Genomic DNA, 57,121 nt, shown 5'->3' on the forward strand with positions numbered 1-57,121 from the left:
CAACTTCGCATTCACCACTGCAGCAGAACGTGTGCAAATTACAGCCCTCTACACCCAAATTACTGCAGTTTAAATAATGTGAAAATTATAAAAAGCAATAAACTGTTTTGTACTGGGCCCTGGGCACATAAATGGAACCTACATTTGATCTAATGAATTTTAACTATGAAAAAAACCTCTTGAACCTGGAGGCAGGAAACGGATTTTTTAAAATCTTTCTGTTTTGAAGTCATTATAGATTGAAGTTTAAAGAGGTCCCAAGTTCCCTTTGTCCACTTTCTCCCAATGGTGGCATCTTCTGTAATGTGACTATTGGGCATACATAAGATGCCACCATTGGGAGAAACAGTATCAAAATCAGAAAACTGATGTTGGTACAATGTGGGTGTATAGTTCTATGTCATTTTACCACCTGTGTGGATCCCTGTAACCACTCTTGCAATCAAGGTACAGAACTGTTCCATCACCACAAAGTTCTCCCTCCTGCTACGTTAGAGTCACCCGCTCCCTCCCCCACATCATCCCTAACCCTTGGCACTCCCTAATTTGTTCTTCATCGTTATCATCTTGAAGAGACTGAGTTTTAAATCTAACTTCTGACCCTTCTGATGAGTCACTTCTCTTTTCTGGACTTTTATCATCTCATCTATAATAAGGTAAAGTGGGACTACAGCAGCATTTCTCTCAAATTTCCACAGAATGATAGGATCTCAAAATTCCACAGGGATTATGAGAAGGAAAGCGGGTTTTATGGCGAAATAAACTAGGGAAATGCTGCTGTGAAGTAAGAAGGTGGTTTCTTTTCTGTCAGTTCTGAGCCCTCTAATCTGCTAAAGGGAGATATGAATCTTCCAGTGTGAGATGTATATGGAGCAGTTTCCAAATTTATTTGAACACAGAATGCCATTCTCCCCCTTTCAAATGTATGTTCTAGAACTAGTTGTTTAGGAATTATACTTTGAGATCTGCTGTTTCAGAGGCTCTCTGAGGTGCCGTCCAGGTGAGAGTATCTAGGGCTGTATTCTCTGTAGTGGGTTGAGTTGTCTTCCAAAAGATACGTCCACCCAGAACCTGAGAATGGGACCTTATTTGGAGTAAGGGCCTTTGCAGATGTAATTAAGGGTCAGGATCTTAAGGTGAGGTCACCCTGCATTAGGGTGAGACCTAAATCCAAGGAGGAGTGTCCTTAGAACACACATAGACTGGGAGAAAATGCCCTGTGTGAAGATGGAGGCAGAGATTGGAGGACAGCCAGGAGGGAAGGAACACCAAGGATCGCTGGCAGCCCCCAGAAGCTATAAGAAGGCATGGAACGGATTCTCCCTCGGAGCCTCCAGAAGGAACTCAACCTGCCATCACCTTGATTTCAGACTTCTGGCCTCCGGAATTGTGTGAAAAGAAATTTCTGTTGTTTTAAGCCACCCAGCTTGTGGTTATTTGTTATGACAGCCCTGGGAAATGAATACATCCTTGTGAAGAACCTTGGAGATTTTGGAGCAAGGAGGGGTCTCCTGCGCCACTAAGCTCCTTCCCTATTCAGGGCCTTTGCACATGCTGGCCCCTCTGCCACGAACCCCCTTCTCCATGCTCTTTCGTATCTGTCTACTTCTCTTTCTTCTGCAATTAGTTCAGTGTCACCTCCTTAGAGAGATCATATATGACCACCCGATCTGAAGCAGTCCTCTGCCCACCATGGTTCTCCAATATGACATGTGTACTTTTTCTCCCTTCTTAACCCATGGTGTAACCACAGATTCACTTGTTCGATCATTGAATTGGTGTCTGTTTTCCATGAGGGCAGGAATGGTGTCTGTTTTGTGGGCCTCCCTTCCCAGGCCCTGGAATAGCGCCTGACACAGAAAAGGTGCTCACTAAGTATTCAGTGAAAAAGAAAGGAAGGGAGGGCGGAAAAGAAGGAGAGAGGGAAGGAGGGAGGAAGGGAAAGAATGAACACAATAACTCCTTTTGGATGGAGGGCCTGACATCAACAGAAGGCACTGAGGGGTGTTTGCAGGGCTGGAGAAACTCCTTTCCTGGGCCTTTCTCTTACAGGAATTTTCAGACTTTTGCTTTCGAGGTGGTCATGACCTCTGTGGCTGCTGGGAATGAGTCAACAAAGAGTGACACCTCCCATGTGCTAGGCATTGTTCTTCATTCTGAACAGGACAGTGAACATGGAAAATCCCTGTCCCTAAGGAGCGTGGGTCCAGAGAGGGAAAACAGACTGTGAATACGTAAGCCCTGGGAAGTGCTGTGGAGAAAATAAAATTGTGAAATAGAGTGGCACTAGAGGGGCTGCTTTATGCAGGGTGGTCAGGGTAGGCTTCTTTGAGGAGGTGACAGCTGCAAGCAGAATGATGGAAAGATGGCAGCCACGTGAAGACTGGGAGAGAAGTTGGGGGTGGGGGTGGGATTCCAAGCAGAAAAGCAACCAAAGGCCCTGAGCCAGACTGCTCTGGGACAGTTACAGCTCAGAGAAGGCCACTGGGACTGGAATGCAGTGAGGGAGAAGACAGGAAGCGTATACCTTGTAAGTCCTGCAGACCAGTCAGGGCGTTGGAGTTCATTTCAAGTGCAGTGGGCAACCCTCAGAGGTCTCCAGGCCAGGGAGCGACATGTCTTATTTATTCATGCTTTAGGAAGACCTGCCTGGCCTCAGTGTGTCGGATGAACTGCGGGGGGCAAGATGAGACAAGAGTGGAGGCAGAAAACCAGTCAGGACGTCATTAGGATGGCCTCGGCTAGACCTAATGGTGACTTGCTCGAGAGCTGTAACAGTGAAATGGTGAAAAGCGGACATTGCGTCTATTTTGGAGGCAGGATAAGGGAGTGAGGGGAAGAGAGAAATGAGAATCACCCAGTTTTTTGGCCTGAACAGCTGGCTGGCGGGTGGTGTCATATATTTATGATGTGACAACTTGGGAAGGACTGGATTTGGGGTAAGGTGGAGTGACATTAGAGGCTAGTTTTGGCTGTGAAATGCTCATTAGGCATCCAGGTGGAGGTGAGTGGTAGTTTAATATGTAAGTCTGGAGATCAAGGGACACGTCTTGGCCAGAGATTAAGATTTGAGATTCAAACAACAGGTGGTCTGTCTGAAGCCACACAACTGGACGAGACCCACTATGGGAGTGAATGAAGATAAAGACGGGGTCCAAAGACGAAACCTGTGGGTCAACTATCATTTAGAGATGCTGGAGGAGGAGGGAAAACAGAAAGAGCCTGAGAAGGAGCAGCCCATGAGTAGGAAGAAAACCAGGGAAGCTGGCCTCAGACAAGTCCACAAAAGAAAGTTTTTCACGAAGGAGGCAGTGGCCAAGTATGTCAGATGCCATTGACAGACTGAGTAAATGAGGCTAGAGAGTTGAACTTTGGCTTCAGCAAGATGTAGGTCACTGGTGATGTGGCCTGAGCCAATTGACAAGAGCCAGTTTATGTAATGATGGGGACAAAGGGCTGATTGGAGCCAGATGGAATGAGAATGGGGAGGAGTAAAGAAACAGCAGCCACAAGAGGAATTGAGTGTCAAAGGAGGTTTTTCTCTAAGATGGGTGATGAGGCATATTTGTGCCCAGGTGATACGATAAAGGTCCAATAATGAGGGAGAAATTACTGATGCAGGAATAGCTGCAGGAACAAGGTCCTCAGAAACCCCAAAGGGGTGGAATCGAGTTAGAAGTGTGGGATGTGGCTTCCACTGTAACCAAAGGTGGGGATGGGGGTTGGTGGTTCTCATGATTGCGTCTGTTTTTTTCTCTAAAGTATGTGGTGCCATCACCAGTTGAACTTGAGGTTGGGAGTGTGGGAGAGTCAAAGAGAGTGGAAGTTATGTATTAGTCACCTCGAGTGAAGAAGTGAAGCTTCTAAGGCATGGTGGAGGAGTTGGGGGCCTGCTTGAGATTTAGTTTTGATTTTGAATTGAATCCAATTGCACAGGTGTGCTGGTTCTTGAGCAAAAGTTGGTTCCAACCAGAGGCTGGGGTTTTGCCAGGTGAGTATGATGGATGGAGAAAAGGGTAAAATAGTTAAATGCAGAACAGTGATTATCAGGATGGATCCCAGCTGGATAAGGAGGGCAGTGGGGACCTGACTGATGGCAGTGCAAAAGGGCTAAGGCCAATGGGTTGGAGGTGTCCGTGGGCTCAGGGAATGCTGGCATGAGGTGAATACAGTACCTGAGCGGGAAGAATAGGAGGTGATATTCAGGGTGTGGGAAGTTTGAGCTTATGGGGGTGACAATATCAGGTTTATCCATTTGAATGCGTGGCTGAGGTGGAGTGGAGAACAGGCCATAGGAGTCAAGGTTCTCCGAACTCTCTTACCTCCTTAGTCCCTCCCAACCTGGGAGACAGAGTGCTACATCCTACCAGAGCCGGAAGGGGCAAACCTCTTCGTTGTACACATGGAGCAACTGAGACCTGGAGGATGTCGGGTGCAGAAACTACAATGTTGGAAGCTGGAGTTCTCAGTCTCAGTCCCCAGGCTGAGATTTCTGTTGGTGTCACCCTGCTCCCGACTTCCCACTGCAGCAGAGCTGTCTTCTCCTCTTCACTCAGTCCCTGGAGCATAAGGTCCGCCCCCCCCCCCCCCCCAGCATGCCTCCTGCCTCACGGTGTTTCCTGCGCTCTCCCGTCGTCTGGGGAGTCCCCTGCAGACAGAAGTTCAAGTCCACAGGCACAAGGAGTGCGTTCCTGATGTTAACAAAGTTGTGTCTTTACAAATGCCTGGTGGCAGGTCTTCACATTTGTTCATTCATTCACTCTCGCTCCCTCCTCAATCATTCATTCACTCATTCGAGTCCACCTGTCATTATTCATTCTTTGGGTTTGAGCTGCTAAACCAAGCAAAAGGGATGAATTCTCAGTCATTTTGAAAGTACGTATCCACCCAACCAACCAGCCAGACATCTTATATATACTGTCAGCCACAGTCCTGCTTAGGTTTGACATACGGGCATTACATATCCTCTCATGTCTGGTGGGTGTCCCCTGGGTCGCATACATGTCACGTGGATACCTCAAGTCTTGAGTTCATCTAACCTTGTCCGCATAGCACGGCGGATAACACGTGAACTGTCATCGACCAAAGTTCCCAAGATGAGTCTTCTAAAGCTTCTAAAGCAGCTGTATTTTCCATTAAAGAAATCTTTTTTGTTTTTATTTGTTAAAGAAATCTTTTTTTAAATTTGCCAAAGCCATGCTTGCTTGTGGTAAAAAAAAAAAAAAAAATACAAACAGTGACAAAGCATACAAAATAAAAAACTTCCTTACAACTGGCTACTTCCATCCCTCCATCCCAGTGCCAACCACTGTTGAAAGTGTAGTGTGTGTGGTTTGGTTCATATCCTTCTAGACCTTGTCTATACACGTGCAAAGGGAAAAATATACATACATACATACATACATACATACATATATGTATTTATATATGTGTATATATTATGTATGATGTGGTCTATATGTATAAATTGAGATCATAGGCTATTGTTCTGCCACTTGCCTTTTCTCTATAATAATAAATGATGGACATCGTGCCAGGTCGGTGTTTCAGATCCAACTCCATTCTTTCTAGAGGCTGCGCAGTGTTCACAATATGGGTGGACCTGGTATAGTTAACAGGTTCCTGTCAATGGACATTCAGGGTGTTTTCATTTACCCTCAGCTAGAATGCTGCAATGGACATCTCTTTGAGCTCTTTTGCATGAGCATTTGTGAAGAATATTCCTAGAAGTGGAATGGCTGCGTCACGTGCATTTTAAATTTTAATGGATGCCCAGTGCCAGGCATGGTACCAGAAACATAGTAGGATCTTTGTAAATACCTGCGGCATGAATGGCTACTGCGCGTGTGCCCTCGAGGAAGTTTACACTATGTCCACTCCCACCAATCGTGAACACAGAGCCATAGAACTAGCCATTTCTGCCACCAGGTCCCAGCAACACTTGGCTTTGGAATGATCCTTTTCCTCCAGGCCACTCTGCTGCTGCTGGGAAGATTTAAAGGCCCCATGTCATCTTTGATGAAAGGAAGGCAGCGTCCAGGCTGAGGGTGACCTCTTCCTCCAGGTCTGCAAAGCCCACTGCTTAACATGCTCCCTGGGGTGGGCGGATACCAGTGACGGCAATATCAGCTCTGGGGCTTCTCCCATTGGAACTAGCCAGGTTTACACAAAGCACCCACACATCTTCCTTCTGCTCCTTCCCTTATCAGTCCCTGAGGTGGAAGGGAAACTTCCCATGGCTGGGCTCATTCCACTGCCAACTCTGGCACTATGTGGTTGGTAACCAATGTTCTCCCTCTGGGGTCCTGTCTGCAGCAGGAACTCTCAGCCAGACAGCCATGCTGCTGACATCTTTGGGGGTGGCTGTGCCATCCCCCGCACCCTTTGGGTGACCCTGACACCTGCCTGGGTCTTGATACCCCAAGGCTGGGTGTTACTGAGAGGCCTGGAGGTGCCATCCTGGCCAGCATACCAGGGCCAGTGTTATCTCTAATCCTCCCAGGAGCTTTGGCCAGCATTGCTGCTGTGCCCTCTATCTGGGGAGGAAGGCCAGCATTCATGGCTGCAGGGGAACAGTGCAAAGGCAGGGAAGGGGTTAGAGCGCAAAGGAGGAGCCCAGCCCTGCCTGACCCCCGAGACACTGGCTTGGGGGGTGTCTCTCTCACCCTGCATGCCCCATGCCAGGCTCTCAGCTCCGTGCTCTGCTGCAGGCTCCCATGGGACTGATTCCCTGGGAAGACGCTGTGCTGCAACGGTGAATGCTTCTTTCTTCTTAGGGCTTAGCAGATGGGGCTGAGGTGGTAGTGCCCCAGAATCACACAAGACGGGAAGAAAAGCGTGGATCTGCCCTCTCCTCTGCTCCCTCCAGGAGAATCCAGGGTGGGGCGAATCAAGGTCTCCCGAGGCCCTGCCCCACAGATGGCTAGGCTCCCCACTCGCCTCCCCCATGGAGAGTAAGGGAGCTGAGCTCTGTCTATCCCCGACAGCAATGGGAGGATGGGGTGGGGAAGACGCAACGGTCACTCCTACCCCATGCCATCTTTCTGTCCGGGCTCTTTACCACCCAGAGATCTCAAGGGACTGGAGGTGAAAGCATCTGCAAAGATCCTCTCCCAGGGGCCGGCCCGGTGGCGCAGGCGGTTAGAGCTCCGTGCTCCTAACTCCGAAGGCTGCGGGTTCGATTCCCACATGGGCCAGTGGGCTCTCAACAAAAAAATAAAAAAAAAAAAAAGATCCTCTCCCAGACGGTGGTCCAGGGATGTACTGTCCCCCTATGCTCATTGTCAACACACTGTCAGCCCAAAGGACTCACCAATGGTGGGCACAGTGACGACCCCCTTTCCCCTCTAGCCCCCCAGGGGCTCACCTCCCCACACAGCCAGAGGCAGACTCTCAGCAACAATCAGCTAAAATTTAGTGAGCGTCAGCGGGCAGGGAAAGGTAGGTGACGGTCGAATGGGGTCTTCTCTATTCGGTCAAAAGCGAAGGGGGCTCAGAGCTCATGGAGATCACAGGCTATTGTTCTGCCACGTGCCTTTTCTCTGTAATAGTAAATGATGGACTTTTAGTCCGATCTTCCACGGTATAGCAGTACCCTTCATCTCAGAGTTGGCTGTTCAGTGAAGCTTTGCATGCCTCCATAAACGGTCCTCAAGAGTACCCCATTCTACTCTCCGGCACCTCCAACTGTTGACATTTTCCTCTTGTCAGCCTCAGACTTGCACTGGGGTGGCGAGGGAGTGGATGGACACTGCTGCTCCAGCCCAGCCCTTGGGGCAAGAGAGACAGCGGAGGTGGAACGCGGGCAGGAAAAGCAATAAGTTAAAGCCAAGAATGGCCAGAGATGCGACAGGACAGGTGGTGGCGTGCTAGAGATCCCAGGTGTCTCTGGCTTGATCCAGGAGGCCTTGAGGAGGTGGTGGCTGAGGCAGGATTCCAGGCAGGAGGGGGCTTAAAAGGCTGGGTTGTCTAAGCCCCTGTGGACTCCAGAATATTCTTCAGGACTGAAGCTGTAGGGAGGGGGTGGCTCGGTGGGAGGCAGACCCAGGACGGGCTTCAGAATAATCTGCAGGGAAAGGAGGGGACACAGAAGTTTCTTAGGACCTAGCACTGGCCATCACCAGCACCAGGGACAGAAGTGACGTAATGCTGGCTGCAGAGCGCTCCCTGAGGTAAGGAGGCCCTCCACTGTCCCTGTGGCTCTAAAAATTGGGACAATAGGGAGGTACAGACAGAAGGCCAAGTAGAGCAGGGATTGGAATAGACACCCACCTCGCTGTAGGAGGGTGGGGGTTCAGGCGTGGGTCCCCTGACCCTCTCTGTGGGGGCAATGGAGGGCCATTCCGGGGGCCCTTCCTGATCCATCGGGGGGTCCTGTTCCTGCTCTCTGCAGTTGCGACAGAAGCGCTTAGTCAGGCCGCAGATGCACAAGATAGGCATGACGATCAGGAAGACGATGAGAAAGATCCTGGGGTGAGAACCATGTCAGCCTGACAGGCCAGGCCATTCCCACAGCATCTCTCTCCCTCCCAGGACCTACACCAACCCCCAGGGCAGGAAGTCCAGTCCCGGCCTGTGTGGACCAGGCCCCTTAGGGGGCTCACCTCGGGAGGCCAGAGAAGAGCTCGTACTCCTGGCAGCACCTGTCACCGCAGCATTTGAATCCTTTGGGGCAGTTACTGGGGATGGAGGCAGAGAGGCTGTTGGTACCAAGGTGGGGAGGCAGAAGGATGCCAGCCTCCCCAAAACGCACCCATACATTCAGGGCATAAGCCATACCCCTGGTGAGTTGAGGGTAGGGGACATCTCTGGGCTCAGTGGGATGAACCTGGGGCCGGGATCAGAACCTGAGTTCCAGGCCCACCTCATTAGTGGCTTGTGCACTTGTACCAAGTTATGTTCCTACTGGGCTTCACTTTTCTCATCTATAAAATGGGTATAACGAATGTCATGTCAGCCTCACTGGACAGGTGTGGGGATTGAGTGTTGTGGTGGCTACATCACCCTATGGGGCACTGGGGAGTATCAAGGAGCTAACACGAGGAGGAGCGAGGGCTTGCTGGTACCCACGGAGTAGGACGGGGAAGGAGAGGGTGTTCCCGGCACATCCAGTGCTGACTTGGTGGAAACACTCTTCTTCCCAGAGAAGCATGCCCCTCAGCCCCCCACCCCATATTGTGCTCAGGCTTCCTGGCATTGATATATTAACATCATACACTGTTCCCCACCTCCCAGGGGTCTCCTCAGAGGGGAGATGGCTTGACTACACACAGTAAGAAGGAGGGGATTTAGGCTTCAGATGGCCCAGAAGTATGAAACTGCCCTTGGAGTGGCTGGTGGGCAGAGGAAGCAGCAGAGTCTCCTTCTCTGGGTGGGGGAGTGGGGGGATGGTTTCTGGCTAGAAGGAGAGTGGGTGAGGATGATGGATGAGGTGCCCCCTTTCCATGAAGGCAGGCAGGGCAGGATTTGGGGTGCCTCCTCCCCAGATTGCAAATTATAGCCCAAAGCCCAGACTTACAGGAAGAGGCCACACTTGGCTGCAGTCTGTGGAAGAACAGAGGCAGAGGTTAGGGGTCATAAGTTGGGGGTGGTGTCTCCACCCAGACGCTGCCTAGATGCTGACACGTCCCCAGGAGATCAGCATCTTCCCCAAGCTTGCTCTCCACCTCACTCCACCATGGTCCCCAGGTCAGTACCAGGAGCCCCAGCTGCCACCTGGGGGCCCCCAGCCCTCCTGCCTCTCCTTACCACACCCCTCCACACCCCACCGTCCGTCCTCCCCAGGTCTGTAAACCTTCTGTCACCTACATTCCAGGATGCCAGCAACTCCCGTCCTGCCCTCCCGGGTCACTCCCTGCACTGCAGGCAAGTTCCTACTCCATGTGTCTGATCACTGGCAACCTTGCTGGGAACCCCCTTCAGGCCCCCTGGGGCCCAGACCCCCAGCAACCAGCCTTAGCACCTCTCCCCTGTCGCCCTCTTGCACACACACCCACTGGGAGTTCCCTGAACACACCTGGCTGTTACACCTGCGTGCAGGGGCAGGCCCTCTTCCCCATGTCTCATGGTCTGCTGAACCCCATTTCATCCTTCAGATCCCTCCCTGGGGGGATCCTCGCTCTGTGAAGCTGCCCGGATCCTCCTCTCTGGAACTTGCTCCTCCCTCCCCACCTCTTCTGCACTAGTTCTGACGGGCACCTGTCAAGAATTTAATCAAATCAACAGGTAGCACTTCCGTGTAAAAGCCCTGCTCAGAACATGCTTCCCCCAGGTATCTGCAAGGCTAGCTCCAGCACCTCCCTCTCTGACCATAATATTTAAAAATTACATCTACTGCCTCAAAGCACTTCCCTTCCCCTCACTGTGCTTAATTTTTCTGCCTAGCTTTTATCAACATCTAACCCATGACATATTACCCTTTATCTTGTTAATCATCTGTCTCCAAGAATGTAAACTCCACTGGGCAGGGATTCTGGTCTACTTCGTCACTGTTGAAAACCCAATAGTCACAGTATTGGCAGACTGAATGAAAGAGCATTCATTGATTACATGGTTTCATTTCTTCCGGACCTCTCCCAGACTGGGTAGGGGTGGGGTGGGGAGAGGAAAAATGCGGGGGTGGGAACACAGTGGGGAATGGGAGGGTATCTGTCACCCAGCCTCCTGGGGACAAACAACCAGGACTCAAGAGTAAGAAGCCAACTTTGGTGAGACTACCCTCTCTTTATACCTTTTCTGGAAATAATACAGTAACATTTCGATTGCTAATGACAACAATAGTCAAGCTAGGAATACCAATGACAGGCAATAGCAGTTACACTGATTTCCCCTTTCTGTGTTCAGCCTCATATGAGTACCTGCTTCTCACAAGCCTTGGCCGGTGGGGACTGGAGCAGCAAGTTGGGGACTGGAGTTGGCCCTCTCTGGGCCGACCTTGGGGCAGGTTGGCCCAGAGAGTGTGAGGGCCACACAGCATAGAGGGGCCACTGCAGAGTTGGGGACAGACCAAGGGGTCCAGGCACTCAGCAGCTACCGCTTTTCCCTCAGATCCCAGACCCTGTCCCTTCTCCCTCTCCTCACCCCCAGCTAAGCAGGACAGATATGAACAAGTTGAATAAGTTAGTTGAATAAGTAACCTTTCTGCTTGGAAGGGTTAGCAGATCTTCTCCTAGATTCTCTTTCCCCATCATGTCAAGCGGGCAGTCTTGTCTGAGGTGGTCCAGAGCCTGAGTTTTTTCAACTGTCAGGATGATCTTGGAAAACCTCAGCTTACAGCCACGCGCTGCATAACCACGTTTGGGTCAACAATAGACAGCATATGCAGCGCCATAAGATTGTGATGGAGCTGAAATATCCCTATCGTCTCGTGAGGTTATGGCCATCACAACGCTACGTTGCAAAGCAACACTCACGCATTTGTGGCGCTGCTACACTGCCAGTCGTATAAAAGTACAGCACATATCATTTACAGTAGGTAACAATTGATAATGATAAAAAATGACTGTTCCTGGTATTTATTACACTATACTGGTATCATTATTTTAGAGCAACTCTTTCTACTTATAATAAAAAGTTTGCTGTAAAACAGTAGCCGTATTATGCCAGAGCAGTTTCATACATCTCATGTTTACCGTGTCTCTTGACTGCATTTTCTCTTGTCCTTGATTTAATCTTTTGTTGTTTTATAAATTGAGTGTCGCCTAAGTGTACAGTGTTTACAAAAGTCTAAAATAGTGGACAGTTAAGGCCTTCACATTCACTCATCACTCACTCACCCTGAGTAATTTCCAATCCTGCAAGCTCCATTCACGATCAGGGCCCGATACAGGTATACCCTTTTTTTTTAATCTTTTATACCATATTTACCCTGCACCTTTTCTATGTTTAGATACACAAACACTTACCATCGTGTTATAGTTGCCTACAGGGTTTAGTACAGTAACCCTCTAGTAACCCTGCTGTTCCGACTTGTAGCCTAGGAGCAATAGGCTACACCATCCGGCTTGGGTGTGCAGTAGGCTACACCATTGAGGTTTGTGTCAGTGCTCTCCATGTTCGCACACGAAATCACCTAACGAGGCATTTCTCAGAAAGCACCCCCATTGTTAAGTGGTGCATGACTGTACTTCAGGTGAATTGGGGATATCGGCAGCGCCTGCCCCCGGACTTGTGGGGAGGAATCAACAAGAGGAGGCTCAGCCTAGTGCTGGCACAAAGTGATGGGCGAGTGATGGAGAAGAACTAGGGCTTCAGGTGCAGAGCCGTGCTGCAAGTCAGCACAGCCGTGTGAACATGCCCTGTTCTGGGGAGCCAGCCTGGGACTTCCCCTAGATCTTAAACAGAAGTTTAAAACTCTGTGTTCTAGACTCACATCCGTTTCCAGGATAATCTCCCACTCTGGGACTGGATAGAACTGCCCCATCCCTGGGGGAAGGAGAAATGAGGGCATGCCTGCCCACTGTCAGAATCACCAATTTCAGAGGTCATCCCAGCCAGATTAAATCCTACCCCCACACACACAATAGAAAGGGACTAAGGAGCCTCCTCTCCCCTAGGGCACAAGAAAATAAACACAGTCCAGAGAGGGCCAGGCCTTCCCCAAGGTCACCCAGCACTGGAGGAACAGAGCTGGGAAGACAAGCTGGCCAGGCGTCCAGACCTCAGTCTCAAATAGTCCCCGCTTTCCGACGCAGCGGGAAGGACTAGTCAAAGCTAACGTGAGGGTCGAAGTCCACACTCAAGAGAGACACTAGGTGTCATGTCAGATGGTGGTGGGCGAGAACCAGTGTCATTATACAGTCCCCCGAGGCTGAAGGAACTTCGGCCTTTTCAGGGCCTCCCTCCGCTGCCCCCCCCCCCCATCTCCCCAGCAAAATGAGAAAGGAAGTTGCTAATAGCGTGTGGTCACGAGGAAATCCTAACAATGGAAGGTGGCGACCCGGCTCCAGAAGCAGGCCCCTGACTCACACGGGGAGGGCCCTGAAAGTTCTACAGCTTTACCTCCCGAGCGCTCACCTGTTGGAGACCGGCCAGAAGGCCGAGCAGCAAGGTGGTTACCAGGCGGAGGACCCAGGCATCCGACATCCTTGCATGGGGGCCACTGAGCTTCCGTGTGCAAGGAGAGGAGGGCAGAGGCGGGGCCGCAACCTTTCCCACATCTCTCCACCTATGGGGCCCGCCTCAGGATGGGGGCGGAGCTTATGCACCGGGATGGGCCGGACTTGGAGTAGCGAGGAGGAGGGAAAAGGACGGTAAGAGGTCCGGGTTGGGTTTTGGAAATTGAGGAGTAGCAGAGATTAATTGATAAAAATTGTGGGGGTCAGTTCAAGACTGCTCAGCTACCCCTTTCCCAACGCCCGACTACTACTCCACCCCTAAGTGGTCCCAGGTTTAAGGGAGGGAGTGCTGTGCCGGGCGGGGGGAGAGAGAATGCAGGCAGAGGGAGCCGGACCACTGCAAGTGGCTTCCCCCTTAACCTTTTTGGGGGCAGAGGTTGAAGGAGAAGGGAAGCGAAGGTCTTGAGGTGGACTGAGGACTTTGCATGGGGGTAGGTGTCACACACATCCACAATTTTTGTTTGTTTGTTTTTTGGCCAAGAAGAGAGGGAGGGGAGGCCTGGCTGATTTCTTGATAAGGAGAACCAGGACCACAGCACGGGTACATTCGTGTACCACCCCACCCCTCCACCGCCTCCCTTGAAATCCTGGGAAGAGGTGTTGGGACACTTCCTCCTTTTGACTACAGTGGCAATTAAGGCCCCAGGGTTCAGAGACTTGCCCCGGTGTCCGAAGTGGGGCACGGCGGCAGCCAGGCGAGTTTCCGCGCGGTCGAGGAGGCCCCTCCGGATTCCTGGAAAGACCCCGCGGAGGCGGTTCCAGCCGCGAGGGGCTGGGTTCCGACCTTCAGCGGCCGCTCCCCTGCCCTCGAGGCGCGCTGCACTTCCAGGGTCCCGCCGGCAGGTGGCAGCATCGCCCAACGCGGGATTCCCCTGGAGCGAGGGGCGCAGGGCTGGGACCTTGGGCTGGGTCTCCCCAAGCTTTCTCTTGGGGAAGCTGGCTGGTGGGCGGAGTGGGAGGTCCTCTCGGAGGGTGATAGGCTCAAGATGAGAGCCAGACGCCTAAACACGGATGAGACATGTGGAAGCCGTGCCGGAGTTGGAGAGATGGAGCCCGGATGCCTGGGGAGGGGGCGCAATGGAGATGGTGGGTAGGGTGCTGCTTCCTGGGCTGAGGAAAGAGGGAGGGCTCCCGGAGATGCTCAGTTCCTAGGTTGTCAGACGTCTCCTGCTGTGTCTCAAATCTGACTTTGCCACTGAAAGCCATCCACAAGTTAGCATGACAGGACAGCGGTCTCCTCCGGCTCCTTTTCCTTGTTCTCTCACCGCTTTCTCTTTATTCCTGTGTCTCATTTCTCCCAGTATTGTTCTCTCTGTCTTACGTTTAGCCTCTCCTTGTCTTCAGCATTTCTCTCCGTCTGTCTTCCTGTTTCAGTTTCTCCCCATTTCTTCCTCCACGCGGTTTTTCTCCATGTTTCTGTGTGCCCCTCTGTTTCTCGTTTCTTCCTTAATCTGTTTGTCTCAGTCGAGGAGTCTGGTTTTCTCTCTGTTTCCATTTCCCTGTCTCTGGTTTGGTCCTGTGTCTTCCTGTCTCTATGTGTTTTAGTCACCGATTTCTTGATCCCTCTCTCCTGGTATCTGTCTCCCTGGTCTCTCTCCCCCCCTTCCTTTCCCTCCCTCTGTTTCTCATTATCTCTTGGCCCTTTTCAGCCCCTAAGGACAGAATCTTCCAATCTCCTGATCCAAGTGAAATTAGGGTCTGGCCCTAGAGAATGCCCTCTCTATTCGCATTTCCTGGTGACTGAGCTTGAAGAAGGGAACGTGTGTAGAGGGTAGGGACACCTCTTCCCTCCTCTCCTGCAGTTGGCTGTGAACTCAGCCTGCCCCTCTGCTAAGGGGGACCTAACCCAGACAATGCTGGAGCCTTCTCCCAGCCGTGCCCATTCTGCTGCCTCCTTAGTGAAGTGATTGCTAACTTGAGCTTCTAGGGCCCTCCTGCCTCTGCCCTGGCCTCACTGCCTGGGGAATCCCTACTGTATCCCCTGCTACTCTGCCCAGGCCTGGAGCCCTACAGAGGTGTGATCTTTAGGGGAGAGGAAGATGGGTGATCTTAGAGAAGGAGGGTATCCTGGGGAGTGAAATGGGGGTGCTGAGGAGGACATGGAGAGGCTTGAGGGGTAGGTACTAGAGACTGGGAGGGCTGAGGAAAAGGGACCAGGCAGGCACCAGTGCTTTGAGGATGGGCAGGAGGAGGCAGGAAGCTGGCATCAGTCCCCTCTGGCTCTCTGGCACCCACCCGACACACATCTAGGTTTGCCAGGTAAAATACATGACACCCAGTTAGATTTGAATTTCACATAAACAATGGATAATATTTTTAGCATTGATATGTCCCATGCAATATTTGAGGCATACTTATACTAAAATTTATTTGTTGTTTATCTGAAATTCAAATTCAAACTAGGTGTCCTGTATTTTTATTTGTTAAATCTGACAACGCTATCCACATCCCTAAAATGTCACAGGAACAGACATTTGAGAACAGCTACTCCACCCACTGGCCCACATCTGACCAATGGGAAAGTAAGGCTCATGGGGCAGAGTCCAGAGAGCCTCTAGAACCTGCCTCTGGGACCCCAGTTTATTTCATGACACCAAACTGCCCTTTTATGTTCCTTCCTGCAGATGGGGATGGAGTAAGAGGCCTGGAGGTGGGTGGTCCCTGCCCAGGCCAAGAACTCTAAACCCTGTTGTCAGTATCCATCATGGTTCCCAGGGCCCCAGCATTCTTGGTGGGTGAGGATGGGTGGATGGGTGGATGGAGAGCAAAATGGGGCCCTAGACTGAGCAGACAGGGGACTGTCCTTGTGTAGAGGCAGGAGGGTCGTGGACACTGACCTGTTGACTGTTCAACCGTCCATGTAAGGGAAGTGTGTGCATGTATGCGCATGTGTATGCTCAGGCATGCAGGGGGCAGGGAGGCCCTGAGACCTCAGGCAGTTAGTGGGTCCTTCTAGATTCCACACCAAATTCCATCTGGGGTTTCCCAAGAGCAGCAAAGTCCAAATGTCTTCATACTCACTCGCCACCTCCCCGGCCCTTTCACTAAAGAACAAACTGATTGTCTGTGCATCCCACAAGGGCCCAGCTGGAAGGTTCCTGGGAGGTCAGCTGGTCTACCCGCCCCTTCATAGAGGAGCCAACTGGAGCTCAGAGGGGTGGGAAGGCCAAGTCACACGAGACATTGGAGCTGAGTCAGGACAAGAACCATGCAGGTCTCCAGACCCCACACCCAGAGGCAGCCTCAGAGGAGGGAGCGACTGCTCTGGGTGCAGGAATCCTCACTGAGGGCTGGGGTGGGAGTCCTCGTGCAGCCTGGCTTAGTCCAGCCCAAGGGGCCAGGCCCTGGGTGAAGGGGAAGAGCCAGGCTAAGTCCTATTCCTCTCAGCCCTCCCCCTCTACCCCTACCATACCGTGGTGGACCCTGATACCCATAATGGCTTATGGCTCTGGGCTGGGAGCTTTCTTTTCAAAGCAAACAGAATGTTCTGCTTTAGCCCAGCTCTGCCTGAAGGGACAGTATTGTGTCATGTGGGTAAGTGTGCCACTAACTATGGCGTGCTGTGTGGCCAGTCAAGAAACGAAACTTCTCTGTGCCTCTCTAAACTCATCTGTGAAGGGTGGGGTGGAACCTTCTTTATCACATAGGGTCATTATGAGGATGAAATAAGCCACTCAGGGTCTGGAATACAGTGATGGTAAATAAATGTTAGTTTAATTGATAATAATATGCAATAAATGTTTCATTCCTGCCAGAGAAAAGGGGCCCAGAGCTCCTTCTCTCCATTTCACATAGAGGTGGAGTGAGATGACAAGGAATTAAGGGTCTTGCTTCCTTCTGAGAACTGCTGTCCCCCTCTGGATGGGCAGTGAAGTCCAGTTCCAGTTCCCCTAGAATACCAGCTCTCTAGCTCCCTCTATTGTCCATTAAGGGCTCCGGGCTCCACCCAAGATCTAGGTCAGAGAGGGCTGGTTTGGTGACCTACCTCAGGGTGACCTGGTATTGACCATTCCTCCTACAGGGCCACAGGGGACCGATGTGACAGTGGTGCTGGGACCGGGCATTTGAGCAATTACCTCTATTCCTGGTTTGTACCCTCCTTCAGGCCCCACGCTGTTTGCTGAGCACTCCTCCCCATGTCGGCCTCATGGTGGGTGCCCACCTCTCCCTCAGGCTGAATGACCAGGGAGACTGGGGACTGTGCTTATCACAGGTGTCCCCACTGCCATTGCCTCCACAACCATCTTCGTAAGGCCTCCCGCCTAGTCTACTCATAGCCCATGGTGGGGCATGTCACTTTCTTGCTCCCTAGCTTCCATAGACTCCCCACATCTGCCTGAATAAAATCCCATCTCAGGAAGACCTTTGGGGCCCTTCCTGACCAGCCCCCACCTGGGCTTGCAATGTACTTTCCCTGTACCGCCCACACATTCACCAGCCACACACCGACCCTTTCTGTTTCCCTCCTTTCCTCAGCTCGGGCAGCTCTCTCCACTTAGAACATCTGTCTCCAGACCCCTCCCTGAAACCTAACAAATTCTCACTCATCCTTCAAGGTTCAGCTCAAATACCACCCTCCTCCACAAAGGCTTCCAGGGCTTGGATCTTCCTGCAAGAAGTGACTGTCCTTTCCTGCTCACCCTCACCCAGGCTTTCTCTCTGGGCTTCAATCCGTAGATGTGTGTACATGTCCTAATGTTCCCACCAGGCTGCGGGGGCTGGCCCAGTTCTGATTCAGCTTTCATTTCCCCATGGTGCTTTGTTCCAAGTAAACACTGGCTCTGTTGTCACTGAATTGAAGCTGGTTGGAGGCCTCCTGGGGTCAGAGACCAGATTTCTCCAAGAGGATTGGGAATGAATTCCCAAAGTCCTTGGTGGGGGGCTCTCGTTGTGGGGGGGGATCCTGACTGACCTGTCTCCCCATCTCCACTGGCTGTGTGGTTTGGGGAATCCACTTCTTCTGTTTCCTGCCCCTCCTGAGTGTACAATACCCCCTAAGTGAGTTAGATGGCTCCCTAGAGATCAAGCAACTCCTAGGGGGCGTGCTGCAAGGAATGCTTAGTTCACTGTCCACCTTCCAGGAGGCGGGATGCATGTTGGGTTGCCAATAGGAATTCTCCATCGTGGTACCGGGGTCTGAGTTTCCTTAACATTTCTTTGGAAATTGAAGTCAACCAGCCTCTCACTCATTCTCAGGGTGAGGGGCATGAGGATGGGGAGATGACTTCTGGAGTTGACTCCAGGTCTGAGCCACTGAACTGTGGCCCTGGAGGGTGGAGGGAGGTGGTCCACCTGCCAATTAACAGTGCAGGGAGCTTATTATCCTAATGAGTGGGTTGGAGGAACTCAACTAATGCTCACCTTCCCCGAGGCTTAGCAGAGACAAAAACGGCATTTGGGAGCCATTATCCTTCCAAAGTGTAGGTTTCCGGGGCATGGCCAGTGGTAGAAAGGGAAACTCCTCCAAGAAGCTGTGGGTAGAGTCAGGGGGCAGGTTGAGCTAGTGCTTATGGCTGTCTGGGGCAGCAGATGGAGCAGGGCCACTAAGACTCAGGAGGGAGGGGCTAGCTAAGGCCAGTTTAAGGGTCTTGAGAGCCCCCAGCCCTGGTCTGCTCCCTCTAGGGCTCCTCTCCGAAGCTGCCCCTCTCCCTCTCTGCAGCCCCATTCCCACCCTCACTGTGACTCTTCTAGATAGCACCCTGTAGCCAGAGAGAAGAAATGGGTTGGGGATCCCCTAGGACTCCCACTTTCCAGCTCTGCTCTTGTTGGCCCCTTAAGAGGGGGCTCAACTCCACACTGCTGTGAATTCCTCTGTCTCAGATCCAAATGTTACAGAGGACTGTAGTTAGACTTCAGAAGAACTTCCCAGTCCCAAATAAGCTGGGAGTTCAGGGCAGCCCGTGGAAAGAGTAGCCCCTCTGGGGGCTGGGCATACTGAGGGGAGAGCCTCTAAAGGGTCTGAGGGGCTCAGACTAAAGTGGCAAAGGTACACTTGGGGACATCCCTGAAGCTGATCACTTCTTAGGGACCTGGGTAGTCAGGCCAAGAATGAGTGTGAGCAGAGGAGCGGGAGAAGTGAGGTAGGCAGAGATCACATTATTCCACAAATCATAGCTCCCCTAAGAAGCCACATCATCTGGCCCCCAGCCGAGGACAGACTTGGCTTCAGTTGTGTGCACGCATACATGTGTGGGTGTGTGCATGTGTGTACATACGTGTGCACGTGTGTATGCACACAACCCAGCCTGTTGTGCTGAGGTGGCAGCCCATACTCACCGCCCCCACCCTCAGCTTCCTTATCGCCAGGCCAGCTTTTACCAGGCTGGATCCAGGATCCCCCTCACCCCAGTGGCCCTGTTAGCACCTCCTCCTTCCCTTGTTAGCGCTTCACAGCCCCTCTTCCTCCTCCGGCCCCTGCTGTCCCCAGAGAGAGGCCCCGTGGCTTGCAGCCCAGTTCTGCTCTTCCGACTCCACTTCAGCTTCTATTAGTTTCTAAAGTTTCATTCCCCCCGCCCCTAAGCCCCTTATCCTCTTCACCCCTCCTTTGTCCACATGGGGAGGTCCTTTTCTGAACAAGGGCGCCTGGGGGATGAAGGTGGTGCCTCTACAATTTAGTGTACACTCCCCTTCCAGGCTGGAGCACAAGTGACCCCCCCCTCAGCCTCTGTTGCCTACAAGGTGGGAGGTGGCAAGTTTGGGAGTCCTGGATTGGGGGCCACAGGTAAGTCCTGGTGCCAGCTGTGCCACTCTAATCAGGGCAAATGGCCACCTCTACAGCACTGGAGGGTTGGGGACAGGGATGGGTAGGAGATTCCTCTGTTGCCCACCCCCTCCAGGACTGCTGTCCCCAACCTGAGCCTCGGCTGCAGAGTGGGACAGGGTGGTCCTCTGCCGGAGCCGGGCTGTCAGGCCGCCAGGACTGCAGGTTTCCTCTACTGAAGGGCCCCTTCCCTGCCGCTTTGATGTGTCTGCAAGGTTAGAGGAGGATGTTTGGCTTCAGGGCCAGGTGCCAGGATAAACTCGCTCTGCCTTCTGGGCCAAACCACTGCCTCCTCAGCGCCTGGCTTGCCTGCCTTCTCCAGTCCGGGGCCTGGCCTCCCCCAAGGCCAGCACTGCCATGCCCGCCCAGTGGGGTGAGCACTGAGTGGCCGCACTTACTGCTACTGGGGAGAGGGCCCTGTGGCCAATGGATGTCCTGTCACAGAGGCTGTCACTGGGACGCCTGCCTGCCTACTAGCTGACTAAGGGTCTGGCCTAGGTGGGAGTTGAGGAACCAGATCCCAGCTGCTAATGAGGGTCGGGGTGACATGCGCTATGGGGGAAGGGTGTCCACGTGGAGCTGTCTGCATAGGCCTTAGCTCTTCCAGATGTGCAGAGGCTCCAGATGTGGGGATGACTCAGCCTGGAATGGGGAGGGGTGGGAGGTCCAGGTCCATGGTAGGGATAGTGAGCAGTGGGAAGTAAGGTCCTGAGCAACTGCCAGCTGCTGTTCCCCTTCCTCTGGGCCCCCCAGCGCCCTCAAACCTGTGAGCCAGTGGAGTGGTAGCTGCCAGGAGCTGCCCAGATGTGCAGCCCTCAAGGTTCCTACCGGGTGCAGATGTGGAGAGGAGAGAATGAGGCATCAGTGCAAGGGACCCCGCTAAGAGGTCACCCGGAGACTGGAGAAAGAGGCAGTAAGTGGGGGACAGCCAATGGGGAGAGGGCCAGGCAGAGGAGGTAGGACAGACAGAGAACGGCAGGTAGAAGCTCAGGACTGAAATGTTAGACCCCCTGTCGGGCTCCCTTTGAGAGTGTGATGCTGGGGGGAGGGTGCCTGGGTGCAGAAGACCCTGTGTGCCCATGGCTGTGGCATTGTACATCTGACACGTCTAAGACTATGTGCGTGTTGGGTGTGGCGACGGGGGGGTATGATCTCTATGGTCTGTATGATAGAGAAAGAATATGGAGACAGCAACTGTACAGTGATTGGCTCTGGGTGGGGGCCGGTGGTTGGCTCACGTGTGACTTTGGGTGCTGAACGCAGGTCTTGGACATGGGGAGGCATTCGGGCACACAGGCCTGGACTCCAGAGTTCTGGAGTTTCCTCCATCTCCAACCTCCCTGCTTCCTGGAAGGGGGTACTGAGGGGTGCTTCTGGAATCCTTAGAGCTGCCTCAGGCCCATGTGATTTCCTCTTGCAGGGCAGCCGAGGGGCTGCTGAGCTTTGGGAGATCGTGCCCTGTGGGCTGCAGTGTGAGCACCAGGTGTGCAGCTGGCTCCATGCCTCTCCGTGCACCTCTCCCCCAGCTCAGCACCGCCTCTGGCCTGGCCTCCTCTTCGGCCTCCAGGTGGGTCTGCTGGCCAGGCCTCAGGCCGCTCCCTGGAGAGCCCCACCTGTGCCAGCTGCCCATGCCAGTGTAAACAGGGCACTAAGTATCTGGGCTGGTGTCTGCCAAGAGCTGGGCACTGCTTCTCCATAGAGGCTTGGCTCCGGCCTGTGGCTTGGGTTACCTCCTCTAGTTAAATGACAGGTTTTATGCCCCAGGCCCCATAAACAGTGTTTTCTGGGCAGGTGGGGGTCATGGGGACCCAGTAAGCAGACAGATAATCAAGTTTAATCAGGAGACAATATGTCGCCATCTCTAAGGGGAGGCTGTTGTGACTTGACCCCCCCTCCCCATGCTGCAGAGGTCCTTGCCTCTCTCAGGCAGCATTGGTGGAATCCTCTATCCCCACCCCACACACACCAAGCTCTCCTCCAGGTTTCCAACACAGTTCTCGGCACCTAGAACTGTGAGTACAAATATGTCCCCTCGGTGGCTGGAGCTGGTCAGCGCATCTCTTGCTATCCTATTTCCTCTTTTCAGTCTGTGGGTGGAGCCCAGAGGGGCTGAGCCCTATCCCCTAAATCAGCTGCATGAGATGTGAGCTTGGATGGGTACGCGGTCCTCCAGACAAAGCAATACCACCCCCCACCTGCCACCCCATCCCTGGCCATCTTCGTCCCTCCTTCTGGGACGCAGGCCTGAAGACCTGCTCCTTCTCAGGCTCTCCCAGCCTCTCTACCCCTTCCCCTCCCCTGCCCTTTTTAGCTCCTCTCTCCGACCCTCCTCTGGGCTGAGTCCAAGTGAGAGGAGGGCAATTATTTCTCTGTCCCTTTGGATTCACAGCTGACCCCCATACAGCAACCAAACTGGAGGAGGACCCTCGGTCCCCATGAAGCTTCCCTGAGGGGCAGATGGTGGCCAGGCCTCTGGGGGAGTAGAGCAGGGCACAGGGGAGCAGGCCCTCTTTCTTACTCCAGGGAGGGCTAGAGGCCCTTCACCCACACTCCCAGAGGACAGGGAGGGGGCCGAGGAGCCAGTGGGTAATGGGCAGGCATCCAGCCCACAGGTGCCACATGGTAGAGACAGTAATGTCAGGCCTGGGGCTCTGGAAGTACCTCCTCATCCTTTCCTCCCACCAGCCCACTCCGTCATTATCCATCGCTTGGGTGTCTCTTTCCATATTTCTACTTCTCTGTAGGTGCATGTCTCTCTCCATCTCCCACTCTCTCCTCTTTTTTTCGTTCTTGCCTTGCCCTCCCCTCCCCTCTCTTTAATCCCTGAGGAGAGCAGCTCCAGTGTTAGAGCCAGGTTTCCAGAATGGACGGTGGCTTTGTCCAGGGAGGTCCTTGGCTTAAGTCCATGGTCTCAAAATAGCCATGTCCAGCTCTCCGCCTGTGCCTGGGGTTCTCCCACTCACTCTGCTCAGGTGGTATGGGAGGGGGTGCCCCGGATTCAGAACTGCTCCCCTCAGCAACCAGGGGCGAAAACAGATCTCTCTCTCTCTCTCTCTCTCTCTCTTTCTCTCTCTCTCTCTCTCTCTCTCTCTCTCTCTCTCTCTCTCTCTCTCTCTCTCTCTCTCCTCCTTGGGCAGGCAGAACTCTGGAAGGCTGGAGACTGGGTCCATTCCTGGGTGCCCAGATGCCCAGTGTGCCCAGGACAATCCAATCTATGCTGTTTCCGTATTGTAATTGTTCTCATTGCCCCAAAGCATCCTGATTTGATCTAGAAATTCCTAGAGAATCTCACAGCCTCCCCATCTCTTTCCAACTCCCAGTAGAGCTGTGTAGAGCTGCCTGGGCCTTGCTCAAGGACACCAAGGCCAGACAGCAAAGAGGGGAGCTATATAAATAACCCATTGGGAGGCCCCCCAGCATTGCGTATAGGGTGGGTCTGCTTGCTGGAGAGGGAGGAAGGAGAGTTGTGGTTGCCCCCAGGCAGCATGTAATTTAGGATTTATTTTTGGGGCACTCTCTACTGCTCTGGGTGGGGCTGAGGTTAATTTAAGGGTTTAATGGGGTGGAGGATTGGATGGGGAGGGGGAGAGGGAAGCCTTCCCACTTGGGCCGGGCTGGGAAGGTGGATCCTTTCCAAGATCCTAGCTGCCCTCTACCCCTGGGGCCCCCCTCAGAGGCCCTCCTGGTCTCCTCCGTTCCTGCCTCCTCAAGCAGCAGACCACAGTTTCCAATCTCCTCCCAGGCCTGGGTGCAGGTCATGGGTCCCAGCTCTCCTCACACCACCATGCACTGGGAATAGCTGGGGGTTGAGTGAAATAATGATGGCTGGAGAGGAAAGGTGATGGTCAGCACAAGGACAGAGAGGATCCTGCTGGAGAGTCTTTGGGATGGGGAAGCAGCCGTTCCTGGGAGCTTTCTGAGACACCTCAGCTCTTGCTCCCAGATGTTCCAGGCTCTGTCCTTCGCCGGAGGTGCAGGGCACCCAGTCTGATGGAGGAGAGTCAGCCTCTGTCCTTAGGAAGCCCTCAGTCTGACGGGGAGACAGGACACAGGCTCTACTTTCAAATGACCAGTCATTATTTTCTTCACAACCCCTATCATGACCTTAATTTTTAGTCTTTATTTGTTTACAACTTTATAATTTGTGTCTCTTCCTGGAACTTAGCTCCATAATGGCAGGGACTTTATTCTGTCCCTTGCTGTATCTTCAGCACTTGCTTAGCACCGAGTAGGAGCTCAAGCAAAATTTCCCAAGTGAATGAATGAATGAGTGAGGAAACAGCACCAGAGCCCAAAGCCCCTGGTCAAAGGCAGCCGTGCACAAAGTCTGAAGCTTTCTCTGTTGGAGTTCCAGGCCCACATGATCTGACCCCTTCACCTTGCAGCCGCCTGCCCACTCTGGCCTCACTCTTTGGAGCCACTAGCCATCCTATTGACTGCTGCCCCAATGTTGGGCCCCTTTTACTACCTCCATGCTCTCTCACCACCTTCCCTCCTCCTGCAATTCCTTTTTCTCCCTTCACCTCTTGACCAAATCTTGCTAATCATTCAAGACCCCATGCAGTCACCTCTTCCGTGAAGCCTGCTTGGATCCCTCTGCGAGATCTAAATGCCCATAGCTTTTTCTCTGGACTTCTCTTCTCATTCTACATGCATGAGCTAGAGTCACTGTTTTGTTCTCCTTTAAGCCATAAGCCCTGGGGAGGCCAGGCTTGCCTGGAGTTGGCCTGGAGCCAGGCAACCCATGGCTGCTCAATCAGAGAAAGCTGTGAGTCACCCAAGGGCCAGATAGTGGTAAGTACTCCTTTCTGCCCCAGGTTCTGGGAATTCTGGGTGATTCTGTGATGAGAGGTGTATGTGATGGGTGGTAGTGGAGGGGACTGATTTCAGGAGCCAGGGAGAGCAAGCAGGACTCAAATGGGGTGGGGATGGCATGAAGTTTCCCTTAGAAAGATGATGAGCCTTCATGTTGGAGAGAAGAGGAGGGTGCAAAGACTGGGGAAGAGTGAGGGGCCTTGGGGTGGTGAGCCTGGAGGACGTACAAGGGGTAAGACAAGACAGAGAGTGGGCAAAGCTGGGGGTCAGAGAAAAAGGAAGACTGGGGGTCAGAGGAGGCAAAGGTCTGTGGTCCTGAGACCCCATATCCCTTCTCAGGCCACAACCTGTTTCACCTCCATAGCCGTCGATGGTGTCAGCCATGCTTTCTTTAAGACTTCCTGCCTTGGGGGCTTCAAGGGCCCTATACTTTGCTAGTGTTTCTTTTATCTCTCTGGCCACTTTCTCCAGTTCCTTTGCAGTCTCTGCTTCTCCATCTTCCCTCAGGTTTGGATTTGGCCTCTTTCCTCTAAGCCTTCTCCAGGGAACCTCCACATACCTGGCCACCTGGTGGGCACCTTTACTTGGCTGCCTTACAGGTGTGTCAGAGTCACTATGTTCAACAGTAAACCAGCCAGCCAGAAGTTCAAACGAAAACCTGGAGCCAGCCCTTATCCCTCTGCTGATCGATCACCAAATCCCGTGACTTCTACCTCCTAAATCTCCGTCAATCTAGCCACCGCTGTCCACCCTGCTGCCAGTGGCCTGGGCCTGGCCACCACCTCTTCCCACCTGAACCTCTGTGGCAGCTTCCTAGCGGCCACCCCACCTCTATGCTTATTCCTTTCCAACCCAACCTCCACACTTCACCCAGAAATCTTCCTAAAACATAAATTTGATCGTGTCCTCCCATCCGCCTCCACTGAAGGGCCCCCACGGCGCCCCATGCCATGGCCACTCCCTGGCAGCGTCCGCTCTCCTGTAGGTTCTGTACTTGGCTCTTTCTCACCGCTGGGCCTTTGCAGGTGCCAGGTCCCAGGGCCTGCAATGCCCTTCCTCGGGACGCCTCCTAGTTGTCACTTACTCTGGGAAGCCTTCCCTGATGCTCTTCTCACCAAGCTTGAATCAGGACTTCCCTTCCAGGAGTTCCCGTCACTTTAATTCCCCCATAACAGCACTCATGTTGAACAGCACTTTTCTGTTTACTTTTGGCAACTCCACTGAAGCCGAGACCATAACTACCCATAACAAGGCCTGGCACCAACAAGGTAGGTGCCCAGGAATAATCTGTGGATAGAACATTCATTCAGGGCAGACTTGAAGGGCAAGAAGGAAGAAGACACATGGCTTCTACCCTCAGGGCTGAGCCTCTGGGGCAATGGGTTGGGGAGGTTTTAGGGCCTGGGGGTGGAGCAGGAGGCCTTGGTTGGGGTTCGCTGGGGTGCTGGCCCTTGGATCAGAGTTGAGGCTGTCCCATCTGCCCTGCTTACCCTGTGGAAGTTGATGTCCCAGGAGACACACAGAATCAGCAGAGAGCTTCAGCCCCAGCCCTAAGGTGGAGAGAAGGCCTCTGCATCCCAGGATGGGCCAAGGCTGCCCACCGGTACCCACCAGCATCTTCAGTGGCAGCCTAGAGTCTAGACAAACTGGCCACAGACAGAGATGGCCAGCATCCCACCCCAGTTCATAGCCAGGCCGAGGAGGGTGCTGCAGCTTCCTGGCGTCTATGGACAACCCCAAGTGGCTATCTTCTTAAAAATTCATAGACATTTTCTTCCTACCCCATACTATGTCCTTGTATGTTTTAATAATCAAACTAACATTTTAAATCACTTACCATTGGGGGGAAATGAACACTGGGAGAGGAGGCAAATGATCAGTCCTGAGCCATTCTTGCCTTCTTCTTGGGTTTGGAAAGTGTAGGACCAGGAGCTGCAGGCTCAGGTCCCAGGCTTTGCTCTGCCCACGCTAAACATGGCTGCTTGTCCACAAAATGGGCGGTGAGCCGGTGATGCTTTGGCTTAAGACAGTGGCCACCATAAAATGGAGCAGTGGGTGTGCAGACTTAATGATTCACACTTGGAAGCCTGGCCCTCTCCAGGCCCCTTCAGGGTCTATGGGAACAGGAGGGAGCCGCTAGGCCAGCGCCCCCAGTCTGGCCTTCACCCAGCTTCCCTGGAGCAAGCTGAGAGCTGGGGGTCCAGGCAGCAGCTGCCCCCTCCCAGGCTAGAGGAAAGGGTGAGCTCATCCTCTGGCCCAGAGAGAGCAAGCGGGTAGGAGAATAATTAAAATGCCAGAGGTTAGGAGGTGAAGTTACAATGGAAAGAATGAAGCCCCAGCGCTGCCGCCGCTCGCTGCCGACTGCATCTCCCACCCCATTCCCTCTGCCAAGCCCACATTTGATTTTTATTTCGGGAGCCGCCAGCGTAGCACTTGGGAGGGAGCTGAGAAACCTCACTCCTGCTCCCCTGCCACGTCTGGAGCTGGGGCCCTGTGAGGGGGAGGGGACTCCTGGGACCCAGAGGAAGAGCCTAGAGGCCCCACCTCAGGACCCAGCTATCCTCAGGGATTGGGCCCAAGGGAAGGGTGGCATGTGGGGCAGAAGTGGGATTGAGAGGCAAGGAAAGGAGACCCAAAAAGAATGAACGCTATTCCTTCCTGTTTGTATTGGCTTTTGCTCATTTGCTTTACTTGTTAGAATCTGAGGGAGGAAAAACTCTTCTAGCTTCTGTCCTGCCCCTTTGCTCCAGCTTTTGCCCCATACCCAGAATCTGGGGACTTTAAGCGTCCATTGATATGTGCGTATATGTGGAAGGGTTCTGACTGATCTTGTTCCTCATCTTGCTGTGTGACCCCAGGGAAGTCACTATCCCTCTCTGGACCTCAGTCTCATCTGTGAAATGGGTAAGATAAATATTTTCAAACTGGGCTCTGCAGAGGTGTCTGGAGGCCTGAGCCCTGCCTTCCCCAGGACACCCTTTCCTGGGCATATACCTCCTCTGTCCTGTCCAGGAACTGGGTAGGTGGGAGCAGCTGCTGGCCCATCCCCTGAAGAGCACTGAGCCCCCTCTTCTGCAGACAGGAGCCGCTGGGGCCAACTCACATTTTCCTGCTCTCAGCTTTCTCCACTGCCCATAATACACTCCAGATGGTTTCTCCATTGAAAGCAGAGGCAGCAGATTCCAGAGGGAAAGTGGTTGGGCTCCTCTCTAGGCTCCTCTTTCCACCATGCTAGAGAGGGGGCTAGGGCCAGGGACTGGGGTGCTGGAAAGATAGAGTGGGAGCGATGTGAGCTCCACAGGAGGAGGGTGGATGGAGGGGAGATCTTCTCAGACATCTCTGGGGACAGTGGGAGATACCAGGGAAACATCCCAAAGCCCCTTGTGGATTCCTGCAAGGCTATCTCCCTAACTGGGCAGCGCCCCCAGGAGCTGCTCTGGGAGCTCCTGGCCCTGGGGGGAAAAGCTTTCCAGCATTTCCAGTGCTGGGGAAACAGCACCATCCAATGAGCCAGACACAACTGGGTGCAAATCCTGGCTCTGCCACTTCCAGGCCCTGAGACATTGACTGCTTGCGGCCTCAGGGCTCTCACCTGTATAATGGGGATGCCTAACGCTGCTTGGGGTGGTTGTGAGCGTGACACAGATAATGTACAGAAGGACGTGGCGTATCCTCAGGTGTTCAGGAAATGCCCAGCGGTTGTCTGAAATCCCTCTGAACACACAGCTTGAATCCCCCTTTGGAAAAAGCACTGTTCCGATCTGACTCAGACCCCTCCCGCTGCAGCTTCCCTGTAGTTCCTTCTAGGAGCCCAAGGGGACTTCAAATCACCCTTTGGAGACCGTTTTGGAGACAAGCCTGGAGAGACAGGGTGTTATGGGCCTGAGGCTGAAACCATGCCAGCGTTTGCCTCCTCCCAAGACCAGCACCCCCACCCTACCTCAGCCTCAGGACTTAGCCCTGGGCCTGGAGAGCCACGTAGAAGCGGAGGGGGCTGAGAAGGGGGGCCGGCTCTCCCAGCCAGGCCCCGCCTGCCCCTCAGCCTCCCTGCCAGGACAGCCTCCCAGCCACGCTCACCCTCTTTGCCTCAGCCATACAAAGGGGAGCGCTTCGATTTTTCCACCAGAAGAGCCAAGAGCAAAATGAGAAACAAATTCAGCCTGGGGCTGCTGGTCCCCCTGTCTGCCCTCTTGATGAATGGAGGAAGGGGGAGAGTGAGCCCCCAGCCCTTCCCTATCCACACTCCCACCCTCCACCAAGGACTGTGGCCTCCTACAGGGTCCTGAGGGCAAAAGACTTAGCTGTGGAGGGGAGGAGAGGGGTCTCACTTCCTTACACCCACCATGAGGCTCCCCACTCCCAGCCTTGAATGAGCAAAGAGGCTGTTTCCTCACTTCCCCTTTCTGAGATTGTGGGCCCATTATCAGAGGGGAAGGGACAATCACTGCTCCCAGGTGCTCCCTTCTAGACAAGGAAATGGGTCCTCTGAGCCCCCTCCCACTTAACAAGACCCCTCTCCCTAGACAGTTCCCTTCCTCTCATTGAGCTGCCTCCCTCCACCAAGCCCCCCCCCTCCCCCAGCTGTAGTCACCCCACTGCATCCCACTCCTTCTCCACCCCTGTCCCCACTGTGGATTGCCCTCTCTGCAGTGACCTCATCTCCAGCCACTCCAGGAAACAGCAGCCCCACAGACAGGCAGGCAGTGTCCCACCGCAGTCCTGTACCCCTGGTGACCCTAGTGTTTCTTCTCCTCACCCTGTGAGGTGGTGCCCCCTCCTGTTCAAAGCCCTCCTGGCCCCTCCCCCCAGGCTTAGGGACCCTCTCCTGCACCTGGCCTCTACCTAGTTCTCCTGGTGCTGGCCACACCTCCCTTTTGACAGCCTCCTTCCCAACCACCCACAAACACACACCACCCTATACCCCTGAACCCCCAAATCACCTTTCTGGCTCTCTCCTCTCCTTCTCAGCCACACTTCTCATAAGGGCTGTCTTAGCTGCCATTCACTCCTCAACCTGCTCCATTCTGGCTTACAGTTGAGACCCTGGAAGGAGCCACACCCTTGAATAAGGGCAAACTGGCACTAGACCAGCTTCATTGCTTCAAGACGATTTACCTGCGCTCTGTCTGGCTGCGGAAGGCAACAACATTCTCTGTGGGAAAGACAAATCGCCAGAGCCTCTACATCCTGTCACACACCATGTCCACCTTCAAAAACAATTGCCAGGCAGCTCGCTTCCTTCTCCTCCTCCTCTTTTGTTTTCTCTTCCTTCTGTTCCTTTCAAGAACTATTCAGTCTAGAAGCCTCTAGATGGGCCAAACAAAGTCGGTATCCCTGGGGTGGGGGGAGGAGGTAGGGGAAATGCAGTGGCCCAGCGCACAGTTTGGGGGGTTCAAGTGAAGTAGGAAGGACACCTCCCAAAGGTGGCAGTCAGAACAGGGAGAGAGATCAGTGGAGGGAGGGAGGGAAGGAGGGAGGGAAGGAAGGAGGGAGAGTCAGAGGAGGGAGGGAGGGAAGGGGGGAGGGAGAGTCAGAGGAGGGAGGGAGGAAGGGAGGGAGGGAGAGTTAGAGGAGGGAGGGAAGGAGGGAGGGAGAGGGAGAGTCAGAGGGGGGAGGGAGGGGGGAGAGTCAGAGGGGGGAGGGAGGGAGAGTCAGAGGGGGGAGAGAGGGAGGGAGAGTCAGAGGGGGGAGAGTCAGAGGGGGGAGGGAGGGAGAGTCAGAGGGGGGAGAGAGGGAGGGAGAGTCAGAGGGGGGAGAGTCAGAGAGGGGAGGGAGGGAGAGTCAGAGGAGGGAGGGAGGGAGGGAGAGTTAGAGAAGAGAGGGAGGGGGGAGGGAGAGTCAGAGGAGGGAGGGAGGGAGGGAGGGGGAGGGAGAGTCAGAGGAGGGAGGGAGGGAGAGAGAGAAAGACAAAGCTCAATCGTTCAGGCCATGGTCAGAATGTCAGAGCTTGAGTAGAGAAAGGAGTGCTTCCAAGCAGAAGGGCAGCCTGGTGTGGGGAGTTGAAGCCCAGGAAAGATAAGAAGGCTATATCCGTGGCCAGCTCAGCAAGGGAGATTGGACTCTGAGGGGGTAAAGGGGACATCTGACCAGGGAGGTGACCAAGCACAGGAAAGTGGAGTCCATGGGGGATGAAAAGAGCATCTCTGATGGATGGGTAGGGCAGAGAGTGTGGGTTGTCAGAGCCTGTTGAGGTGATGAGCACATCCATGTGGGGGAAGGGGTGGTGGGGATAGCCTGAGGCAGGGTAGAAACTTTCTGTTTCTAAAGATACAACTACTCTAGATACCTCGTACAAGTGGAATCAATTGCCTTTTGTCACTGGTTTATTTCACTTAGCATAATGTCCTCAAGATTCATCCATATTGTAGCATGTGTCAACATTTTCTTCCTTTACAAGGCTGAATAATATTCCTTGTATGTGTATCCCACATTTTGTTTATCCATTCATCCATCAATGGACACTTGGGAGATTTTTCTTAGTTTTTACCGAATGTCCTTTTTCTGTTCCAGGATCCAATCCGGGATATCGCATTACATTTCATCATGTTTCCTCAGGCTCCTCTGAACTATGACAGCTTCTCAGATTTAGAGCTCATTCTAGTTTTCTCCCTTTCCATATTTATAACATTCTCTGCCAACAGTGAGAAACCTAGTCCATTCCCTCAACAAATTTACTTATTGGATCAGTCCCACTGTGAGTATCCAATGTCCCACTGCCGCTGCTCCTATACTGACCCTTGCCCTAAAGCAACCACTAAAAATATTTAAAAGAAGTATAGATATTGGACATTAATAAATATAAAAGGAATATTTTGAAGCAGCCAGTTAATTCAAAAGAAGGCAGGCAAAAGAAGTAAAGAATACATGGGACTAATAGAAAACAAATAGAAAGATGGTAGATTTAAATCCAACCATGCTAATAATTACATCAAATGCAAATGATCTAAATACTCCAAAAACGGAGATTATCAGACTGCACTTTTTTAAAAGGCAAACCCCAGCTATATGCTATCATAAGACATAAGAGTGACATCTATTATTTCCACAAAGGTGATGGAAACCACAAGACAATGCAATAGCATGTTTGAAGTACTGTAAAATAACTGGCAAACTGGCAAATAAGTGAAAATATCCTTTTAAAAAAAATGAAGATGTTTCCAGTCTGGCATATAAGGAGTTTGGAAGTTGTAACTTTATCCTAACAATTAAAAAGCTGAACAAACTGAAAAATCAACAACTCTTGGATTCATCACAGGGCAAACTGTTGCCCCCAAAGTTGGACAGACAAGCAGATACAGAGAACCACAATTTACCTGAACAGAAACCTCTGCAGGAACCAGTGCTGGGGAAGGAACACCTAAACTATAACTGACAAATTGCTGAAGGCTCAGTGTGGACAAGTCTGAAGGTTAAAAACCTCGGGGACCCCACACTTTCGTGAGTTTGACTTTCAGGAGCTCTATAAGGTTCTCACAGTAAATATCCGAGAAAAATCCCCTCATGTTTCTGTTAGGGGGAGGAGAAAAGTAACCATTTTGAAATAACCAGAGCTTTCTCTACTTAACAAGGCCTGTCCTCAAGAGAAACTATTTTACCAGAGCTTAAACCCACTTGGAGGAAAGGAAATACCTAACTTCAGCCCACTCTAGCCATCCTGTCCCACCTAAGGAGTGGGGAGAGACTGGGAAGTACTTGTGGAGTTCAGTCCAGAGGCATAGTCTCGCTAAAAGACTGAGATCTAATCACAGGACAATAAAATGCTTCCCCTCCCCCCACCTTACCACAATATTATTAAAGTCCTATTTATATCGGTCCCTTCTACCAAATACATCTTGTCTGGCTATCAAGAAAAAAAATCCTGAGACTTACTAAAAGGCAGAAAATGCAGTTTGGAGCATCAGAAGCAGGCTCAGACATGGCAGGGATGTTGAAATGATCAGACCTGGAAGTTAAAACAACTGTGATTAATATGCCATGATGTTTAATTTTATGCATCAACTTGGCTGGGCTAAGGGATGCCCGGATAGCTGATAAAACATAATTTGGAGGTGTGTCTGAGGATGTTTCTGGAAGAGATTGGCATTTGATCCGGTAGACTGAGTAAAGATGATTTGCCCTCACCAATGTAGGCAGGCACTGTCCAATCTGTTAAGGACCAGAACAGAACAAAAAGGAAAAGGAAGGACAAATTCTGTGTCTCCTTGACCTGGGATATCCATCTTCTCCTGCCCTTTGATGTTCTAGGGCGCCAGAACGCCCTAGCTTCCCGAGAGCCTGGTTCTAGGGAATTCAGACTGCAGGATTTACACCAGTCCCTCCAGCCCCCGCAACCCCAGTTTCCAGGACTTTGGCCTCGGACTGGGAGTTACATAGTTGACTCCCTGGTTATTGGACTTCAGACTCAGACTGAATTATACCACTGGTTTTCTTGGTTCTCCAGCTTGCAGACAGAGATTATAGGACTTCTAGGCCTCCATGTAAGCCAATTCCTTTAATCTATCTATCTATCTATCTATCTATCTGTCTGTCTGTCTGTCTGTCTGTCTGCCTGCCTGCCTGCCTGCCTGCCTGCTAGCCAGTCTGTCTATCTATCTATCTATCTATCTATCTATCTATCTATCTATCTATCTATCTAATGTCTATCCTATTGGTTCTGTTTCTCTGGAGAACCTTGACTAAACATTGACTAATATATATACTAAGGTTCTAATGGATAAAGTAGACAGTATACAGTAGAAGATGAACAAAATAAGCAGAGAGATGGCAGTTCTAAGAATAAAAAAATGCTAGAGATGAAAAACACTGTAACAGAAATAAATTATGCCTTTGTTAAGCTTATTAGTAGTCTGAATATATCTGAGTAAAGAATCTCTAAGCTTGAGGGTATCAATAAAAACTTCCAAAATGAAAAAGCAAAAAGAAACAGAAAAGACTGGGGGAAAAACACAGCCCTAGAACAGAATATACAAGAATTGTAGGACAATTACAAAGAGTATAACATATATGTAATAAGAAAACCAGAAGGGTAAGAAAGAAAGAAACAGAAGAAATATTTGAAGCAATAATGGCAGGATTTCCCTAAATTAATGTCAGACACCAAGCTACAGATCCAGGAAGTTTAAAACACCAGGCAGAATAAATTCCAGAAAAGAAATACACCTAGGCGTATCATATTCAAAGTACAGAAAACCAAAGATAAAGAGAAAATCTTAAAATAAGTCAGTTGTTTAAGAATTATTTGCCTAATTCTAAAATAATGAATTTATTTATTTTTTATTATTCTTCATTGTTTTCTTCTAGGAGCTCTCTTTTTCTTTTACTGTTCACAGTTAGTTTTTTCAGTTGTAGTTTTAAGTTGTACCAAAAGTATATATGTACATGGTTTAAGAGACAAAGAATTTACAGGGCAGCTGACTTTTTTTTTTTCTTTTTCTTTTTCTTTTTTAGAGAGAGAAATTTCCCATATCTCTAAATAACAAGCCTTTGTTGCCAGTTTTTGATTTTTCAGTTTTGGAAATTCACTTTTGACTTCCCAATATGGAAGATAAGAATTTAATTCTTTTTAACTCCTCCCCTCCACCACACTCAGTCACACTTCCAGTCTCACCAATATCCCAATATTGTTACATGGTAATTTTGGTTAGGCCAATATTTAGTGTTTACCCTATCATGACTATCTTATTGTTATTTGTGTCTGAGCTGTGTAGGGTACTATGATGACTTTTGCTTTTTGTTCTCCTGGAGTTAATAATTATCTTATTATCTATGTTGTTGCTGATGTTCATTTAGTTTTCTATGTAATGACCCCTATTTCAACCCCAGTTGTCGGAATCCTGTCAAGATGTTCTGACATATTAGGTACTCTGTCAGTTTCCTCTTCTTGAAGCAATCTTTTCTGCAGACTTTTGATCTATCCCAATCCCTTTGCTCTCTAAGCCCCCATGAACAGCTCTCATGCTGGAATCTCCTTTCACCATTCTCCTCAGAATTCCCTTTGCCTCTTTCCTACATCTGATTCCTCATTTCCTGAAATCCTCTTTCTTGTATAATTCTATTGTTTTTTAGGAATGCATCTTCCAACAGGTTCTTGAGAAGGTGTGCAAAGGGGGATATAATTCCTGAAACTTTGAACACCTGAAAAGGTCTTTAATTTACCCTCACACTTGATTGATAGGTTTACCGGGTATAAAATTCTAGGTGACAAATAATTTTCCTTCAGTGGTTTGAAGGCACATTTCTATTGTCCTCCATGGATTAATGATCCATCTAGGACTAATTTTTCTGTATAGTGTGAGGTAGGAGTCAGAGAGTCTCTTCCTCTTCTTATAAGTCTTTTTGGATCAGGGTCCCACTCTTATGACCTCATTTAAGCTTAATTAAATCTTTAAAGACCCTATCTCCAAATATATCGGGGGTTAGGGCTTTAACATGAAAATCAAAAGGGCATAATTCAATCCAAAGCAAAGACAAATCAAAAAGACAGAGATGCCAGCTTGAAGAGTCTCCAACTGGCAGAATCTGAAAAATCTGAGCATCAGAATAAATAGTCTGGGCCGCCCGGTGGCTCAGGCGGTTAGAGCTCCGTGCTCCTAACTCCGAAGGCTGCCAGTTCGATTCCCACGTGGGCCAGTGGGCTCTCAAGCACAAGGTTGCCAGTCCAATTCCTCGAGTCCCGCAAGGGATGGTGGGCAGCGTCCCCTGCAACTAAGATTGAACACGGCACCTTGAGCTGAGCTGCTGCTGAGCTCCTGGATGGCTCAGTTGGTTGGAGCGCATCCTCTCAACCACAAGGTTGCCGGTTTGACTCCCACAAGGGATGGTGGGCTGTGCCCCCCTGCAACTAGCAACGGCAACTGGACTGGAGCTTGGCTGTGCCCTCCATAACTAAGGCTGAAAGGACAACAACTTGAAGCTGAACGGCACCCTCCACAACTAAGATTGAAAAGACAACAACTTGACTTGGAAAAAAGTCCTGGAAGTACACACTGTTCCCCAATAAAGTTCTGTACCCCTTCCCCAATAAGAAAAAATCTTTTTTAAAAAATAATCTTAATAGTGATATAAATAAATGAAGAAATAAGTGAAGAAAAGATAAAGTTTTTCCATTGAATAGAATAACAGAAGGAATGATGGAATTAGATAATCACTATTTGGCAACAATCATAATAAAAATATTTCAGTCAACAGACATCAGTGGATGCTAAAATGAGTCCAGCTTGGATAATGAGTAGGACTTTACACAGGACTTTACAAAGTATCTTCCCACATACAAAAACACTTATTAATTATAATGGGAAAAGGAGTAACTTCATAGTAGATAAACCTAGTAGACACCATCTTAATCAAAATATCAAAGTTAACATTATCAGTAATGGAACAAATTGAAATCATACTTCACCTGATAAGATGTACTGTGAATACATCACTTTTGTGATATTCCTGCCCAAAATGCATAGCAATTAAATGCAATGCATGATATTTGATTGTGTCTTTTTGCTACAAAGAACATTATTGGGACAAATGTGAAAGCGTGAATAAATTATAATAATATATCTATAATTTTTATAGTTGACTTGCAGTTATTTAGGAGACTGCCATTGTAGGATTTACATACTAAAGTATTCAGGGGTGATGGGACATCATGTTGACAATTTACTCTCAAATGCTTCAGAAACTTTTCTGTAAATTTGAAATTATTTCCAAATAAGAAGGAAAAAATAGTGACAAAAAAGCCTTATAAATATTATGTGTAGGAAAAAAGTAGGTGTGTGTATATATGCTAGCAGCCAAGGGGTAGAATGTTTTGGACATCTATTACTCCTGCCTTCCCTAGCATTCATTCCTCCTTCTTCCAGAAACAGCAACCAGGTTTTATTTTGAGGAACTGCCTCTCCCCTACTCTTGGTTCATGAGTCACTAGTGGGCATATGGGCATGTGCCCAGGTCAACCAACATATTTCATCTGCCATTGGTTTAGGGAAGGGCTCAAGTCAGCCCAATATAGGTCAACATTGGGACTTTTTTTCTGAAACTATTGTGAAAGAGGCTCTGTTTTTCTCCAGGGGTTTCTTAGCTTTTAGAAAATAAACCTGGAACTGCCTAAGACCACCACATGAAGCCAGACTGTCCAGGGGCAAAAGGGCATTTCACCGAAAAGCAAAAATAAGAGAGAAACTGAGTCTTCTTGGTATCATTTTAGCCCATAGATCCAGCTGTACTTGGGCTTTTTGGTTAAATAAGCCAAATATATTTAATTTTCTACTTAAGCCACTTTGGATTAAGCTGTTGGCACTGGCAACTGAAGGAATCATGACTAATGTTAGGAAATTCCTAATTTAGCTGGGCTGGAGTTCAGGGCAGGGGTGGGTGAGGGGGGAGGAAAGGAAAGAGTTGTAGCTGACAGCCAGACATGGCAGGGCCTCTGAGCATCAGGATTCAGTAGGAGTCTTGGGGCCCTCCGGTGCACTTGAAGGTACTTTGGGAAAAGTAGTGAGAGCAGGTGGCAGGGAGACAATGACCAACAGAAGTCCTTGAGTGATTTTGGACAAAGCTTGGGCTTAGGCTTATCCCCAATCAACCCAACCTCGTAACAGCTTGCTGTCTAGCCCAGAGCCCAATGGCCACACTCTTGGCACAGCCCTGACCAGAGATGCTTCAGGCCTAGTCCTGATCATCACTTCCAACTTCATGGTGACTGTGCCTTGCATTTCTCCACACTGTCTCTGTTTACAGAGTACCCTCTCTTTGGTTTGTGCAATCGAACATCAGGACAACCCTATGAGGAGGCAGGGCTAGGATTACTCCCATTTTACAGATGTGGACAGTAAGTCTGAGAGAGGTGAAGTGGCCTGCCCAAAGTCACACAGCTGTTTAGTGGCAGAGCCAGGACTAGAGGACAAGGCTCTACGTTCCAAGTCCATAGCTCTTTCTAGAGCTCCCTGTGCTTTGGATTTTCTGAGACAGGGCTGAGGGATGGCATATCTACCCTGGTGTGGGAGGTGTGATAGAAGAAAGAATCTCTCCCTTTGGATTTTGGGACTGCTGTTAAGTGAGTGGTCAGGGGGCCAGGTTTCTGAGGGCACATGAGCCCTCAGGAGAGGGGAGTGGGTGGGAACTCTATCAGGGAGTCAGATGCTAATTGGAGGAGGGGAGCTTCACAGAAGAATACTCAGTTCCTGGGGCAGGACCCTAGGGAGCCAGGAATTGAAGAAGGATTAAGCTGGACCCCACACCCAAGAAGCCTGCTATTTAGTAGGAGATATGTAGAGTTAATAGTAATATCACAGTAATAGTAAACTATAATAGTGATAGTAAACTATAATAGTAAACTAATATCACAAATAAGATTAATAATTATTATATATTACCCCAAATATAGTGCATGCTTACTTATGCCTGGCACTGTTCTATGTGCTTTAAGTTCTCATAACAACCCTGTGAAAAAGACCTACTGTTATCTCCATTTTAGAGATGAGGAAACCCAGGCACAGAGAAGGGAGGTAGTAAGTTGTCTAAAGTCACACAACTGAGTAAAGGAGGGGCTGGGATTTGAAGTGGGAGTATAGGACTGAGCAAAGATCTCAAGAGCTCTACTCTACTGCCCCCACCAGATTCAATGACTATCTAATGACTATTCAATGACTAGGATCCCCGGTGAACATGACAGAGGAGATCGTCCTCCCAGAGCTACTGCTTTGGAGGGTGAGATGGGAGAGGGCAAGCAGCCAAGCAGATCGTGGCCTCCGGGAGGGGAGGTGCAGGTGCTGTGGGAGAACCATGATGGGGTGGGTCAGGGACGGCTCCCTGCAGAGGTGGTACCCAAGGTGAGCCCCAGAAAGAGGAGTCAGAGACAGGTAGGGACGGTAGGCTGGAGAGCAGCCTGATACAGTAGGTGGAGGAGGATGTTCTAGGCAGAGGAGGGGCCCTGGCACAAAGGCCTCACAGCGGGTTAGACCCTGGGCCCCAGAAGGCCTGGGAGCCCCTGCGCAGCCCGGGGTGTACAGGCCAGGCACAGGGGGCCTGGGGTCAGACAGAAAAAGTCTACGGAAGTGCCTGGGGGCAGTGACTGGCGGGGGGGGGGGGGGGGGGGGAGTGGAAGTTGTGGAAATGAGCGGCGGGAGTCCTCTGGGGGGAGGATTCAAACCTGGGAGAAGCCGGGCCCTACTCCGGCAGGGAGGGAGCTGGTCTCTTAACTGGGCTCAAGAAGGGGGCGCGTGAGAGACCCAGGCGGGCGCGACCCAGGTGGAACAAGTTCAGAACCCGGAGCAGAGGCACGGGAGCCGGGGAGGCAGGGCCTGGGGGCATCCGGGGGTTCGAGTCCTCCCAGGAGAGGGGGCCACGGCATAGGGGGCAGAGAGGAGAGGAAGGAGCAGGCACACGTTTTCAGGACCACCTGGCCTTTGGGAGAAGTGGTTTCACAGGAGCGAGGTGGGGCAGGGAGAGGAGTAGGGAGGCTGTTGAGGGATTCGCAGGGGTGGTGGGGCAGGGCCAAGGAGAGAGCAGCTCGGATCCAAGCTCTGGATCAAGAGATTGTCCAGAGGGAGACTCCAAGCCCAAAGCAAAGGCCCTTTGTGGAGGTTAAAAATCCGCCCTTGGCTGTCAGGCTTCAGTTTTAGGTTGTTGTTGCCACTCCCTAGCAATGCGACAGAGGGCTAGTCACTTAATCTCTCTCAACCTCAGTTTTCTCAACTGTAAAGTGGAGCCAACTAATGATTGATATAACTTGTGGGGCTGTTGTGAAGATGGAGATAACGAAAGCATGGGGGCCTAGTACTCAGTAAGTCCTGAGTAAACCGTAACTGTTATTATTCTGTGGTTTAGGCTGTTCTGCAGACCCTTAAGTGTGGAAGAAAGAGCCTTTCTGGGGGGCATAAAAAGGCTTGGGTTCTTGTCTTAGTCCCTCCCCCTCCCAACTTGGGAGACTTTGGGGAGAAGCTCACTGGACTTCTGGGTCCTATCTGTATAATGGGAACATTAATACCTCCCACATCAGACTTGGAATGGAGCAGATGGGCCATGGTGAGCAGGAGCTTGTGACCCACTGGGAGAGGCTGTGATGCAAGGTCAGTCCAGCTGGCACACAGGCCTGCGGCAGACAAGCAGAGCTGCAAGGTCGTAGGGGCCTCTCTGGATTCTGTTTAGGGATTTCTTTATCTGCTGTGGAATGCGGCCATCTTAGGCAGTAGGAAAGAATGTTCCACACTCTTCACATCAGAAATCCCTTTATGAGCATGGAGCTCACGCACCAATGCTCGTTTAAGCAAATTTTAAAAGAACATTATAATTCTAAAATAATAAAAATGCGTCTTTGTTAAAGTAATATGAAGGAGAATTGCTTCATATTAGCAAGAGAGATGTCCACCAGTGTATCTATGCCCTGTGTGGCAATATGGAGACATAAGGAGTTTTCACATCCTGTCAGATTCTTTTCTTACTCCTTATTTGTTCTAAATTAGAAAATCCTAAACCACAATTATAGGTCATTAGAAATGACAGCAAATGTTTGGTGGCTCTTTCAGATGGTTGTGGATTTAGACCAAAGAAGAATCCAGAAATCACAGAGCTGTTTCTCCCTGAAGACTATTTTCTGCTCTCTTGGACACTAGGTCAACAGGTACAAAGCTTCCAAAAGTCAGAAGACTGAGTATTTCACCTGGAAAGAGAGTGACAAACGGAGCCGTAATCTTCTCTTTGGTTGAATTTGACCTCAGAAAGAATTCTTTAAGTTCTGATGTAATATTTGGATATGGTTTCCAAATAATCTTAATAACATGTCACGGATTCCTTTCTCCTGCTCAGAAATAAAAATCACTAAGTGTTGAGAAAGAATCAAACTCTCATAATGGAGCAGTCACACCGTAGTTTGGTTTTAAGAAATTCTGCTAACTTGATACTTAACAGTAAATATCGTAATAGTTTGGTGATGTCTGAACAATACAGATATTGAACATATTGCCATCTGAGCAGGCCACTTAAGATTTTAGAAGTGCTCTTGAGTGGCATTATCTATGACAGGAAAAAAGTTTTTTTTATCTCAGCATTCTTTTCAAAACTCCTGTGGGACACTTTCCCCTCCGTAGCTAGAATATCTCATGGTGGAAAAGTGGGCTTTCGAACTTCCTGCCTTTGTCTTTGCATAGGATGCTAAAAAGTATACTCAGTGAATGAAATGGACTTATAGTCACAGTTTTCACTATTTCTTTCAGCTCTATATTGGTAGAGCTATTCATTACAGACAACCAGAATAACAATGGCTTAAAGAGACCACAATTTATTTCTCTTTCATCTAAATAATCCAGAGACAGGTGGTCCAGGGCTGGAAAGATGGTTCAGGGCTGGAAAGGTGGTTCTTCTTTAGTTTGTCCAGAGACCTAGGCTCCTTCTATTTTATTGTTCTGCTACCGTTAGGTCTTACCCTCATCAGCATGATCCAGGGTGGCTCACCACCACATGAGGTTTCAAGAAGTAGTTGGAGGAAAGTGAAGTGGAAAGGCGTGCCCACTCCTTATAAGGACCTGAAAGTCATACTTCAGCTCATATCCCATTGGCCAGAACATTGTCACATGATGATACCTAGCTGAAAGGGAGGAGGGGAAATGTTTTTATTCTGAGTGGTCATGTATCCAGCTAAAAATTGGGAATACTATTATATTACAATGAGAGAAGGGGAGAAGGAGTCCTGGGGGGCAGGAGCTGACATTGCCAAAATGCTGGGGAAATAGCAGGAAAAAGATAGGCATTGGATTTTAGGCACAACTTCCTTCATCCTTGGAGGGGTGCCCTTTCTGGTACTCCCTCAGCAGGGATTGCCAAGCCAGCTTTTCAGTTCATACCATGATTCACAAAAGAATCACTTAGGCCAAGAATCTTTTTTTCCCCTGAAGTATTTGTTCTCAGTGATAAAAACTAAAAGTTATTAAGTGTTTTTTTCCTGATATGTGAACGACACATATGTTAAGCATGTCTGGACTGTACACATCATTGATTCTAACCAACTTCACATACATGGGCCCACATGAATTTTTGAAAAAAGAGATGAGAAAGAACCATTTCTTTAAGTCATAGATTATGCTCTCGAGACCACTTCTAAGATCTTCAACAGCTTGCACAGATGGCAATGTGTCCAATACCTGTGAGAGTCCAAACCTAACCTCAGAGGAGCAAAATGTTATTGTTTTTAATGAGGAGTATAAGATAGCAGGATTTATTAAAACCAAACTATTTGCTCGTAAGGCATGCCACTGATACTGTGTGATGCCCAACGCTGTCATTTAATAAAGGAAATTTGCCAAAAGCTGGTTCTGGATTCTCTCCGAGAAAAATATGCATCATTAATAGGCTGTTTTATAAGCTGCTCAGATAGTGTTACTTGTACCTGTGTTTTACTAAAAGGAGTGCAATTTTAAAACCTGCGCGAGTAGCTTTGTTTTTCTTCCTCCCTTTAAAAACGGGAGGAGGTGGGAGGAATCTCTGAATTTTGTCCTGGAAAGCTTATTTTACTCTAGTTCTGGAAAAAAAGAAAAAGGAAAAAAAAAAAGAAAAAAGAAAACTCTAATGGTTACCAGGAAGGTCACTGTGCTGTGTTTGAAAATGATGTGAAAGTTTTGATGGCTTTATGCCACGATTTGACAGTTTCATAACACACACACATGCTGGGGATTAGGAGGGGATGGAGAGCCAGTCCAATGACCTCCAGTGCTGGATAGTCAATATCATACTCACAGTTACACTTTTCTATCTCGGCTGCTTGTGTGAAATCATCATTCATGTCCCAGTTCTTAGAGATTTACATATTTTTGAATTAGATTCCTGTTCTCTATTTACTTTTATAACACTGTTCCCAGTTGTATTTGGGTTACTAGTTTCATCACTTTTCTTAAGCTTTAATGAGACACTTTTGAATCATTGACTCCTTCTTTGAGTTGAGGACACTCCATATCACAAAAGTAACAACCAAAACTCATAAATGACTTGAAAATATATCACCGGAGACAAACTGCCAAGACAGACCAACCAAATTCAAACCTTGTAGCCAATGCAAATGTTGAAGAATGTGACCGTGATTAGAAACATAATGGGACTGCTGTGAACATCTTAATTTTGCATTTCAAATTTATGAATAAAAGAATTCCATCCTGTTTTTCCTCGGAAACCTCCAGCACCTGTGGACCACTCATAGACCTTAATGGATTATCAGTGATCAATGGACCACACTTCATTTGTAAAAAAATGTTACAGCCATTAAGTCTGTTGTTTGAGTCATAAGATGGAGGGGGCGGGATGTCCTGCTCCTCTGGTCTGTGGCCACCTCCAGTTGGAAGCACATGTTTTTGGCTAACATGTTAAGTAAGAGGAACATTGATAGACACACACGGGGACATTCAAAAGCTATCTAGGCAATGTAATCACCAGAAAGCTGGGCAGCTCAGTTAGAAGGAGACTCATGGAAACGTGTTGGGTCTGTCAGAACCCAGCTCGTGATAGACTGCTCCAGCCACATTGTCACCTGATGTCCCTGTTTAGGTCCTCTGCCTCTATCAGGGCCTGGAGCATACAAGAAGCTGTTTTTCAAATAGTATATAATCCTCCAATGCAGATGGCCCATCTCCAGAATTCTAGGGGCCTAGGTTGTGATTCTCCAATTGAAACGTCAAAGTCTTTTTTGATGTCACAAATATATCAAATATCATAGGGTCTCCGGGACCTATGGTGCAAGTGGTCACACCTGGAACTGTTGCAGAGTTCTTTCCTGCTCTGGGTCTCCTCAAATGTGGCAGCCTTTTATGTCACCTGTAAATGTATAAACCCGTAAAGACTTCACTGGTGTTATGAGCCTCTAAATCTTTGTAGGATTTTTTCTTCCCACCCCCTGGAATGCGTGTGTCTTACCAAGGTTCCCTCCACTTCTTGCTTTTCGGGTCCAATTAACATGATGATAACTGCGGATCATCAAAATAGTAGATCAGTCTGCTATTCTGTTGAAAGTCCAGATGATCTAGGTCCCTTTGGACTATATTATGACAGAGAGGGAGAGTAATATACTCTAGGACAAAACCTTAAATGTATATACTAATGTCAATCCCAAGTGCATGTAAATTGTTTCTGCTCCTCCCTCCTGATAGGAATGAAAAATAATGCATTTGCTGGACCAGTAGCCATATACTATGCACCTCAGGTGTGTGAATCTGCCTTAGTAAAGATACCACGCCTGGCCAATCAGCTGTAATCAAGGCTAGAACTTGGTTGTGTTTCAATAGTCCTATCATCCTCTAGGAGCTAGCTGGTGAATCTTCGGTTTTACATAATATATCCACTCTATCCATGCCATCCACTCTAGTATGCTCGTTTCTCTGAGGTTTTATTGTCTGCTCTGACAGTTCTAGCATTTGTACTTTATTTAATGTAAAGCTGGCCAGTGGATGATTCAGGTCCAAAATCCTGCTGTAGAGTCTACTTTCTTAGACTACTCCTGACACTACGTGTCTTGGGACAGGTTCCCAGGATACAGACTCTGAAATGGAGATTTGTTATTGAGTGAATTAAATAGGACGGGGCAGAGGGAGGTCTTTAACTGCAACACTCACAACAAAGGCCTCAGCTGATCCACAAGGAGCTCTGTAGCTGAGATAGCCCTTTAAAGTTGTCCTTCCTTGAGACAAGGGGTAGGGCTTTTGTACTCTCGCATCAACCAGTCATAGAATGACGGCCTCTGAAGACGTAGCATGATCTCTGGCAAAAGAACTCCTTTTGGCTGACAGCAATTCTTGGAGAGGGATAGGGAGCCAGTAGCCACCCACATTCCTATCAGTCGGAGAAATGGGTATCTCAATCCTGCAGTGGGTACCTGGGCAGCACACTCCAGGTGTGCCTACAACAGAGGCTGGAGAAGGGCAGATTTCGAAGGACTTTCCAGCCATCAAAGCTTCCTCAAAAAATAGTGATGGAAGTATGTGAGCCTGAGTCTATCATGACCTGTCCAGGGTATATAGAGAAAAACCCATGCCCTGGGCAGACCTTGGCCTCATGTAATGGTTTTCAAGCGGGGTTCCATGACACCACAGGGGTTTCATAGAGTTCTCAGGGGAACCCAGGGAGATTCATATTTATGCTCCCCCTTACCCCATTGCTGCTGTGACCAGAGCAGCTCCACTTTTATCTGCTCATATACCAGGATTCTGCACAGGGTTTCATTTGAGGAAAAGCTTTTATTACTGAAAAATGACACTAAGAACTTCTACAGAATACCTGACGAGGATCCCTCAAAACTATTAAGGTTGTGAAAAACAAGGAAATACTGAGAAACTGTCATGAACCAGAGGAGACCAAGGAGACATAATGTCCAAATGCAATCTGATATCCCGGATGGGATCCTGGAACAGAAAAGGAACATTAGTATAAAAACTAGTGAAATCTGAATAAGGTCTGCAGTTTAGTTAATACTAAGTACCAATGTTGGCTTCTTAGTTTTGGCAAATGTACCATGGTGATGTAGAATGTTAACATTAGGGGAATTGAATGAGGGGTACATGGGAACTTTCTATACTCTCTTTACAACTTTTCTGTAAACCTAAAATCACTTGAAAATAAAAGGTTATTTAAAAAAAACCACACTAGAAAATCATCAGACAGACGAACTGTAAATATTTCCAAAAATGAGAAGAAATACAGGTGGGCTTTGCTAGTCCAGGAAGGCTTCCGGGAGGAGGCCAAGCTTGGATCCCTAGGACTGTTTATTGGACAGGATCCCTGCCCACTGCCGATTTCTCTGTGGAATGTTGGTTACGTGTATTGCTGTCTTTCCTTATCTCCAGCTGCCCCGGCTGGAAGTAAGGACCCATCTGGAAAGGAGGGAGTGGAAGTGTGGTGAACAATAAAGCATTAAAATTTGAATAGGATTTGGAGGGAGATATGGAGAGTGGGGGATTCTTCAGTCCCTTCATCCCTGCTAAATACCTCCCAAGCTAGAGACCAGGAAAATCCAGAGGAAAGAAGAGACACAGGCCCTGCCAGCAGTCTGATGGAAGAAATCCAGGTTATACCTTCAAGGAACCTTAATCTAGTGGAGGAGACACAGTCCCTGCCCTCAGGGAACTCTCAGTCTGAATGAAGAGACGTTATCCCCACTCTTGAGAGCTCCCTGTCTGATGGGAGGGATACAACTTCTTCCCCTCATCTGTAGGGGGAGGCACTACACATCCCTGACATACAATTAAGTTCGTGAACTTGTTGCAAGGATGTTGCTAACCTTTTTTTGATATCAGAGGGATGATTCATTATGGATTTGTACCAAGTGGACAAACAGTTAACCAAGTTTACTATTTGGAAGTGCTGAAAAGGCTGCATCAAAAAGTTAGACGACCTGAACTTTTCATCAACAATTCATGCTCTTGCATCACGACAATGCACCAGCTCACACGGCACTGTCTGTGAAGGAGTTTTTAGCCAGGAAACAAATAACTGTATTGGAACACCCTTCCTACTCACCTGATCTGGCCCCCAATGTCTTCTTTCTTTACCCAAAGATAAAGGAAATATTGAAAGGAAGACATTTTGATGACATTTGGGACATCAAGGGTAATACACTCTGATGGCCATTCCAGAAAAAGAGTTCCCAAATTACTTTGAAGGGTGGACTAGGCGCTGACATGGGTGCATGGCTTCCCAAGGGGAGTACTTCAGTGATATTCAGTAGTGATATTCAGCAATGAGATATGTAGCACTTTTTCTAGGATGCGTTCACAAACTTAATTGTCAGACCTTGTATAGCCTGGAGATATCTAGACTGACCTGCAGAGATTAGTATTCAGGGACAGAGAAAGCCTGGGAGAAAGCCTTGAGGAGGAGAGAACTGTGGTCCTTTGTAGACAGGAGGCCAGTAGGGAAGATCCTGTGACAGACCGGACGTCCACTCTGATGGTGGGTGACTAAGCCTCTGACCCATCATTCCCACAGGGGCTGATAGCATCTGAAAGGACAGGGAAAGTCAGGAGACAGATGGATACACGCACAGAGAAACACATACGGACAGAGTCAGCCAGAGATGCCAGGAGAAGATCTGCGATTACAGAGATACAGAATAGATGTGAGCCTAAGACCAGAACAGAGGCAGAAGTACAGAGATGTCCCCGCCCAGGCCCCTGCCCCAGCCCTAGCCCCCAGCTGTCCTACCCCATTTGCATCTCCCTGTCTCTGTGTTTCCATTCATGCTTTGGCACCACCTCAGTATTTTCCCTCACTAGGTGTCAAATGCTAACCAGAGCCAAGATCCACATGTCCTAGCTGGCTAGGGAGGAGGCTCTCTGGGAAGGAAGGAGCGTGAGTGCAGGCACAGCCCGCATCTACTGTGTGGTGCTGGGCACAGCAGGGTGGTCAGTAGTGGTTGCCGACAGACTGATTGAATAGTGCCCAGTCAGTATTAGAGAAAGGGCTGTAGCATAGTGGTGAGATCCTGTGTTCAAATCTCAGCTCTGCAACTTCTTAGCTGTGTGACCTTGAGCAAATTACTTAACCTCTCTGAACCTCAATTTTCTCATGTGTAAAATGAGAGCAAGCATATTATAGAACTTACATCATAAGATTTTTGTAGCCACTCAGTGAGCTAACACATGTGCAGCTCTTAGGAGAGTGCCTGGCACACAGAAAACACCAAGAAACTTTTAGCCTGTATCATGCAGGTACATCATTGGTCTAATTTCCCTGTGTCAGTTACATGCATGTGTGCTCAGTGGGGATGGGGTTTGTGCAGGGGTGCTTCTGAGCTGGATGACAGTGAGGGTGGCAAGTAGCAGAGCACCATAAGAGGAGTGCTGCCTCTGTGGCTAGGCCAGGCAGGCACAGAATCTAATCAGTTTCACTACTTCCTATCTGGGGATCTCCAGCACCTACAGAATGGGTATAAGACCTTTTTTGGGGAATTGTCAGTGAGGGGGAGCAAAGTACCACTTGAAACACGACTGAGGGCTGTAATTCTTCCCAGTTGCACATGGTCTGTTGTACATGGCTACGTGTGTCTAGTGGTTGTGTGGACTTGTAAATAGGGGACACATCAGTCAATGAGAAGAAGCATGATCTGGCTGTTGGGGCACCTGGGTTCTCTCTCAGCTCTAGCAAAGGGTTCTGAGCCAATGCCTTGATCCTTCTGAGTCTCAGGTTCTCTGTCTGTAAAATAGAGGTATTTAGACTCACCTCCCAGAGATGTTGTGAGTATTAGATGAGATGACATGCGGTGCTGTCAGCTCCCAAAAGTTCCTTGGCAAGTGGGAGGAGATGGCCCTGAGACAGCCTTCCAGCTACAATGGTGCCTGTGACCAATTTCCAGCCATGTGACTCTGCAATCCTCCCCATACAGGCACACAGATGAAGTGGCATGTTTGTGCAAACACCCACTTCTTCAGATTAGGCAGGAAGGCATTCCTTGGCGTCCACCCTGGGTCTCTTGGACCTGTCAAGAGTAGAGATTAAGCCTGTGGGCTCTAGAGCCAGGCTGCCTGGGTTTGAATCCTAGCTCAGTCACTTCCTAGCTTTGTGACTTCAGGCAACTGACTTAACCTCTCTGTGCCTCTCTCTCTTCTTCTGAAACTGGAGACAATTACAATGTCCCCCTCAGAGGGCTTTGTGAGGAGTACATTAGTTCAACCATGTGATGTGCTTATGGCACAGCCTGGTACAGATGTTTGTGGTTATTCCTGAGTCAGGCTGGGTCTGAGGGGTGCGCTCTGCTGCCCAGTTCCCACGCCTTTCCTGGCCAACAGATAGCTCATCTCTGGAACAGTCCTTTCTGAGCTCTGACCAGATTCCCTTAGGCGGAAGTTCCTAGAAGGGTGCCGCCTGGGGCAATGCAGCCAGCACAAGCTGCTAAAATCATCACGCTTACAAGCAGGCCCCAGGATGTCTGTGGGACAGAGATTTTGAAAGTAAACGTTAACGAAGTTCAGAAAGAGAAGTGAGGGTCATGGCCTGCAGGTCCCCAGCTGAGTGGAGAAGAGCAAGCCTTTCTCTGCTCTAGTCCTTCTCCCCCTCTCACATCCTTCGCACCCAGAACCTCAGCAAGTGCCAAGAGACCTGAGGGGGTGGTGAGAGTGGTCTTGGGCAGGGTCAGATGTCTGATACTCTAAAATTCAAATCTCACATCCCACTCTTTCTTCCTTTACCCTGCCAATGACCTCAGGAGGAAGAGAACCAGAAGGAGGAAATCGTAAAGGGGTGAGGAAGCAGGAGAAGTGTGACAGGAATGAGAAAAGAAGTGGAGGGCTGTTAGAAAGAGGAAAATAGAAAATGTGGGGGGTTGCTGCACCCAAAGCAAGTAGAGGGCCATGTGCACGTGCAAATATATGTGTAAAAGTGTATACTTGCGTGTGTAAAGGGATGTGTGTTGAGAGTATGTGAGTCACTGGGCATGAGGGTGTGTGTGTGTGTGTGTGTGTGTGTGTATGAGTGTCTGTCTGTCTGACTGGGAAGTCACAGAATTATAGACCAACCCCACTGGTAGGGACTTTTTCTGTCCAGACACCCATTTTACAGGTGAGGAAACTGAGGCTCTGCGATGGGATATGAAATGCCCAGTCACTAGGCAAGCTGGGTACTAGACCCTTGGTCTCTAGACAATGAATCCAGGGCTGTGGGGAAGGAAGATGAGGGAAGAAGGGGGACAGGAGGGCAATTGGGGAGGAGGGCATTGGGAACTTTTCCCAACTCCCGCCCTTCCCCTCAATCTCCCTTGTACCCCCAGCTGTTTCTTCAGGCTGGAGGAGGAGGAAGCAGGACAGGGCTGCCCAGGAGGAGAGACAGGAGAGGAGAAGGGGTGGGGGGACAGCCACACAAGGTGCAGGGGCCCTGTGGGAAGGGTCCAAGCTCCGGGCCTTCCGCTTTCCTACACACGTGGACTTCCCACCCCAGCCAGGACGCGTCATCTTTGGAGTCTGTGGCAGTAGCAGAGGCCTCTCCAGCTTTCCTGCCAGAATGTGGGGAGGGCCCTTTAGAAAGAGGCTTGGGCAGCTTCCCAGTTTGGCAATGCTGAGCCCTAAAACAGAGTGGGGAGGAGCCTGAGCCTAGCAAAGTTTCTCACCCTCTCCCACCTGCCCCTCCTCAGTTTCCCCACCTAAGAAATGGGGAAAAGGACAGGAAATTCTATATGTGAGGGGCAGAGGGAGACTGGAGGGAGTCCTCTAAACCCTTCCCTCACTGTACTGGGAGAACAGTGCCTCACTGGTCTTGACATGGCTTTCCTCCCCCTCCTCCAAAGCCCCTGCCTGGGAGGGGCACCCTTGCCCTTCGCTAGGGGGAGGAGGGGAAAAGGGTCCATAGCCACCGGAGGGAAGCAGCAGCCAGAGCAGACATTCCCGATGACTCACAGGCCTGGAACGCCCTGAGAGGCGGCCTGGGACAGCCCCCTGTTCAGCTGGGGCAGCTGGAGAGAGGACCCAGGACCTGGGGGCAGGGGGGGGGGCGTGGGGGGGGGAAGGGAGGCTGGGGGAGGCAGAAGGTCAAGAGGCAGAGCTCAGGAGAGGCTCTGGCCTGGAGGCCGCAGTGAAGGAAAGGTGCCTGGGGGAGGGGAGATGATGGGCTTCCCCACCTCCATCCTAGCTAAGCCTAGCTAAGAATCGTAGTCCCCGAGCAGCAGGGCAGTGAAGCCTAGATCAGACAGAGGACACACACGCCTTCAGGGAGCTCTCTTTACTGAGAATGGTTTGAGAACAGGAAGAGGTCCTGCCTCTACCCTTTCCTGGGCCTGCAAATAATACCCATCCTGCGCTGAGGAGGCAGAGGGACAGCTGACATGAACTCCAAAGAGCCCCCCTTGGTTTTGCCCACTCCAACTCGCTTCACGCCCCTCCTCCCAGATCCCAGTCCACTCCATTTATTGGGCTCAATTTTGGGGAGGGGAAACTGAGGCCCAGCTTGGTCTGGGGGCTCAGGAGACACAACTGTTCCTTCGGGTCCGCCTGACCTGGCAGGGCTCTGGGCTCAGGGCACCCATGTCAGTCTGCTCTTCCTCCCCAAGCAATGGATGCAGCTAACGCGTTCAGACTACGTGGCAGGCAGAGGGGGGCCCCCGCAAGGGAGGGGAGCTGGGAATGAGGTCAGCGGGTTGGATGGGCCAGGCCACGGCTGTGAAGGCGTCTGGGCTGCAGTAGTCTGGAAGGTAGGGGCCTCCAGGCGGGCCACTCCCAACCCTCACCCGCCATCCAGCCATCCACCGCCCACCATGGCCTCTTTCCTGGCTCCTGCTCCTCCTCTCCCTGCAGCCCACACTCCGCCCTGGCCAGATGGTTCGCATCAAGCCTCTTCCATGTGGCAGTTCCACCCTGCCCACCAGGCTCCCTTCCCCCTCTGGCCACATGGCTCAGCTGAGCGTTGGGGAGCAGCTCTCTCACCCTGTCCCCACAGGTCTGGACTGGTGTTCTGTGGGATCCCTGTGTCATGTCGAGCCCCCCCCCCCCGCCCCGCCACCGACCCACAGTTGCTTTCCTGGCCCCTCCAGCTCCCCAGCCACCACCACTCAGGATCTTGAAATGAGGCAAGGATCTTATCTCAGACCCCTCGTCTCAGCTGTGTGCCTTTCTCAGGTCATGTCCCTCCTCTGGGCTTTATTTAGTTTTCTCCTCTGTGCAAATTGGGGAGGGCAGGGCTGAATGAGCTCAAAGTTTCCTTTCAACTGAACATCTATTTATTGTTCTATGATATTCCCACCTTAAAACTGTAAAGTTCTGGAATCTAGTAGAAGTTGAAACCCAACTTTGGAGGGGCCATCTGGCCTATCTCTTTGCCTGCTCCCAAGCCACGTTTTCTCGTTCATCTGAGATCTCAAATCCCACCCACTTTCCTTGCATTTCCCCCTCTCCAAAAGGGCCAAAGCCTTCTAACTTGAGTTCTTCTGCTGTCACCAAGATATAGGTTCTCTGGGCAAGTCCTTGGCAAAAGGCTCACAGCCACACGCGGCTCAAAAGCAGCCACTGGTGCTCTAGAGCCCCAGGTTGATTATAAATTCCTCTCCTAGAACTCTAAGCCTCTAAAGAGTCGGCCCCATTTTACCTGTCCAGCCTTTTCTTCCAAGTTTCCTCTGCCCAAGACCTTCTCTCTTTCTCTCCCACCTCCACCCCTGGAGAATGAGTGTGTGTGTCTTCATTCAAACCCTGTCGCCTGCAATCCCTGGCCCAGCTCCACAGCAGCTTCCTCCATAAAACCTGCCTTATCTCTCGTTGGCATTCTCATCACTTTTTGCATCTCTCTGGAGGCTTCCGTGTAGGAAGCATAACACAGGCCAGCAAGGTGGTCTTACTACTACCCCATTTCACAGATTGGGGAAATGAGGTTCAGAGAGGTGAAGCAACTTACTCAAAGTCACACAGCCAGTGCTGACTTGGGCAAGAGACATTTTTGGGTTTATTTTACTCCCCTCCCGGACTCCCCACTCTCTGAGCTCAGGAGCTGTCTTCTCCCCCTCTCTGTAGTCATCATCCATTGAATAGAGTCAACTAGAATGTCTGCAGTAGGCACCAAACTCAGGATCTTCTTCCCCAAACAGGTCCTCACGCAGCCTCCTCTCTTCCAGGGTACCACCCCTCTGGTCTCTCAGATCAAAAGATCAGGAGTCACCTGTACTTCCCACCGCCATCACACTCCAAGTCCAATCCAACTCCAATGCCTGTCAGTTCTGCCTCCCAAAGGCTCTTGAATCCATCCTCTTCTTTCTGTTTCCCTTTCTTTCAACCTGGTCCAAGTTTATCACCTCTCACCTGAATGCGTACAGCAGCCCCCTTCCACCATGGCTTTCCTCCAGTCCCTGATGATCTTTTACAAACGCAGACATGATTGTGACCCTCCCTGCTTCAGACGCTCTGGGCTCAGAGCTCTAAGGACAAAGACTAATATCCCGCGTGTGGCTTCTTTGGCTTGCCTGGACTTTGATTCCTGTGTTCCAACTACCCTGGATTTCTCTGGATTCCGTGGGCATCTAGAACGTGCCATACTCCCTCCTGCCCCAGGGCCTTTGCTATGTGGTATCATCATACCCACCTCCACCTGCCTCCTTGCCCCCTGCCCCTTACCTATGTCTACTCATCCATCAATCTATTCAGGGATGCCTTACTGGGCCCCCAGATCTAAGGCGGACTCCCTGGAAAGCCTGCCACTCAGCGCTGTGTTCCTTTCCTGCGTAAACTTTACAGTTGCAATTACACATTTATACCCGTGACTTCATTCATGTCTATCTCTGCCATACACAAGCTCCATGAAGGCAGACACTGAATGTCCAGTGCCCAACAAAATGCCTGGCGTATAAATATTGTCTCACAAATAATTCTGGATCTTTTCTACGTCCAAGCCAGCCTCTATCCAGAAGGGTGCTCTGTGCAGGGCTGGTGCAAGCAAGCAGGATGGGATCCTCCTTCACCCTCCCGCTCAACCCACCCCACCCCAAAAAGTCTAGAATCCCAGGTTTGCCAGGAGGAAGAACTGGTAGCTGATATGGAAGTGGAAGACACCAGACATCCGTGGCTGAGGTTTATCAGTGGGGGAAATGGGAGTGGGGGTGAAGGAAGGAGATCGGGTCTGGACAGGTGCCTCTGCATCAAAGAGGCTGCCGTCCCTCACTCTTTTGCTTTGTTAATCCAAGCATCAGAGGAGCTTTTGAGTCTATCTCCTGAACACTTCCTTCCACCAGACCTCTGGCTGTGATGCAAGCCTTGGCCCCGCCCCTCTCAGCTGCTGCTGCTCTCCTGTGGCGGAGCGGAGCGCAGGCATCAGGAGAGAGGATGGATAGAGCACCAGAGAAGCGGGAAGAGAATATGAGAGAAACCGAGGTGGGGTGGGGGAGAAGAAGGAGTGTGTGGGTGGAGGGGAGGGACGGCGGGCCAGAGGCAGAGGAGAGAGGGAAAGGGAAAGAAAAGTACAAAGCAAAGGAAGAAACATACATGAAGAGGGAAAAGGTTAAGGGTGGGGGGGGGGCGATAAAAGAATTGGAAAAAGAAAACAAGTGGGGAATGGGATAAAACAAGCATAGCATTGAACCAAACCGGAGAAGCGTACGTGACACTTCAGTTCACTCCCTCACTCAACCTTTGATGAGAAGCTGCTCTGCCTCCAGATACAGGGAGGGAGCTGTGGATGGAGACCGTGACACGTCCCTGCCCAGTAGCTCACGCTCCAGCAGGAAAAACGGGTGCTGCCCCTACACTTGTGACCAGCACAGAGCAGAGCGGCAGACTTGGAGCCCCAAGTCTGACAATATCCCCATCTAGCCCACTGTTCTCAGCTGGGACCTGGGGAGGTGGCTGGACGTGGGCCTGGGGGAACAGCGTTAACACGACAGTCCCAGTGTCACCTATGAACCGTATCCCAGGCCTTTCCTCTCAGCTTGTCCCAATGCTTTCCCTGGTTCCTCCGCCCCCAAGTTTCCCCTTCTTGAATGGAGGTGGGGGTGCCCAGAAATGGGGCAGGATCTGCCAGCTCTACAAAGCAAGCCTTCTCTTCCAGATCCGGGACTGAGGGCTTGATCTAGAAGAGAATAAGGTGGCCGCGGGGCCTGGATGTGGCTATTTAAGGGCTCAGGTCACCTGGGAAGAAAAGAAAAGAGGGAGGAAGAGCAAAAACAGGCAATGAGACCCCCAAAAAAAGTTCCAGAGAGCGGAAGGATGGAGAAAGAAGCAGAGTCTCACTGAGAGAAAGCGGAGGGAGGCAGAGGACAGAAAGAGGAAAAGGAGTAGGGGTGGAGGCAGTAAAGGAAAGAGAGAGGAGGAGGGAGGGACGAAGAATGAGGTATCTATCTACTACTTCTTCTCCACCTCTTCACAGCCAAACTCCACCTCCAAGTCCTCTGCACTCTGACCCCATTTCCTAACCTCTCACTCACTCTTCAGCCTACTCCAGTCTGGCTTCCTTGTCAATCACTCCACCTAAACAGCTGACATATAGCTGCCGTGTGGCTAAATCCAGTAAACATTTTTCTTCTTATCATATGAATTATTTCTGCAGCATATAACTCTCCCTCCTTCTAGAACATTCTTCTTTCTGCATATATGACACCCCACCATCCCTTTCCTCCTTGCTCTTCTGCTTCTCTCACTCTTGTTCCATCTCCTGTGCAGGTTTCTCCTCCCCTTCCAAACCCTTAAACCGTTAAATCCTCAGGGCCCTGTCCTAGCCCTTCATCTCTTCTCCCTCCATGCTTTCTCTGGACGGAACAGTTCCGTCAGCACCATCATGCTGGGGGTCCCACATTTGTCTCCTCTGAACTCCAGACAAAGACACTAAAAGGTTTCTTCCGCGATTCTGATTGGATGTCTTATAGGCACCTAACATTCAACGTGGACAAACCTAACTCATCATCTTCCCTTTAAACCTAGAAAGGATGAAAGTTGGAGGGAGATCTCAGAAGGCAGAGGGACTTGGGATGAGCTGAGGCATAGAAAGAGCGAACTGCCTGAAAGCTAAGGAACTTGACTAAGGACCAAGGGGCCTAGAAGGTGTAATGCTGAGGCAAAGGAGAAAGAGAGGACCCCACACACCTGGGGGGTCTGTCCCCAGACTGCCCCCAGGGTCTCTCAACAAGAACCGTGCAGGTCTTCATAACGAGGACACTTGAAAACCAAGGTCTTCACTGCAGTCTCACTCTTAGACTCTTCTCTTCTCTCCTCAACCCCTCACTTAGAGAACCTTACTCCCTCACCAGTCTGGGGCCAGGGTGGGGAGAGAGGAGCATTCTGGAAGGTCAAATCAGGGGAAGGAAGGCAATGGAACCTCGGGAACCAGAGCAGCTGGAAAGGGCTGACCCACCTGCTCACCAGCTGCACCCACACCTGGGCTTCCTCTTCTCCCTTCTCCTACACCATGAAGTCCAGGCTGGGGGCTTGAGGGACTCCAGAGGGAGGGGGAGCTGGGGAGCATAGGCCTGCTCCCCCCCCCCCATGGTAGGAGGGCATTTGGGGAAATTTGGAGACGGAGAGAACTCAGAGCTCAGCACTTTCTTCTTTCTGTTTTTCTTCTTGAGGAATTTTTTTCCCTAAGTGCTGATGACTTTACCATTTCTTGGGGGTAAGAGGAAGGAGATGTTGGCTTTTGCTCCCCCCACTCCAAATGCCGGACAAAGTCTTACATTCCACAAGAAGCCAGAGTTTCAGAGTTTCCTAAAGATGAGGTGGCGTCTCCTCCCCTCTCCAGCCCAGCTCCTTCCCCCAACCCTCCCCCCATTCTCAAGCCCTCAGTCCTGGCCAAGGAGGCCCAGTCAGGCTGGGAGGAGACCCCAAACACATTCTTCCTTTCGCTGTCATGCTGCAGAAATTAAAGACACATCTTCGGGCTGGGTGCCCGCCAAGCGTTTCAAGTCAAAAAGTGGCAGAGGAGGCCCTGGGCCTCAGTTCTGTGCCACGTGTAAAGAATGCCTGGCAACCCTTTGCCTGCAGTCCCCGGGCTGGAGGTCTGCAACTGGACATTGGGGTGGTGTCTGTCACAGACCACACCCACAAAGCCCACCCCCACCCCAGGGCTCCCTGAACATCCTTCAGGACCCCAGGCCCATGATGTAGCAACTCCCAATCCCCATCTCTGAGGCTTAATCTCTTCTTTAGGGCAAAGATGGGACAACCTGGACAGGGAGCACGCAGGAAGGGGGCTGTAGGCAGGAGTCCTTCTGGCTGTCAAAACTGAGTCAGCAGGGAGGTGGCTAGGTCTTACCAACTCTCACCCCAAGCTTGTGACACCTTCCCTCAGACAACCAGTCGAAAGGGTTGACCACTATCCGAGCAACAAGTCTCTCGACCCCTGTTGGGGGGAGGGGGGATGCCCTTTGTCCCAGACCCACACTGGAGGTGGAAGAAACTGCCATCTCAGCACCTCAGCACCCCTTGCCCCCCCTATGCCCTGCAGTGGCTGGCACTAGGCCGGGCCGATCCTGGGCCACAAGTTGCTGCCACATGGTGGGGATAATTGATGAAGGCCCGGCCCTCCATTGCCGTCTCCAGCCTGCCTCTCTGGAAACTCTATATTTTCCCTTTAATTATAGCCCCTGCAGTCCCCTCCACAGCCCCACCCGCACCGCTCATCCTGGCTGCCCACGGCCGACGTGGCTCCCTCCCCTTCTCTTCCCTTGGTCTTTTTTTCCCCTCTGCCTTCGTTGCACAAAATCAGCTGGGGGAGGGTGTAGCGGGGGGAGGCAATGGAATCTTGGATGGTTTGGGGAAGGAGGGACTCCCCGCTTCCACGTTTGCAGCTCTAGAGTGATGGGGGTGGGGGAGCTGTGCAGGAGAGACTGGAGTTGACAGGGCACTGCAAAGGGACCCCGATGGCCTTCTCTCGGTCCCACAGATTTTGGCAGGACCAGGACTCAGATTGCCTGGCATTGGGATAGAGCCCTGATGGGAGGTTGGGACATGGAAAAGGGAGAACGCTGGCTTCTAGAGGCAACTCCCCCAAACATAACCTGTTGTTCTTGGGATCC

The 57,121-nt window shown here is 50.6% G+C and overlaps 1 protein-coding gene across 1 annotated transcript; it reads right to left on the bottom strand.

Annotated features, from left to right (window-relative positions):
• Window positions 1–5,132: 5,132 nt before the first annotated feature.
• On the bottom strand, window positions 5,133–13,170 carry TMEM92 (transmembrane protein 92). Its single transcript, XM_081028548.1, has 5 exons — window positions 13,015–13,170; window positions 9,518–9,543; window positions 8,604–8,678; window positions 8,272–8,467; window positions 5,133–8,065 (listed from the first exon to the last, which is right to left on the bottom strand). Exons 1-5 carry the CDS (start codon window positions 13,081–13,083, stop codon window positions 7,952–7,954), a joined length of 480 nt encoding a protein of 159 aa, XP_080884674.1. The 5' UTR covers window positions 13,084–13,170; the 3' UTR covers window positions 5,133–7,951.
• Between the last annotated feature and the right edge of the window lie 43,951 nt (window positions 13,171–57,121).

Source organism: Rhinolophus hipposideros, assembly GCF_964194185.1.
Source record: "Rhinolophus hipposideros genome assembly, chromosome: 20".
Lineage (NCBI taxonomy): Eukaryota > Metazoa > Chordata > Mammalia > Chiroptera > Rhinolophidae > Rhinolophus > Rhinolophus hipposideros.

Bases quoted from the DNA above. Each gene is read 5' to 3' on its own strand.
- TMEM92 (XM_081028548.1), bottom strand. From the start codon at position 13,083: ATGTCGGATGCCTGGGTCCTCCGCCTGGTAACCACCTTGCTGCTCGGC. The intron at 8,468-8,603 runs GTGAGCCCCCTA...TTCTCACCCCAG, and splicing joins CTCTTCTCTGGCCTCCCGAG to GATCTTTCTCATCGTCTTCC. The intron at 8,066-8,271 runs GTGGGTGTCTAT...CTTTCCCTGCAG, and splicing joins CCCCACCCTCCTACAGCGAG to ATTATTCTGAAGCCCGTCCT.